Below are 62,170 nucleotides of genomic sequence, written 5' to 3'. Positions count from 1 at the left end.
TCTATGAAGATAAGTGGAAGATGTGAATTTATATCTACTTTTAATTTATAATTTATTTATTAGGTCTCATGGATCCTATGGGTCCCAACCCCATTTTTTATACGCAACATCCTATTTATAGTCCGTTGATCTATTTTATTATCAATCCAACGGCTTGAATCTCTCTTTCTTTGTTTCTTGTATTACTTGCTTTCTTACAACTGGTCTTAGAGTTTGTTCTACGTACGTTTTTTGCGGATTTTAAACCTTATCATAAAAAATGTGCATTTTTTAAAAAGCACGATTTTAAAATATTAAACTACAATTTTATCAAATATTTCATAGCGTTTTTAAAAATTATATTCTCAGATCCTACATTTTAAAATTACAAACTCAAACAGACTCAAGGGGCCCCGAACTTCTCAATTTTCAGTTTTTCTTTAACGATGTATAATATTGATCACTTAATTCTTAATGGAATGAAAACTAGCTAGTATGGATCCTAATGGGGATTAATTATCGAATTTTTGTACTATTTGTAATTTTTTTTTTTTTTTTTTGAAGGGAAGACATTTCATACTCATTCATTGATTAAAAGATCGTGAGCAAAAGCTCTAAGACGAATTATAACCGAAGCTACAAAGTTACAGGCATCAAAGATACCTACATTATAAATCTAACATCAACATCCACTAACCCATGACTAGTTTTCAGTTTTAACAGCGATCTGCTCCAAACAGATTCAATCAAATGCATAGGTAGCTCTTATTCTTCGGTCCTGAGAGCAAAAAACTCTCATGTCGAAACTCATCATCCTCGACCCGATAGCCAGGATACTATCCATATCTACAACCCAAGGGTCTAGACCAAAAGCGAATACCCCACAGATCATCAAGCGGGCATGTCAAGAGAGATGACATAGCCTTATTACAAGCAACAAAAACAAAAAACCACAAGAAAATAGAAAAAACAGGCAGAAAACAAACAGAGAAAAACTGGAAATGAAATACAAGGAAAAATTGGTCAAGCATATATTTTGCTATATATGCTTGACCAATTTTTCTTAGCGATGAAGTTAATTATTTTGCTTGATTATAAAGAAGCTTGAAATTCATGTCTCCCAACTGTTAAAATAGGTCGAACATATTAAGCTCATCTATTTTTATCAACTTAAGCTTTTGGGTCAAACCCTATATCTATAATTTAAATTTTATTTCAATTAGATATTTCATGTATTAAGGCTCACTGATTAAGAAAAGTTTAAACTCACACGTGACAATGAGTATTAAAATATAAATTAGATTATTAAATTCATTCATTCATATCCCTTAAGATTTCCAATAAATGGTAAATTAATTTGCTGAGAAAATACAATGAGACAATATTTACTACCAAATATTTCTAAGATGGCATTTTTCTCTTCTTTGGCGAGTAAAAGGGAAGAAAATTATTTGTTAATGCCAAAAAAAAAAAAAAAAAAGTAGTGCGCGCCAGGTTGATCAATTGGCCAACGTCTTAATTTCAATCAATAATGGTTGGGGGAGTTTGTAATTCACACAATGGTATGCACAACTATTGTTTGACCAGTCAAAAGCTAACTCTCATTTGTCAAAAAAGAAGTAGAATTGACTCAACAAGTCAACTTACTTGTCAATATATGAACTGATATGAAATTACCACAATCTCACCGTTCAGATTAAACCTGTTGCTGCCACACAAAAAGACAAGAAACAAGAGAGAGAGATTTTTATAATTTCTTCTAGAAAAAAAAAAAAAAAAAAAAGAGTTAACCTTATTTTTTCACAAACGTTTTTCACTTTTCTCACAAAATATTCAAAATTCATCTATATTGGGCGGTGTCGGGCCTCTCTCAACCTCAAAAGTTAGCTCAAGAGATGAGGTTTTTCCTCACACTCGTAAACTGACTACTAGCCCATTTACAACCGTTGTGGGATAACCCCAACAATTTATATTTTATATCACATCAACCAATCCCTCATATTTTTCTTGTCTTAAAACTCTTTGACAAAAGATTCAAACCGCATTAAAGCTATTCCTTATTTAAAATTGAGTTGGTAAAGCAGTAGGGGATAAGATTTAATTTTTCCCCTCCTTTCTTCCTAGTGGTCACGGATTCAAAATCGCTTGCGGTAGTAGTCTGCAAACTAGATGCTATTAAGAAGGGGTTTTACCAACTTATATTTTGGTAGGGCTGTGGTGACAGACTCGCCTTCCTAAGCAATAGTTATGGCTCAAATCGAACATTATACAGCAGGTGAGAACCCCGGTAGTCATGCCCAAAGGAAAAAATTATACTGGTTGCCCCTTCTTACCTTTTTCAATTAGAAAAAAAAAAAATGCAATTCTTATAAACATGTCTATGTCCCGGTCAAAGAGCGGGAGATAGATGTGTTTATAAGTTTTACAGATCTTCTTTTAGTCAGCAATATTATTTAAATAGAGTATTTTTATACTCATAAATAAAAAATAAACTGCAATTTCTTTTTTATTTTTTTATTTTTTTATTTTTTTGAGTGCGCTCATAAGAAAATTAAGACCAAACAAGTGGGGAAGTAATTTATCATGAGTAGTTGCACTTCTCATAAAAAGAAAAAAGAAATGATTATGTAAAAGGCATATGATGACTAGACTCTAGAGATATGATTATAAAAGCAATTCTATTATAGTTCTCCATATGACCCAAATTCAACCTTAATTTCAAGGAACATTAAGGATCTATTTGGGAGTGCGTTTTTTAAAAAAATAGTCTGCATTTTTAAATCAAATTACAATTTTGGAGTGTTTGAGATTACGATTTTAAAAACACAAATTTTAAAATCGTGAAAAAATATGCGATTTTTATAAACTGACTAGGGGGTGCTTATTTAAAAAATTACGAATTTAAACCAAAATCACGATTTCGCTTAAAACAATATTTGGCGCAATATTTACCTATTTGGCCATTAAACCACAATTATATGTTAATGTTGTCCAAAGATTTTAAAAAGTAGCGATTTCAAAAACGCAATTTTAAAAAACGCAATTTTTAAAATCACATTTATTGAAATCGCACTCCCAAACAAACACTAATTCTTTCATTCAAATTAATTATGGGATGGTCGTAGAAAAAGTCATTCAAATTAGTGTTCAAATTCCTATTGAAGTAGCGGGAGAGACCCGCCTTTGTAGTCCTTTCCCCCTTCCCCTCTTTGCTTAAAAAAAAAAAAAAAAAAAAAAAATTTCCTATTGAAGTAGGAGTCAAGTCAAAAACTTGGTCTTGGCATGGAAAGCCGTGGTAAAAGTATTTACTATGGTCTATATATATGGCGAAGACTCATAAAATCAAAATAGTAACAGAGACAAGAATAATATACCATATTATTATTTATGTTATGTATTACGAGTCAATGTAATTTAGTGTAAAAGAAAAAAAATCATTAAAATTAGAGAAAATATCTAAGGGAAAAAAAACAAACATACAAGAAATATCCTACTTGATGATGAGGAAGCATCTGTCATCCTTCAAGTTAGTAGGACATCTAGAACACGCTTGATTTCGATTGAAAAAATAAATTATTTGAGTTTGAACAAATTATCTAGTTCGGTGAAAAATTCAAGCTCAATTAGTGTTCGAAACAAAATTAAACAAAATAAGCTTATTATTAAGCATTTAATACTCTGCTCGATTATAGCACCATTTGTCGTCAAAGCAAACTCCCCATATCCTACGAAATAAAAATATTTGCTTTTGAAAATGATATATTATTATCTGGATAAATATTAAATACACAACTATTTATAATTTAAAGGAAAAAAAAAAAAAAAAAAAAAAACTATACATCAAAAGGGAATGCTAGATATTTGAAAACGTGTGAAGAGAAGTGATTGCCAATAGGGAATTTCCAAGACTCAAAGGCCTTTTTTTATTTATTTTTTGAAAAGTTAGATTTTATTGAACTAGAAAAATAATGAGATAGAACAATGGCACAAAGGTAAAATACCTTAGAAAAAGGCTCAAAAAGCCTTGGATTAAGGAGGAGGAAGGCTACTAGAAAGAGAGACAACTGTCTAAACTAGGTTTAGAATGTCTTCAAAGAAGCCCCACCTCCACAGAAGAAAGATGTCTTCTTCATGGAAATCTCAAAAACTATCCAAGAGACTAATTTTCAAATTGACCCCAATTTTTTTTTTTTTTTTTTGATAACGCTATTTATAAAATTCCTATATAAAAAATTAAAAAAAAAAAAATTATGTCGCTCCTTCTAAGTACAATAAATAAAAACGACAAACATGAGTTTGACAACCTTACACAACAAGGAGGTGCTATGAAGAGTCCTACACAACCAATGCCTTGTGCAGGTCATTTCTTGGGTACTAATTAATCCTGTTCTGGATTCTGCCCTTTTGTGCCAGAAGATGCACTGCGGAATATGTAAAGACATAAGAACTTAAAACTTTTCTTTAAATCCTAGAAAACTATAAGAATTGTAGGGAGTAAGGGAAAAAAATCTCTCAAGAGTTTTCTTATTAATGAAAGTGAGAAAATAACATCAACCCGATGGCCAAGTTGATCGTCAGACTTTGTATAATAGGTATATTATGTTTTTTTTTTTTTTTTTTTCAAATAAGGGAAAGCGAGTTATAACTTATATGGGATCGAACAACAACAAAGGGGTGGACACCCCTACAACAAAACCAAACGATAAAATACAGTACATAATCTATAACAGTAACAGTAATAAAGTATAGGTAATAGTTTTATTCATCATCCAGATGAACCATAAACAAGTCGAGCCTTTCCAAAGGCCGCACAAGACGGTTGACAAACGGCAAAATGACTCAATTAAGAGTCACAATCGGTGAATGCAACTACCTCCATTAAGAGGTAGTTGCAAGAACTATACTGTAGAAAACCAGATAGGAGTCATTGAAAGATGAACGCCAACAGCAAAAGTTTCCTCCACAAGATCAAACTACTTTAGATTCGAGTATATTTTGTTTGTTATGCGTACACTTATGAGTATTGTGTCTCATATTGGTAAAGTATAAAGAAAAAAGTAGTTAATATACTTAAATAGAGCCATGTTCATTAGCTTAGTCTTTTAGACTAAAATGTTGTCCAAATATATATATTAATATACACTTTGTTGCTAACCTAATATGAGTGTCTTGGTTTTAGGGTAGTATAGATTGTACAACAATGTAGTGATTGACTAACATGTGAATGAGATTGTTGAACGTATATGTGTGTGTGTTGTTCTGACATGGCTAGAGGTTTCTCTAGCTTTTCGCACCTCTTTTGAGGTTTTATCCGTCGTCTTGTGTGTGTGTGTGTGTGTTGTTCTAGCTTTTCCCACCTCTTTTAAGGTTTTATCCGTCGTCTTGTGCGACTTATCCCGCCCTAAATCTCAACCTCAGCATGTGTGTGTGTGTGTGTGTGTGTGTGTGTGTTGTTCTAGCTTTTCCCACCTCTTTTAAGGTTTTATCCGTCGTCTTGTGCGACTTATCCCGCCCTAAACTCAACCTCAGCATGTTTGTGTGTGTGTGTGTGTGTGTTGTTCTTACATGGCTAGAGGCTTCTCTAGCTTTTCCCACCTCTTTTAAGGTTTTATCCGTCGTCTTGTGCGACTTATCCCGCCCTAAATCTCAACCTCAGCATCAAGGCTTCATATTTGCACCGGTCTTCTTCTCCGCCACGCTCTCCACCTTCTCCTCCGTGTCGTTAGCCGAATTTATCAAGGTTTTGAGATCGGATTTCTTTAAATCTAGATCTAATCTCCTCTAATGGATCTAGCCAGCTTCCTGTAACCACCGACCGATGCACCATCTGCCAGCGTCCACGTGCATCTTTCCTCCGTCTCGCCTACTACAGCTGCTGTTTTTGGGTGTTTTTTGCTATTATTATGTTTATTACTTGGGTTCTTGTACTGAAATCTGGAGTGTTTCTTTAACTTTGGATTTTATTGATCTTACAGTGCTTACTCTTCACCAACCTCCTTCCTCGTTACCTTGCAGGATTTTGGGTGGTGTTAAAGCTACCCATTTTTTTCTATTTTGGTGTTTAAACCGCTTTATGCAGTCCCTTTTGAGAGGCCTGGGACATTTTATGCCCCATTGCCTACTGTTGTTTGCTTGTATATTTTGCATTGTAATTTTCTTTTCAGGTTTGTTGTGGGAGAACCCATCCCTTTTTTAGTGTTTTAATCCTTGTATCATTCCCTTATTTGCTTAGAAAAAAATAAAAAAATAAATAAGTGCAATATAACATAATTAGACTTAAACTCGTCATAAGGTTAAGCTTTTGGGTTTAATTTGATACTCGTAAGATTTTACCTTCTACCTCATTTTACAAGAAAAGATAAATTTTTTATTAAAAGTTATTGGATTGTAACTTTTCAATTACCAACTACGCGAAAATCATACTTTACTGACTTATGAGGACATAAATCTATTATGTTTTTAAGGAGCAGCTCAATCAGTTAGGAATCACGAAAACCCTTATGAAATGTCATTACCCTTAGTCAATAAGCAATATCACTTCTGCCTAAAATCACTTTCAACTCAGAATTCTTCAGCCCATTTGGCCAAATTAAAGGCGGTATTCTTCAACAAATTTTTGTTCAAACAAAGAAAAACTTTAGTTTGGTCAAATATTTTGCTTTATCAAAACAAAACAAATTTCAAACGAAATAAAGTCTTTATTTAATTTTGAAAATTCCCATCAATTAATTCAAATCCACCACGTAATTAAACATGTGCCAGTGATGGAATGAAAAATTAAGCATAAACACTTGGCCTACTAGCAAAAATAATTTTTATTTAATAATCCAATCATTTTGCATTTTGATCATTGACCCAAATGCGACAGGATCACGGATCTAATCCTATATATAAAATAAAAAATAAAAATCTGTCAATGAGTACTTTTGATACTACATACATAATTTGAAGATAAAATAATCAGCATTGTTGATAAGCAACATAAAACATAGTCTATGATATACTTAATTAGAATTCCCTCTTGAAAATTAGCTTTTAAGAGAAGGTGTCTAAAAGCTTATATACACACGGTTAAACTTGTATTTAAACTTTGTAAGGACACTTAAGGTTGTAACATACCATCACGCTTTCGAACTCGATTTTCACAACGGCTCACTCTATTATATATATAGTTTGTTCTCTCTGCGACTCAAACCCGTGACATGAAACTTGGCTCGGATACTAAATAATACAAACATTTGGTAGAACTTGCTCTTAAAAACCGACTTGCAACGAGAGAGTGCTTAAGAACTTATATATACACATGATTAAGCTTATAATTAAACCATGCAGGTGAAACACTTAGGATCGTAATTAACTTTAACCTTTAATGACCCTTTAATTTGCGTCTGGTTCCATATATATATATATATATATATATATATATATATATATATAAAAGAAAATCCACACATATTTGAGAAGCAAACCAGGCAATCAGTCATTAAATGAACAATTGCTCTCTCTAACCGCCAGAGAAAAAAGCAAAACCCTTCAGCCACACAGGGGAGGAGGTTGGCCGTTTGGCTGCCTCCCTCCTTCCCTCGTCCTCCTCACTCTGGTGCTAGTTATTTACCTGATGCTCTAGCCTCGGTGCCTCCTCTCTTCCCCTTCCTTGCCACTCCTTTCCCCCCTTTGTTTTCTCCATTTTTGCCCCTTCCTTGCTGCTTTTCTTCCCCCGCCTTCATTTTCTGCAGCTGGCTCCTTGGCCGTGTTTTAGCTCTTTGTGGGTTCGGCTTGTGGGGGGCTTTCTTTCAACACCCCCCCCCCCCCCCCCTCCCTCCCTCCCGCCCTCCCTCCCTTCCCCCTGGATTTTGTCTATGGTCGCCGCCAACCTGTGTCGCCGCTTTGCTGCCCACTATTAGGGTTTTCTTTCATGCGTCCCCACCGCGTCGAGCTCCCACGCCCCTTACGCAGCTGTTTTCGGCCTGCACGAGTCCGGCTCCCTTCTGGCTACCGTCTTCCCGCTTTGTGCTTATTTTCCCTTTTTTTTTCCCTGTTTTGGTAGTTCCTTGTTTTTTTTTCCCTTTTTTTCTTGTTTGTGGTTGTTTTCAGGTCCTGTTTTGCCAGTCTTCTCCGCGCCTATTCACCGCCCACCGTCCACTGCTAGGCCTTTCAACGCGTCTCCTCCGCGATGAGCTTCCAAAGCCCTTCCGGTTTTCAATTCCTGGCGTGTGCGTGATCGGAGTGTACTGTTTCTTTTCTTGTTTTATTTATCTGTTTTGTTACTGCTTTAAGATGTATTTGTATTTTGACGTGTGTTTTTTCCATGTATTGTTTGATTTCCCTGTTTTGTTCGGCTTGTAATAAGGCTCTTTCCTATCTCACTTGATCTATGTCTCGTTCGGGTTAATTAGTTTTGGTCAAGACCTTTGGGTTGCGGATGTGATCATTATCCTGACCTTCAGGTCGAGGAGGAAGAGTTTCGACATGAGAGTCTTTCTGCTCTCAGAGTCGAGGAAAAATTGCTATCCATGCATTTGGTTGAGTCTATCTGTCACAAATCTAGTATTAAATCTGATTTTAGTCATAGGTTAGCGGATTGGTCTCGAATCTTGTATTAAACCTGGTAATTTTATAGTTTTATGCTATGGTTGTTTCAGAGATTTGCTTTGTGATGTAAGAGCTTTATACTCGTGGTATTATTGAATGAAATATTATATTTTTCTAAAAAAATAAATAAAATCTTAAATGATATTTAAGCAATGAAAAATCAGAAATGGTGTTAAATCATTAATGGTACAGCATTAAACAATGAAATTCCCCTCAAAGCTTTGTCATTGCTTGCAAGCAATAGAACTAAACAAAATTCCAAAGAGTACTGCTAAAGGGGGGAAAAGAATCCCATACTCTAATTAGAAAAAGTCCTAAACACATCTACATCGTCCTAACTCTAAAAAACTTGTCAAATTACAGCTAATGTTGATGGATGCCTATAATCATTTATAAAACTCAATTTTACCAGTAAAGAATCGACTTGTAACTTAGTACTTATAAACACTTTTATAATCTACGATCTCTCACTTGACATCAGTAGACTACCCATCCAATATGAGACAAGTTTTTTTTAAGATTGTTGAACAGATATATCATATATATTTGATACTAATTCACCCATAATGATATTAAATCATTCACCGATCGAACTATATTAGAGTAAAAATCCTGTAAAAGTGTGGCATGTATATACTGAAATCAGGAAAAAAAAAACAAAAAAAAAAAAAAAAAAACAACAACAACAACAAAAAAAGAAATTAGAAATAACCTCAACTATTATTATTAAGGCAAAAAAGAGAAACCCAGTCTCCAATTTTCCTACAAAAGGATCAGAAAAACTCTTTACATGACTTGATCACTAAGATTAAGCAACCCCTCCCCCTAAGCTAAAACCCCATTAAAGTTTCCGTAAGATCTTACCCTCTTCTCGAATCTTCCATTGATGGGTTTCGTTGCCGTGTAAATACTAACAAGAGATCGGTACCTCTGCTTCTTCGGCCGGCACGCCTCTTCTTTCCCGAAAATCTCTTCAATTATCGTGGAAGTAATTTCGCTTCGGCTCTGATCAACCTCTTCGTCGTCATCTGCGTGCACGTCCCTCCTCTTTTTGTTGTCGTTGTAGCTGTCTTCGTCGCTAAGCTGCATGAGCTGCTGGGCGGCGGCCATTTCCGACTCGGTGAGGAGTTTCTGGAGATCACTACTCTTACGTGGGGGAGAAAACGATCCCGCCATTGAAATGCTGAAGGTGATCGAAGAGAAAGAAGAAGCGACTAGATCAACTCTCTCTCCGTTTATGGTTTCTTTTAAAGGGCTTGGCGTAGAGCGCGTTTCGTGGGTAAGTGTTGTTTGAGTTGAAAGAGAGAGAAACTACAACGTTGGTTCTATGAAGGTGGATGGAAGATCAAAGAAGTATTATTTATATGGATCCCATGCTCTCGGTCCCACCTTTATGAATAGCTGACGTGTATTTAGTCAGTTTCATTTATCAATATTAATTAGTAAAAAATAAATGTTATTTAGTAGACTGTGACATACATACGATTAACATACAAATTATAATGACATAGCAGTAAAAATTAACCTTTAGATCAACAAGGAATTTGTAGGGAAAAAAAAAAATTTAATTTTCACTATTACGTCATTAGAGCAGTCATATAGCAGTCTACTAAATAAGATTTAATTACCACATTACGTACAACAATCATATTATTAGGATGACGTGGCAAAGAAAATCTGCCTTCTGAACTACACGGTTTTTTTTTTTTTTAAACAAATGTTGATCTAAGAGCTGATTTTAGTGTCACGTCATTTCAATTATACGACAGAGAAGTCTACTAAATAGCATTTTTCATCTCGAAAAGTGTTGATGTAACAATTGAAATCTAATTTAATAAACTGCCATACGATTGACATATAACTAAAATATTGGTAAATATCAACCAATAATTCTTTTTCTTACAAAGCTTTCGTTAATCTAAAATTAATTTTCCTCTGCCACGTTATCTTAGTTATACAAAATTATAAGAATCTACACAAAAGAGAAATAAAAAGATCTTGATAAGCAATCCAACGGCTTGAGAACGCGTTTTCATTGTTGATTGTGTATCTAAATATATTAATTGTAGATGGTGATGTTGAATACAATAGGTGAGAATATGTGAAAATGTGATCTTTGTGGTCCACAAATCAAATACCGTTAAAATCCGCCGTCCGGAGGGGCCCCACCCTATTGACCGTGGTACCTTCATGTGTTGGGGGGCTCTACCAATTCGTGTGTTGGATTTGAGCCGCTGGATACAACCGTTGTTCATGATTGGATGAGTATGGACGATTTGAACAAATGTTTCACGCTAGGCTGGACTTAGATTATAAATTTGGGCTATGACTTTATCACATTGCCCAAGTTAAGAAGAAGGGTCAACAAAAATCAACGTTGACCCAGCTCACCATAATGTCTTTGTAAATTGTCGTATACATAATAATTCTTCCATTTTTTCTTTTTTTTTTAAAAAAAAAAAAATATTTGTTTTCTTTAATTGCAATTTATTAGCGCTTTGATCCGATTATAGAAGTCAAAGGATCGGGATTCCGAGCAATAGTTGGAGAATTATCCATCATTTTTTTTTTGAAATTCTGACCATTAAATCTCATCCAAAGATCTACAAACTACTACATGTCCCACTAATTAAGAAAATAATATTTTATTATTTAAATTGTAAAAATAAAAATAATAATAAAAAATATGGGATAGTCAGTCACCCTAGCTGAGCCATTAAAGTGGCCTCCAAAAAACCGATTAGAGGTGGTTCAACTACCCCTAGGATCATGAGTGTGGCTTCAAGTACGAGATTTAATGATAGAATTTTTTTTTAAAAAAAATAATAATAATAATAATAATTTAATGGACAATTCACCTGCTATTAATGTTGAGGTTCTAGATCCGTAGTCAAATTATTCATATGCAACAGACTTGTACGTTTGCTTCTTTAGTTTTTTGGTTTTTCGTTTAGCGTGAACGCTTGGAAAATTGATACAGGCGAGGAAGAAAAGAAATTATTATGAGTCTATGACATTGACAAGCAGCTAATAAATAAAGAGGTGTAATGGTGTATGGCATCCACTCAATAGCGGGTCAGCATCTACTTAAATTTTTTAAAAGTTTTAGTTTTTAAAATTTTAAATTTAAGCTGTTTATTTTTAATTTAAGGGTTATTATTCTATTACGTATCTCACTACTAATAAAATAATAAATATAATTACTAATAAAATAATAAATATATTTATTATTTTATTAATAGTGGGACATATGGCAGAACAATGATCATTGGATAAAAAATTGACAGTTAAAATTTGAAATTTTAGAAACTAAAATTCCCCTAAGAATTTCAGTGGATCCAATTTTTTTTTTTTTTTCATTTATGTAGGAAAAAAATTTCCTACTTGAGTCCAATCATTTTATTTGAAATTTTATATACAAGTTTGGTTTACTTTTAGTGAAAAAAAAATAAATAAATAAATTGTATAAAAATAAACGATAATAAAAATTATAAGATTGTAGGAAAACTCTAATTTTCTTTTTTTTTTTAACAGAAAGCAATCAATACCGTTTATTTTTGTACGTGAATGTTAAAAGAAAAAGAGAAGTGTTACACATCCCAATTTTTTTTTTCCAAATGATGTATCATCATCTTATGAGATTTATTATTTTGAGAAATGTGTAATCAATTCATTGAACAGTAACACATCATTTGGGAACCAACTTTTGAAACAAAAAATTAAAATGTTTAGCATTTCTCAAAGAAAAAATACTAAATGTATCGAAAGATTTACAATTTTTTTTTATTTTTTTGGTATTTGTATTTGTATTTGATGTGCCATTTGCATTTGTGCTTTACAGTTAGGCCAATCAAAAATATCCTGCATTTGATTATATCTTTATCTCTCCCTTTTTTGCTGATTTACCAATTTATTTCTAACGAATGGTTTATTAATTAATTAATTAATTTCTCATAATCCTTCAGCAACAATATTATTTATAACACGAAATAATAGCTTGATTTGTTTCTGAAAAATGCGGTGGATTAAAGTATTGTTTGGTTATTGGTGAGTAATAAAAAATTGGTAAACATTGGCCGACATCTCCAGAAAACGGTAAAAAGGGAATTAATTACGTTTTCCAAATTCCAATTAACACGCTAAAAATCACATAGCGTGTAAGCATAACCCAAAAGACCAAAACTAATTATTCTTTGGTCTTCTCTCTTGTCTTTCTTTCTTGTTTTTTGTTACCACGACTATGAGCAGTCAAACAAAAGTGGAATTGACTTAAAAGGGTCAACACGTCAAAATTTGCATCTCTCTCTAATGTTAATCACGTTGGGGATATATCATCGAGTTTTTTTTTTTTTTTTTAAAGCTTTTTGCATTGGCCATTTTTTTTTTTGGTGAGAAATGAATGATAAAAAGACGAGTTGGTTTTGGATTTAGAGAGTGAATTGTGTTGAAAAGAGACAAGTTTAGAGACCTTCGGTCAGAGCTTGGTCGGTACGTGGTTGAACATGGATATAATACACTTTAAATAAAAGATCCATTGAGAAGCTCGGGTGATAAATGTTCAAACGAAGTTGATAGAAGTTGAAAATATCGAGCGGGTGATACATTTTGAACAGGTCACACAATGGATGAAAAGATGAGCCGTAAAGACGTACTAGTGAAAGGCGGGTGATGTCTCCAAGAGGTAGCTCAATCGGCTGGGACCACACTTAATGAAGTGGAGGTCACTAGTTCGAATCCCCCTCCCCCCTTCTTGTGTGGACATGTCAAAAAAAAAAAAAAAAAAAGGCGGGTGATGAATGTACGAACAAAGGAAGGAGCCACAAAGACATCTAGTTGATACATGATTGATACTCGTTCCAACATGCCAATTTTGTAAATAAACTTTAACCTAAACCTCCAAGTTTTCTCAAAACTTATGTAAGGACTTACTTGCACGGTTTTCGAGAGTGGTAGACCATGATTCATTGTGAACGTTGCTTCGCTCCGTTGACTCCGTTCCATCTACTTGGACAATCACTGGTATTCTAATCTAATATTACTCTCTATGCCTAAGAGAATATTAGCTACTAGTTCCAACACATAACTTAAGCATAATCAACCAGCCTTTCAATCTAAAACCAATCATCAAATCAAATATAAAATATTAAAGGCCAAGTCTTAAAGCTTCCAAATTAACACGAGACTAAATTAATTATCCCAATGCGGTGGCTAGTAAATGTCATTAAAAGTCATATCATAAATCTTGAATAACATCAAAGACAAGTTCATAATCAACAAGTGGACACTCCAACATGACAAGGTTGCACTGCAAATTAGGGCTAGCAATTTTTAACACAACCCGCAAATTCGACATGAATACGACACGAAGTTAATTGGTTTTGGGTTTGACCTAAACGGGTTCGAGTCACTCGTTTATAACCCGATTAATTTTCGTGTCTAGCGAGTTAAGCAGGCGACCCGCCAGACCCGTTAAGAAAAAAAAAAAAAACTAAAAACTAACCTAACCTAGTAAGCACGTGCTTTCTCTCTTCACTATCTTTGTCTCTCTGCCTCTCAAGCCTCAACCAAAAGAAGGGCAAGCCCCTCATTCATGCCTCTCTCTTTCTCTCTCTCTCTCTCACGCCGTTCTCTCACATTGCCTCTCAAAAGAAAGGGTTTTGGTCTCAACCCAAACCCTAGTGGTTCTCATGGCTGCAGATCAAGGAATTTGGAAGAAATGCAAATGGAGAAATGGGTTTTCGGAGTATTCAACATTTCTAGAGAGGGACCAACCATTGGAACATGAAGAAGATGAAGAAGAAGCCATTGCAGCAATGTGATATCTTCTAGGTTTTGAGAGAGAGAGAGAGAGAGAGAGAGAGAGACACTCAGAGTGTAGGTGAAGCCTCAAGCTGACACTGAACTGACTGAAGGGTGAGGGTGAGATTTGGGTTTTTTTTTCTTCTTATTTTTCATTCAAATGTGTCGGGTTGTGTCAACCTGATATGACCCGATTATTTTTCGTATTATAATCGTGTCAGAGCCGCCAACCCGTTCAGCTAGACGGGTCATGTTTGTGAATAGGTTAATTGTGTCACGAGTCATAACAAGTCGTAATCGTGTCAACCCGCCAACTCGTTTTGCTAGCCCTACTGCAAATGATACACCAACAACACGAATTCTATGAAATAACCCGCTTTTCCCATCCTTCCAAACATCAGGAAATTAAAATAGGATAGGGTGTAACTCTTCAAATATCTATCTCGCCAAATCCTCCAGATCCTTCAGGAATAAAGGCTCCCTCCTCCTTATACCTGACATTAAGAAATAGGGGAAACTTCACTAAGCCCCCTTGAACTTCCGGCCGATTTTGCAGACCCTCCCTGAACTTTCAAATATCTCATTTTAAACCCTTGAACTTCCATTTGCTCTCACTTTGAACCCCTCCGTCAGTTTTCAACATTAAATTAAACGGTTTGACTTTTTTATACCCATAATACCCCCACGTTAAAATTACACCGTTTTGGGCTTCAAAACTACAACACTCACCCAGCCCAAAACGACGTCGTTTTGGGCATTAAATTTTTCTTTTTTTCTTTTTTTCTTTTTTTTAAGAAAAAAAAGAGAGAAAGATCGGGGTGGCTCCAACCACCCCCATGGCCGGTCTGGGGTTGGTCGAACCACCCCCATAGCCAAGGGGGTGGCCCGACCACCCCCAAAAGGCCAAAAAAAAAAAAAAAAAAAGAAAAAAAAAAAAAAAGAAAAAAGGGGGATGGGTTTGGGGCTTTCGGGGGTGGCCGGACCACCCCCAAGGGCCTAGGGTGGTTTCGGCCACCCCCATACCGACCGTAGGGGGTGGCCGAAACCACGCCCAGGCCCTTGGGGGTGGTCCGACCACCCCCAAAAGCCCCAAACCCATCCCTTTTTTTTTTTTTTTTTTGGCCTTTTGGGAGTGGCCGGACCACCCCCTTGGCCAAAATGGGGTGGTCGGACCACCCCATTTTTGGCCAAGGGGTGGCTGGATCCACCCCGATCTTTCTCTTCTTTTTTTTTTTTTAAGAAAAAAAAACAATTTTAATGCCTAAAACGACACCGTTTTGGGCTGGGTTTTTTTTTAAAAAAAAAAAAAATTAGTTTTTTAATATTTTTAATATTTTTCTTTTTCTTTTTTTCTTAAAAAAAAGAAAAAAGAAAAATATATATAATTTTAATGCCCAAAACGGTGTCGTTTTGGGCTGGGGTGGCTGCTGTAGTTTTGGGCATTTTCGGAATTTCAAGTGGGTTGGGTAGGGGTATAATGGGCATTTAATGTTGAAAACTAACAGAGGGGTCAAAAGTGAGAGAAAATGGAAGTTTAGGGGTCCAAAATGAGAGATATGGAAGTTCAGGGAGACTCTGCAAAATCGGTCGGAAGTTCAGGGGGGCTTAGTGAAATTTCCCCTAAGAAATAAGATAACTATAAATAATACAGGTGAAAAAGAAACAAGTGTAAGTCCACAACTTAATGAATAAGGTACACATGGAGAACATCTTATTACATGGTAAACTTAGCTATTTCATAAAAGATTGATAAATCACAGGCAATAATATGCAATAGAGTTATTCTTAAATGACAAGTCAAAAAATCATGTTGACACATTAGATATAATATATGATATCTCATGTGAATATGTCGTAATTAAACTCCATATGGTCTGCCCGAGTTCTTAACACTTTCTCTCAGTAAGGTTCACGCTGTCTCGTGAGACTTGTAATACAACAATGATGCCCCATTGAAGCATGCATAATCTATCTGATTCTGACCCCAAGTGGCCCACATTACTAGTCATTACGTCATTGTGAGTACCACCTATACATGGTTGTGCAGGTCTCCTATAAAACTATTCGATTCAAGGCTAAATCACATAACTATAAACTATGAACCAAAGGGTCTTCCTCATCTAATAGTAAGCCCATGACTATTATTCATACATAACACAACATGTCCTACGATGAAATTATTATTGTCTTTTGCATACATACATTTTATAAAACTTACACAAGACAATATTCATTTATTCATCTCCTGTTTTACACAAAAATGTTCACATTATGATAAAATATATTTCATGTGAGTAGTAAACACAGATGCTTGATACATAAAATAGTCATGCAATAAATAAATATGATAACAAGTATTCGTGTGACTTTTACTCACCTTGGTCGTATGGGTGCTCTCGATACACGTTTTTAAGTTCTCCAACTCCCAAATATGCGTAAAGTTTTATCATTAGTCTCTTGCCTAAGCTAAAACACTATTAAACCTAATACGAGACAAAATGGAATTTTTGCCTAAGCATTGATCGTTTGACATTGATTGATCGATAATCGGTTGAACATTCAATGGTTTGGCAGAAACTCCATTTTGTGAAAAGGTTCAACTCTATTCATTCTAAACGATCCATGGTCCTAATAACTCTTGTTTAAACATAAGCTAGTCCTTAATACATGGTTTATACATCATCGCTCCAACATTTCTCAATTCTCATCAAACATTAAATCAACAACAAATTTACCATTAAACATCTTCAGATGAGTCTACACTTAATCCACTATGAGAGTAGAATTCTACAACAGAGAGACTACTTGCAAGCATGAATCTTATAAAGCTCTTAAAGTATTTGAAGTTATCATGTAATTATCTTATCTTAAAGTAGAGTAGTTTAATAAATATCTTAGAGTAATAGTAGTTTAATTACTTAAGGAGACTTAGCCAGGTTCAATTGTTATCTATTAGTTATCAGTTTCGTTTATATCTTTATTTTTCCAATGTATCATTATTTAAGGACGTTCAATCAATAAAGAAGGGCTCAGAAAATTAATCAAAAACCTTGTGTTTGAAAAGGGTTTTTAGGTTCCTCAAAATCTAAAAAGTATAGGTTTCCTTAGAATTTAAGATCTAGGTTCACGTAACATTTGGTATCAGAGTCTACTTGAGCAGAAGCTTGATAACCTCATAACTATGTCTGAAGGCCTCATAGTTATGTCTGCATGCTTGATGAAACAGATGGAAGAGATGAAGTAGCAGATAAACATCGACAACCTTCTTTCAAAGAAAGTGTTTGATGTACAAAAAAATGACGTCATTGTTGAGCCATCCCCAACCGTTGTCTCCAAAAGGTACCACCACATCGAAGCCCCGCTATCCCATGAAGAAGTAAATGGCTTGGAATTGTCGTGCTTGGAAAAAAAAAAACAAGTGCACGTCGTGAATTTTTTTAGAACAGTTCATGACATGCGTGAATGGAGTAACAACGACGATGGAGTTCCAGCCAAAATGGAAATTAAAGTTCGTTGCGGAAGAGGAAAAGAAACCACCTCCAAGAAGGCCACCTAGGAAGCAATTGAAAGGCCAAGACGAAAGGGCCTACAAATTTGGTCATTCACGGTTCTCCTCAAAACAAGAGAAGAGTCTTGAAATTTACTTATTTTTTATTTGCATTCCACTTATTCATGTGATGATTATTGGTTACTTTATTTTTGTTTTTTTGGACATCTATTGTGACGTCCCACATCGCCTGGGTATGGAGATGAGGATGTTCTTAAATGTATACTACACCCTTAATGACGACAACGCGTTTTAAAGCCATGATGGTCATGATCCCATCAGAACTCCACAATTAAGCGTGCTTCTGCTGAAGTAGTACCAGGATGGGTGACCTCTTAGGAAGTCTGGTTTGGGGGAGCCAAAAGCGGAAAATATTGTGTGTCATTGAGGTGGGGTGTTACATCTATTGGTTCCTTTCAAAGTTCCAAGTGCCTTGCTGCCAAGTCTCTCATATTTCATGGCCACATCTAACATCATCAACTACATCTCAACATTGGAAGAAAAGAATTTATGGCCCTTGGGATCAAGGTGAAGAAATTTGTGGGCCTAACTTATCTCACAAAACTGGTTCAATAAGATAGGGTTGCCCATCCCTTATAAATATGCCTAAGATTTTGTCCACAAGCAATGTGGGATTATTTCTCAATACCCTCCTTCACGTGCAGGCCAATATTTTTCTGATCATTGTCACGGGGTAAGTAGTGTGGGACTCATTCGTCTTGTGGTAGGCTCTGATACCATGAAGAAATTTGAGAGCCTAATTCATCTCACAAAACCGATTCAATAAGAGATGGTTGCTCATTCTTTATAAGTATGCCTAAGATATTGTCCACAAGCAATGTGAGATTATTCCTCAACACAAGTAAGGCTGACAATTTTGACACGATCCGCGAACCGGACATGAATACGACACAAAAAAACAGGTATTGGGTTTGGCCTTATCAGGTTCGGGTCTTAATCGGGTCTACTCGATTAAAACCCGATTGTTTCGTGTCTGGCGGGTCACGGTTACTATTCGGGTCTGATGGGTCGACCTGGTTTTTTTTTTTTTTTTTTAAAGGAAAAAAACCCTAAACTCTCGGTTGCCCTATTGCCCAACCTAGTTGCCCCGCACCTCCACTCTCGGTCTTTCTCCCTCTCAAGTCTCGGTTCTCTCTATCTCCCTCCTCGTTGTCGTCGTCAGCCTCAGCCACGCTCAGTCTCTCTCCCTCTCAAGTCTCGGCTCTCTCTCTCTCCCTCCTTGCCGTCGCCGTCAGCCACGCCTCCTCGCCATCACCGTCAGCCACGCCTCCTTGCCATCGCCGTCAGCCATGTCTCCTCGCCATCGCCGTCAGCCACACCTCCTCGCCATCAGCCGCACCTCTGTCTCTGGTATGGTAGTATGTCTCTTACTCTCTCTATCTCTGATTTTGATTTTTCGGTATCATATGACATATATTCATATCATTATTCTGTATGTGTATATTCATATTCTGTTTGGGTATCATAATTCATATATTCGTGTCGGGTCGTGTCGTGTCTACCCGATATGACCCTGTTTTGCTAGCCCTTACACAAGGTCCTTTTCAAGGGGAAAGGAATGTTATGAGAGTAGAATTCTACAACAGAGGGACTACTTGCAAGCATGAATCTTATGAAGCTCTTGAATTATTTGAAGTTATTATGTGTTTATCTTATCTTAGAGTAATAGTAGTTTAATAAATATCTTAGAGTAATAGTAGTTTAATTATTTAAGGGGAATTAGCTAGTTTCAATTGTTATCTATTAGTTACCACTTTCGTTTATATCTTTATCTTTCTAATGTATCCTTATTTAAGGACGTTTAATCAATAAAGATGGAAACAGAAAATTAATCTCAAACCTTGTGTTTGAAAATGATTTAGGTTCCTTCAAAATTGAAAAGGTCTAGGTTCCATCAGAATCCAAGGTCTAGGTTCCCTTAGAACCTAAATTCTATCCCTGTTACGTATTCACGTAACATAATCTCTTTAAACAGTAGGTTTACCATAATGAAATAACAAAATATCACATTCTTATTATAAGCTATGACCTACTTACTCAATAATCAACATTAAATCTCTAAGATTTAACCATAAGCTTAAACAGTAAAACCCACACTTACAACTATGAGAATAAATTTAAAACAACAGCTAAACAACATGTAAACATGCTTATAACAGTATAAGAATCGAGATTAGAGCAAAGGACCTCTCATGAATGTAAGCTTTAAGCTTTCGTCAAAAATAAAATAAAATAAAATAAAATTGCAGAGACACCCAAATGTGTAATGTGTTTACTTGCGCCAAACGCGCAAAGCCTCAAAAGAACAAAAACCCCATTTTCCTCTACGAAGTTCTCTCTTATTTAGCTGAACACAACCTAGTTTGCAGAATGATTTTGCCAAAGTTGTTTTAGATGGGTTTATAGCTAGGCTTTTGGGTGTCTTGAATTGTGACATATCGTGGGTGGTAGATACCTTTAAAATTTGAAGGCAAAAATACATTTTATCTCTGAAGTTGAACCATTTTTTAAATTTTTTTTTTTTGCAAAGTTGGCAATTTAGGTTCTAAAATTTTCAATGTACCCATTCCGTTAATAATTTCCTTATTCTCTGGCAAAAGAATGACCATATGTGCTGCACGTGGGTTTTTAGGGATTGAAAAGTCCTAAATGTGCTCCCATTTTTCCTAAAAGAAATAAGAAAAAAAAAAAAGTGACTATGTCCACCTCATCAGGGCAAAGCGGTGGTCGAACCACCTCATCTAGCCAAAATGGGGTGCCCCAAGGGGCCAAATAGGATAGCTAAAACCACCTTAAACGAGCTGCGTTTATTTGGCTAGAAGGGTGGCCAATCCCCCCATCTAGTCGGAATGGAGGTAGCTGACCACCCTAAAATGGCCCATGAAGGTGGCCATAGCATTAGCGGCCCCCAATTTTCTTCTTCTTCTTCTTCATATTTTTAAATATGGGCATTTTGAAAATTTAATGTGTGTACCTAAGGTAATTTTGAAAAGTTTGCACAAAAAAATGCACGTGAAATGCATGTGCAGCGAACTTGAGCTATTTTTCGTCAAAGAAAAGAGAAATGACTAATGAATGGGTTACATTAAAAATTTAGAAAACTTTGTTAAAGTATATTATCAATTTTTAAATATGTGAGACAAAAGTGAGAGAACGCTATGAATTAATATTTTTCTCATATTTAGTTCATCTCATCTTACAAATCGATCATATTTGGTTAATCAATTAATTTGTAAGATGAGATGGACAAAAAAATAAAATAAAATAAAAATTTAATATTGACCTTTAGCATTTATCATAAACTTTCTAGGTAAAATGTATTTTTCTAAAATTTGAAATTTAAATTTTGAATATATGGCATGTTCGAGGCCGTTGGATGCAATTCTATAATTTATCTGGAATTTCATAAAAATTCTATGGGATCCTGATCAGGCTCCGTAAGCCTTTCACTCCCCCTATTCTCTGCAACGAGAAGCTCGATCTCTTTCACTCTTTCAAGTCAATCCCAGTAATTTTCCCCGAGAAAATTAAGGGAAAGCCCAGGAAAACTTTTCCCAGAAACTTTTTTTTTCTTTTTGTCTTACCACGCCATACTTTGTGTATGGTAAAATATAAGTTTGCATCGTTGTGATTGGTTTTAGATAGAAGGTACAACAATGGCGGGAATAGCCATAGTTTTGGATGTATTACGGAAAAATCCAAGTTTATATACAGGCCAAAGCCTCCACTCTTATGGGTTCTTCTCAGCCACCGCTGCCGCCTCTGCCGCCGCCGCTGCCATCTCCGCCGGAACCCCTTTTGCCTCGAGGGCGTTGTTTGGGTATTCTCTCTCTCGCTCTCTCTATAACGGTTTGAATTGCTTATATATGGATTGGGTATTGGGTATGGACGGATTTGAGTTCAATGGGCATGGCCAATTGGTCAGTTGGTTATTGTTTTTCGAATATGGAAGTGATCGGATTGGCCTTTTGTTTTACTTGATTTCAGAGGCATGGTTTAAAGTTGTTTCTGTAAAATGGGTATGGTGAATGGGTCACTAGGCTATTTTTTATTGCCGATTTCGTTATGCGGTAAAATTTGATTAAGGCTATAAGCTTGATCTAGGTTTAGATTTTAGAGATTTCTGTTAATTTGGGTTGGATGTGCCTTATAATTTATTATTAAACTGGTCACATTGTTTTAGGAATCAGAAATATATTTGTATTGATAGTCTCTAAATGGGGTAAGCTTAAAATTCTCTAATTATGTGTATTGGAAAGCCTTGCAATTTAAGTGCAGTAGTTGTTTAATCTTACATTCCGTTTGGTTGCTCCAGGCAAAAAGAAATGAAAAGAATATAAAAATGAGCTTTGTATTGAGCTTTTCATGTTTTAGTACCTGAGTAAAAGCTTAAATGAACTAAGCTTGGTACACTATTTTGGCCTGGTCTGCTGTTGTTATTCACTTTTTAGGGGTAAAAAACATTACTTGCTTGGATGATTATCAGTTGGAGAAAATAGGGGAGCAGTCTGCTGTTGTCTTTTGCAGATTTTGATAATTTACTAACCGAGAAGTGCAATTTAAACTTTCATGAATTCTATCTGACACCATTCTTTTTATTGCTTTCATTTGAAACAAGCTACTTGGTTCTATTACTGAATGTTTAGGACCACTTTCAAAAGATGTAGCCAAGATTTGAATGTATACCGACTTATAGTAGTTACACTCTTATTTTAGGATACCGGTCGCGCATTGTGATGCTGGTGCATCATTGGATGAGGATTACATTTCCCGCATGCGAAGTGCAACTGCAAATATCTTTCAGCATGATTCTTTGAAATACAGAACAAAAGAGTACTATATTGAGTTAAAGCCTTTATTCTCTGCTTTTGAATTGAGGGCATTTGCTATGACTTCCTTGAGATCATTTTTGATGAACTATTTGCCTCTTTTGGAGCCTCGTTCAAACGTTGAAGAGGATGATGATGAGTTCCTTCAGGACACTCAAGAAGAGCGCCATGTAGATTTAGTTGTTCCTCTCAAAAAATCAGTGATGCAAATCATCCGTGAGGTGAGTAATATAGATATTCCCCACAATCAATATCATGAAGAATTATGGTTCAGATCTTTGGCATTGAAGGATTCTCATTTGTAATTTTCCCATGGCCAGTTATTATAATCTTATGTGGCAGAGATCTCCTTGTCTAGAATCTAACATTTGTTGAAACAGTTGTATTGCCTTCTCAAGGAGAAACTAATGCCAGATTTTCAATTTTTTTTATATAATTAAAATTAATGCAAGGTTAATAATTAATTTATCAAATGTCCTGTTTCTTCTCTGCCCACTCACCATGTCCTTGGATCCATCTCTTTTGGCACTGTTTCTCTCTTTTATCTCTGAGTAAATGCATTTGTTTATCTGTGTTTCACATCTTGTCCTCGTGCTCTTTTATTTAAGAAATATCTGTGTGGATAATTGGTTTCAACTAGATAATTCGAAGTTCATATGTTGATGCTCACTGTAATCCTTTGAAAAGCTACTATTTTTGACTTTGTGCTCCTTCATCTGAGTGACTCCATCATGAAAGGTGGGGATTTCTGTTAACCACAACAAGAATGGCTTAAACTCATGAATGAATTTTGTGAATTTGTGCCCATTTCCACTCTTCTGCTTTCCCTTGTATCATTGACCATCAGTTTCCTCAGATTTTATTTAAAGTCCAGTTTGGCTAGACTTGCATCTTTGCTTGATCTTTTTTAACTTGGTTATGGGAAAGAATTAATCTCAATCTAACCATTCTTTCTTGATATTCAAAAGGTCACTGCATTGCATTTTGTATGATAATTGACTCCCGGCGCCTGGCAACATTCTTATTCCAAAATATTTGTTTCAGTTATATCCAAAATTTCCTTTTCTCAATCTAGGAACTCATTTTTTTTATGCTTCAAATCTTTGCATCTTTTTCCTCTGTTGTGCACTATATGTTTCTAGAAAGCTAGGAACCTCAGCTTGTATCCTTTTGAAACTAACTTAACTTAGTGATCTTTTGCATACCATTACAGATTACAGTTGTAACTACTAGACGAGTGCTGGAACGAATGGCTGTCCATTATGTTTCACAAAGGATGGCATGGAAACTTTTGAAAGGTACTTAAAAGTAGAACAAAAAAAAAAAAAAAAATGTTTCCAATGCCCATTTGTTGTAATTCATCAGATATCAAAGAAGAATCTGTGGACATTTTACATGGAATAGAAGATATTGACTTAGTTGTGACTGCAAGAGATATCTATTTTTACATAAAAATCAAATCAGCTTCTGATTAGATCTTCTAGACAATTGATGCTTATGATCAATATGTACAGATGTTCCCAAATCTGCTGTGCGCAAAGCTGTAAGAGGGATGCCTACATCGGTGTACTTCTTCAGCGTTTGCAGGACAACTTTCAGGGGTAAGTGAAGCCTTTTATATTTGTTTTCTTCCCATTTATTGTAATTTAGTGCTTGAGCTTGCATTGTGTTGTGCCGCATTTTGATATGCAGGACACTTTCTTGGGGTTGCAGCAACATGGCTCGTCCAAGTTGGCATCAAAATCTACAGATACTTTTCTTCTATAATTAAAGAAGACCGTGATGATGTTGATAAAGCAGAAAGAGTAAAACTTCTCGCGAAAAAGGTCTCCTGTGCTACTGTGAGGTGTGGTTCATCACTAGTTTTTGCTTCCATTGGAGCAGGGCTTGGCGCCACCTTTTTTCGTCCTTCAGCCGGCCAGTGGATTGGTAAGTTCATTCCTTGAAAGCTTTCTAGGATTATGGTAAACAAATTGAATTGTGTAGTTGGCATTGGATATGGTCTATTCTATGTATTATATTTTCCATCATTCAACTCTGCTTTTTTGCAGGCTGTGCTGTTGGGGATTTCGCTGGGCCTATTATTATATCAGTTTTCGTGGAGAAAGTTCTGCGCTTGGACCTTTAAACACTGGGTTCAATTGTCTGACATACTCTTTGCAGCTGCTTAAATTTGACTGGTTTACTTATAAAACTGTTGAGGTATTTGATGATATATCTCTGAAAGCAGGTGTTGAAGTAGAAGCCATTATGGCATTTATCAAAATTTTCCCTCCGTGGGCCATTGTTGTTCCTTTTGTGTGTGTTCTTAAAATAATACCCATCTGCATTTGAGTTATGATTGTTTTACTTGAAAAAAAATGTCAGCTCTCTGTGTGGTTTGGATGATGCATGTAGGTGTGTTTGGTGTTCAATTAAGGTTTTGTGATTTATTCTATAGAAGAGACGATATGCAGTAGACTCATACAACTATACAACTATAACCTAATGCCTCATTTTCACTGCCATGGCGAGTTATAATGGAACCTTATTAAAATTCAGCATAAAAAATAGAAATGAGAAAAACATAAAATGAAGAATTTAGGATTGAAAGAACAGTTAATGTTGGATTTTTATTGTACTATATTTAAATCTAGTAGCACAGAATTGTTAATATTAGTGTAATCTGATAAGATATTATTAAAAAATAAAAAATAAAAAAAGCTAATTGAAAATATTAATTAAATAATTTAATATATGGTGTTGATAATTGCATTTTTATTATAATAACATGACTTGGCACAATAAACAAAAGAATTATAACATTACTTTGTATTTCAATAAGAGTAATTCTATATATACTATCTTTTTATCCTCTAAAGTTGATGTAGAATGATCTCCATGTATTTGATGAATAGAGATTTTCGGCTGCCATGAGGCAACCAAGCGTCAGACATCTGACTTCTTTTCTTTTTTTCTTTTTTTTAAAAAAATTTGTTTTTTAAATTGAAGAAGAGAGATATTAAAGAGAAATTCAAATTTGAGGTATTAGCACTAAATTTAGGATGATCGAATCCTTTTTAGGTAATACCATCACTAAAGAGTTAACTTTCCACCCTTAAGTTTTAGTTTTAAATTCAAAAATAAGTTTTGAGGCATTAAAAACTAAATATTTAAATCCAAAAAAAAATAACGAAGTTTTTTATTATAATTATTATTTTAATATTTGTCCTTCGTTAGTTTGCCAGCCGCATAGCAGGACTCGTATTTGATGCATGAGGACTGGTTTTTTTGTTAGAGAACTACTTCACTTCAGTTTTGGGGGTGATGAGTGGGTGATGAGGAATAATGGGGCAATGTATAGCATTACTTTTAAAGCACCACATGCTATGGGAGACTACATTACATTAGTTTTAAAGAGAAAAGAATGAGGTATAGTATTACTCTTTCAATAAACAAATAATTAATTATGTATGGCAATCAAGGGGAGCTCAGAAAAATAAAATAAATAAAAAATAGTGAGAGAGAAGATTTAGGGTACCTTGGTAATTTCCAAAGTCTCATACCCTTTAGAAGGCTAAACCCTAGAGTTCTCTCTTAACCCACCACATCTTACAGCCATCAACTCACGCTTTACATATCATATTTATTTTTGTTGCATCATCAAACAAGTCTCTAAAAGATTATTAAAAAAAAAAACTAAGAAGATTAAGATAAACTGTTCATCTTATGCATAGTATTTTTGTTATTTTGGGCCGCAGAAAGAAAACATTTTAACTTCAATAATAGATTAGTAGGCTATATTAACCAAATTGAAAGATTAAGGCTCCGTTTGATAACAGGTTTTGCCTTCAATACTATTCATCTTACGTTTTAACTTTTTTTACATTCTCTTACTTTTTACATTACATCAATCACTTTTTATTACTATTCAAATAAAAAAAATCAAAACCAAACAAATTTTTCTTTTTTTTCTTCATTTTTGCATACCATACATTATTGTTTTTTCACTTTTTTTTTTTTTTTAAAAAAAAAAAAAAACATTTTTAATTTGTTTTTACATCAATCAATTTTTGCTACAGTATCAAACCAAAACTTACCAAAACCTTTTATCAAACACACCCTAAGAGAACGTTGCAAATGTAATTTTCCCTAGAGTATTTCAGAGAATTAAGTCTGTATTTTCACTCATTTGGAAAATAAAATGATAGTAAATTCCATTTCCTTTAGTGAAATACAGAAGAAACAAGAGTTCAAATCTAAATCCAAAACTCACCACAGCCTTGGTTAGGCTTCTTGAATCTTTGATAATTTAAATCTAAATATTCTTCACAGTTTTAGTTGTATGATGATATTGGTTGGGATTCTCAAGAGTTTTCAGGAAATCTTATCTTGTGAAGTATTTTAAATCCTACTTATCAGCTTCAGATTAAATGATTTAGATTTTGTCGGGTCTTAGAACTTATTATGTGTGATATGTTAAGGTTTAGAATTTAATTTAAAATGTCCTTAATTTCTTTTTAATTTATATATGCCTATATGGCATGTAATAATTGTTGAGATTATATATAAATGAAATGAAGGAAAGAAATTGAATAAAATCCAATATGCTTAGAACTCCAAATTAATAGCATTCATGACAAAGTCCATAGTGTACAAGAAAACCAATACAGACAATTGAAGTAATAATCTTGGACACTTATAAGACACCCCCACCACTTGGGGGAATAAATTATAATTCAGTACCTTCTTGTAATACAGGTACTGAAAAAATTTACCCAAAACCCCCCACAGGAATGCAATAAAAGAATTGATGCAACCCTATAAAACAAATAATAATGTCAGCCCCAAGCCCTTTCCCTATCTACATACCCCAAGACTAACTCTTTCTCCCAACAAATTCCTGCAGTTGGATGAAATGATTCAATCCAAAGAACAATTCAATCTCTCTTCTGCAACACCACCATACCTATCCCTGAAAATTGTAGTAGCTCAGAAGCAACTAAATCTTAATATATGTTTATTTATTTCTGTATCCTAGTCACAATTCAACCCACAAACTTCTAATACAGGACCATCTCTTGACACAAATGGGTTGATTCTAACCCACATAAGAGTTAAGATTGAGGCCAGCAAAATAGACCACACCAAAATAATGGTTGGCATCCGATCTTGTTTCCCCAGTAATCCCTTGAGGAAGGGGTAGAGATGCATGATGACCCAGAAGGCAAAAAATAGCCTACCAAAAAGTGGCCCCCATGAATCATACCCGTTATTGATCGCGTCTGAGACCCCAACCACCACCCCAACTATATTTATGATCAACAAAGTTGTGGGAGGGATCAACAATGATGTCCACTTGAAGAGGTAAAGCTCTGAAAATTCTCCATCATCTGCACCTTTAGAGGTAACTGTGAAGTTTGTGCTGACACCACCCAACACCTTGAGTAGACCCTGGATGAGTGCAAAAAGATGAGAAGAAACACCTCCAATTACCCAGAACTGCTCATTTCTCCACCAGTCGTCTATCCCGACACCACCCCACTGCATCTCAAGTATACCAGTTGCAGCTATAGATATGAAAAGAGCCATGAATACTAGACTGGCATAATTGCTTATCTGTACAAATTGAGTCAAGAACCCTGAGTTAGTACAAAGATGAGAAGAAAAGTAGTAATTAAATCAGCCATGTCAAGGGCCCAATGTTTAATTAAAGTAAAAGCTTAAGGGCCTCGACTGATGTGAGAAGAAAATCTACTCAGCCTTACTCAAAACTACACAGACTACACCTTCCAATCATTAAAATGTGAAACTGCAAGGAAATGAACTAAACCTAACAATCAACACCATGCATCAAGCTCACAAGCAATCGTAATGACACACAGATACAATGTACAACATTCGTGCAAGCATGTAGATCTTCCAAAGCCAGTTGCATAATGTGCTTATGCCTGATAGGAAAAATTGGGATGCAAAAAATAAAGTTAATAACATGATGTTGAGGGATGTTACCTCAGGAACAATGAATTGTCCAGTAAGAAGACAGATGGCTGGCAGAGTACAGTAAACAAGCAAGGGAATGGATGTCCAAGGATACACAACAGAGTTTATGTAGGAAAATCGCTCCAACCAATTCAACCCACCGCCATAGCCATACCAGATTGGACAATGCCTGCTCAAGAAAATTTCAACAGATCCAAGGGCCCACCGAAGAACCTGATGTAGACGATCTGAGAGGTTTATAGGAGCTGACCCCTTGAATGCTGGCCTCTTGGGTATGCAGTACACAGACCGCCAGCCATGGCAGTGCATCTTAAATCCAGTCAGGATATCCTCAGTTACAGAGCCATATATCCATCCAACCTGGTTTCATGTTCAAATATTTAGAATGCAATATGGTTACAAAGATAAGACTCTGGAGAAGAGAAGATAAGTTTGAAAAAAGTTTTGGACTTCTTTGTTTTTGCTTACCTCCTTTCCCCATTCTGTTTTATCCTCATAACCACAGCTGATGACTTGGATTGCTTCTTTCAAAAGTGATGCAGGACTGACATTCTTAGGAACTCCACCATTTTCCTGAAGTGCGGAGGCTATAAACACTGGAGACTGCCCAAACTTCTTCTCCAATTTCATTTGCGGCATACTTAATGATTTCTCAGCATTTGATTCTGCAATTGCAACAGTGATAAGTCTTACTGTCCAGGGATTTCTTTTATTACATAGAAAATGTGGCACTCAAGATGGCAACTAACTCTGTTAATGAATCCTCACCATTTATTCCCTCTTCAATATTTTCAAGTGCATGTATCTGCTTTGATGCTTCCCTGTGCTTGGATTTCTTCTTTTTCTCCTTCTTTGTCTTTGCATTCTTATCCTTTCTAGAGCCGCAACATAGGCAGCACCATTTTGGCCAACAGTTGCAGGTTTTGCTAGGGGACTTCTTCTTGGCAGGTGCATCAAATCCATAAAGTGCTTGCTTTCTGAAAACACATCCAGTTCCAACGTATATGGGTCCTTGTAAACCATCTAAGCCTTTCATGTTGATCTGTTTTCAATTGGAAAATTAGGCATCACAATAATAAAAGAAATGCTATAAGCCTATAAACATGTAATTACACAAATTGAAGATAGATATAATAAATGAACCAAGAAGAATATACATACATCAAAGAATACAACATTCCGATTTGAGTATCTATCATGACGATCAATCCCATCAAATCTTTGAGGAAATTGCACATAGCAAACCTTCTTCCCTGATGTGGGGTCCATCATGAAACACATGGCTTCTCTAAGTGCCTTGCTATTGTTAATATAATGATCACAATCAACGTTCAGTAGATAAGGAGCATTTGAAATAACTGCCGAGACGCGCACCTTCAGAAGTCATAATGAATGAACAAACATCAAAACCATGGGCCAAGCATTTATTGATTAAAAAGAGCATCAAGGAAAAACCAGAAGAGTAATCTAGAGGCCTTCTCATAGAGTTGAAGACTTCAGTCTTACCAGAGCATTCATGGCCCCAGCCTTCTTATGGTGTTCAAACCCTGGTCTCTTTTCACGAGAAACATATATAAGACGAGGTAACTCGTTTCCTTCAACATCACAAACATCACTATGACCAAGGAAGACCTGTAAAAGCAAGATTCTGTTTTTAATTGGCATCTAAAAACATCAGGACACTATCACATCTAATCCCACCCCTTTACCAAGGTAACTTGGGATTGCTCCCAACCGCTTATGGCATAAGGACGATCTAGCTTGTAAAGGTATGAGGATTATGCACAAACGTAGCACCAAATGGGATCTCAGTCATTTTTAACATGAATACTTTACAATAACATAATATAAAATAAATAAATAAATAATCCATCAATATTTGTAAAAGAAATACCGCCTCACCTGAATCATGCCAGGATGGTCCCGTACATTGTTTCCAGGCCATGGAGTCCCATCCTGCATCGTCCAGCCATCCTCAGGAACCTTTTGTGCTGTGGCTACTAACGCATTTATTTTAACTTTAAATTCTTCATATTCTCTCTGTACCAATAAAAAAGAGAAATCAGAAAACATCATTCACGAGAGGTTCTCATATATTATTTTTTTAACCACCAATGAGCTTTTAGCTCAAATGGTACTTCCTCCCTTCGTAGCAAGGGGGAAGGGTGAGGTTGTGGACTCAAATCCCACCAGGTGCATATAACTTAAGAATCAAAAAAAATATATTTAACCAGAAAATCAAGACAAGCTATCAAAGATATATATATATCTTAAGATGATTTGGTATTCTAGATATTATAAGAGTGGGGGGGTTCTCCTGTGTTTGGAGAAGTCAATACCTTCATTGCACGCCTTTCTCTGACAAATGCTGGATGAACTTTGTTCTTCAGATAGTCCATCTTCTGCGAAAAATACCATTCTGGGGCCCTTGGCTCAATATTAAATTTTTTACAGAATGGAACCCATTTCCTCGCAAATTCTGACGTCTCAGAAAGTGCTTCAAAAGTAAGCATGGCAGCACCATCATCCGAAACATAGCAAGCAACCTTATCTACTGGATAATCAACCGCAAGGATGGAAAGAACAGTGTTGGCAGTAATTAAAGGAGGCTCTTTCAAAGGATCAACTGTACTCACGAAGACATCTACACTGGCCAACTCAGATGGCTTCCCTTCTTTTTCATACCTGAGAGTATAAGAAGCAAACATTCAATATCAAAAGTTGAAACCTTTAGACTGATGGCAATGAAGGAACATGAAACAAGGCACTAGATAAAATATACCAGTCCCATTTACCTCAATGATAGCCTTTCAAGGTATGTTTCTCGTTCTATTGGGTACCATTTTGGGAACTGATCCAGAATCCATGATGCAGCAAACCATATTTCGCATATAACTGATGTCAACCACAAGCCATACGCATCTTTGACTGGATGGAGAAGTCTATAATGGAAAAAGAGGCCAAGGATCACAAGGCGAAGTATTATAATCATTCTGTATGGATTTATCTTGCTTGAAGGGATGGGTAACTTCCTCGAAAGTGGCTGCCTGCCTTCATCCATCCTGATAGACACATATATGAAGAAAGCTCATAAATAGTCCAGAAGTAAATCAACAAATGAAGAAAGGCACAGGAACAGAAGTTAGGATACCAAAAAAAAAAGACTTATTTTCTACTTCAATTTCATACATATCATAATGTTGCATATTAACAATTTCAAGTTTGATGTGTCTGGACTGAGAACTACATATCAAATATAAAAGTTCATGCATATAATACTGATTACAAAATACACAGAATAACACCCCAACACATAGTCAAACATGGGAAAGAGAGTAGAAGGCTGGTGGGGTGTACATCATCCTATAACGGTCAAAAGTGGGGTAAAAGGGGAGAAGAAAAATGTGGGTCATAGATCTAATCCATCACAAATCACACAATTATATAGGAATTTATAATAAATGTCATAGATCCAAGTCTCAATACCAACCTGAGGTCCAGCCCCTAAAGCTATGGAATACAGAGAACCAAAGTGTAAGGATCAGAAGCAAACAGATATAAGCACCCAAGTAGTCTACAAACACAAACATGGGCATCTAGGTAAATATATCAGGGTTCAATGGGAAGAATTTTTGTAAAGACAATGGAAAAGGCATGCACCTAGTCAACAGAAAACTTTTTGCAGCTCCCCCTTTTCCATTATCTCTTTGGCAAGGGGCGGACAAATTCAAGAAGTTATAGGGGCATCAAAACATTTTAAAAATCAGGATCTGTGGTAAATTTTGCAGAATGCATTCTGTGGAATTTCTAGGAAGACCCTTTCTGTCTTACCAAAGTAACATGATATAGGTATTTCAGATAAGATGATGCTTCTTTTCAATAATGCTTATAAAATTTCTCCTAGAGAAAAAATGCTCATAATTTAACAGAACAATCTTGGTTTTTGGCAAAGGACAGAAGCACCACAACATAAGGGGGGGGGGGGGGACTGAGAAGAGTCACTTACATGGGCAAATCAGGATCATCATCTATCTCATTTCCACCAAAGTTTCCCCCATCATTATCTCCTTGGTGCTTTACCACCTGAAGTTTATCATTCTGCCTTTTCTTCCAGTCCTCCATTCGATCCTTCCAAGCCACACTCCCATACCCATATACCGCAATGTCTTTCTTAGGAACCATTGGTCTGGGTTGCACTGCAACACAGACATTGAAAGCTCTAAACTCTGTCTATGCAAAAATTAATTCTAAACAGCAAGTAACAAACAATATGCAACTACTAGAGGAAAAATGGCTTACATGGTATAGATGGATCAGGAAAAGGTGCTGAGTGGCTTCCATTTCCATGAGCCATAAATGGGGGTACTATAAGAGCATGTCGATCAGAAGAAATCTCAGAATCCTAAAACAACAAAAAGCAGCATTAGCATTCATCACATTATACATATGCACATGTACATAAATAAGTACGGACACAAAGGCATGTGTACAAGAGAGAGTAATAAGATCAGGACTTCAAACTGATTTACCTCCTCGCCATAGGTCAATAGAGGAATCTCAGAACTAAGGGGAGATGCCTCATGTGCTGAGAGCACAGGGATTCCAGATGCATTAGAGTGGTAACCACGGCCAGAGTTAAGGTGTGAAGAGAGCATTGCCTCTGCACCTTCTTGTGGGCCAAGACCATTAAGGTTTCCATAATCAAATTCATTGTCCAAATCATCAATGTCATCTTCTTCTTCGTCACCTTCAACCCTAGGACTACCTGCAGTTCACGTCACTAGTCAGAGAAATTTGAAAAACTACATGTTCAATAGATAAGCAAATAAAGGAATGCAGAAAAAATCTCTCACCTTTGAGACGCTTATATCTGGTTTTACACTGAGGGCAAGCCTGATTGCCCTCTCTTCTCTCATATTCATAGCAAGGCCTGCACACAGGGAAAGCACATTCATTGCAGGCAACAAAGAGCTCTCCATCCACTGTAATCTCCACCTCATCCTCACAAATCTGACACATTTGTCCACTCAATTCCTTCACAGACTTAATCTGCAAAGACAAACAAACCATAAATTTAATGCTACAAGCATCTGTTTACAAGAAGTTACAACTTCAGCAAGATGAAGTAGCTGATTAATCAATGTACCGAATGTTCAACTTGCTGCTTACCAAATCAAACAATAAAATAAAGACTAAGAAAGTTCACTTCACCGAATTTTATTAAATTAATGTGATCCTGAATAAGATTAGAAATTTCCCAAAAAGATTCAACATTAAACTAATAATACCAACGTCCTTTCCAAATTTTCAAAAGCTTATCAATTTTTCTATTCGACTTAGACTACAGTAATATATGTAGATCCTGAAATACAATTGACTGAAAGTCTCCCCCATATGCAAATTGATGATATACGACAATCGGTATTCCGACATATGCAGAATCCCAACGGTATATCCAGTTTTTTTTTTCTGAGCTCACGGCATTTCCAGCCATTTCACAATCCACAGCACACAATTTTCTAACAGCCTCCAAAAAATTTGGAGATACCTAGAAAACTTGACAGTTTGAGGGTGAAACAGTCATCATAATGGAAATCCAAAGCTTTTTCCTAAATCCTACCAAATTGAAATAATTCGATCAAAAGGCAGAAACCTTTAATTGCACAGCTTTATTCTAGCCCAGGTACAGAAAAATAACCAATTTAACAACAGAAAGCTGTTAAAACTTCAAATTTCGCCCGCTCGTTTGGATGCAACTGTAAATCAACATCATAGCCCAAGAAAGTCCGTCTAACTAAAAATTTTCTTAGGAATTGAGTCACTATTAGGCAGAAACATACACTGAAATAAGTATAACTAACCCGGATCAAATTGTGAGCAAGAAAACCAAAACCCACAAAAGCAATCATCAATTTCCAAGCACATCACGCAAATCAGAAGCAAAGGCACCCAAACTGCATGAAAATACTAAAGAAAGCCCCAATCTTGTTTACATTTCTAATAATCCCCACAATGAAAAATAACAAAATGTGCAAACGGGTATTCCTCAAATCATAAAATGAATGAAAACAGGGGGTATGCTTAGGCTCTTACCCTTCCATTCTCATCTGCATTGATCAGAATGAACTCATTCCTGTTGTGAGACCCAGCAACGAGTCGACCCCTCGTGTCCATCACACTCACCACAAAGCTCAGCAAATCTGAAACACTTGAAACCCACAAAGCCTACGTTACCGAATCGAAAATCCCAACTGGGAAACACGCCCCCTGCTCACCCAAAAGATCCAACTTTACGCTCCTCAACGCTCGGCTCGGCACCCATCACAAGAAACCCAAACTCCGCATATAGCGAAAGCACCACAGAGAGAGAGAGAGAGAAGGAAAAGTCTTTGATTTTGATTCCTCAGCAAGCCAAGTGTGCTCTGTAACCTGGCTGGTCTGAATCTTAGAACTCAATGAAAGTCTTTTGGAGAGAGAGAGAGAGAGAGAGAGTAGAGAGCGTCTTTGTGGAAATGTGGACGCGTAAGAGAGAAGGAGAGGGGAGAGAGAGAGAGAGACACACACACACACACAAAGACAGAGAGGGATCGAGAAAATGCAAAGTAAAGGATATAGAGAAAAGGATGTGAGGGGAAAAGAAAGAGAGTAAGGTGAGGTGGGCGGGGCCCAGCTTTGCGGTGGTGGCTCTGGGCTGTGCCCCACCGGAGGAGTTGGTAAAAAGAAAAATGGCAAAAAAAAAAAAAAAGTGGGATTTATTTCTGCTGACAGTGGGACTTGTTTGGTTTTGTTTTGTTTATGATTCTTGTAGATTCGATGGTGTTTCTTGTTCTTTAACCTCACGGTTTTGGTGTGTAAGCAAAAAGTGGAAGAGAAAGAGAGAGAAAGAGAAAGAGAGCTGCGAAGTAGGATCTGCTCACGCGGCGTAGATCGTGTCTTTACTTTACACCTCTTTCCTTCTGTCTACCCACACACTCATCCTCCATCCCTTCACTCCCTTGTCTTGTGTTGTGTTGTCATAACAACGCGTTTCTCTTTCTTCTCTGCTTGCCAGTTGCCTCTCTCTCTCTCTCTCTCTCTCTCTCTTTTTCTTTCTTTTTGGTTTATATGTACGGACTCTGTTGACTATGGAAAGAATTGACTACTATTTTGTGTAATGACTCATCAGCCCTTTCTTTTTCTTTTTTTCTTTTTTGCACTTGACAAGTACTATATTTTGTGTAATGACTACTATTAGTGATTAATTTATGAATATGATCCATCCTTTGGTTGTTTTTATAACTTTTTAAAAAAAAATTATCAAGTCATTTTCCAATTTATATTATTTTTCAATTAGTATTTATGTTATATTTTCCATTGACTTTTTAATAAAATATTTATTCAAAATTTCAAAAAATAAGAAAAGAGTTGAGGGGTGTCTCATTGTATGGTGAGTTTATCCTCAATTTTTTATCCCAAAAAAAAAAAAATTTATCCTCAATTTTTAAATCACTCTTTTTCAGTTTTCAATTTTTGCAATCAAGTCTACAATTTTTTGTTTTTTGTTTTTTCAATCAATATCTTGGTTAAGTTTATTATTAATTTCTTACTCGAATGTAGACAAAATATGAATTTATTATACCCCTAGAAGATTAATTACAAAAAATAAAAATAATTGAAATGTTGGTTAGACCACCGCCAAAAGCCACCTTTCACCTTGTTGGCGGAGGGGGTGGCAATCATCCCCACACTTGTCTTTTGGAGATGGTTCTGCAAACCTTTCACTTTTGGCCGTTTAACAAAGATTTACACAAAGGTTGATTATGATTATTACGTCAACATTATTAAAAAAATTGTGAGATAAAAATATAATTTCTGACCTTACTCATCTTTCCACAAGTCAAATCTTGGACAAATCACTTTTCTTTGCTAAACTTAAGACAACAATCTCAAATTATCATTCTACCCCATCAAATTTGTAGTATCCTTGAAAAATATTAAGGTTCTTTTATTGTAAAAAGGCTTTCGGGGTGCCTTCAAGGTGAAAAAGTGGATGGTTTTTAAGACCAACTCAAAAGGGAGGAAATTGATGTTCCTTTACTGCCTTTTATTTTTATTTCGTTTAGGTATTATAATTAAGATTTCACGTGGTTTGTATTAAATTTTTGATAGAATTATTTAATTGCAAAAGGCAGAAACCAAATGAATGAATTAATTGTAGAAATTGGAAATCGAAATAGTTTATTTGAAAATAGAGATGAACTCAAGGTAATGACTTGACAATTTCCTTTCATAAAAAAAAAATAATAATAATATAGGAGAGTAATATTAGGGGAAACTTGACTTTATTCGTTGAACTTTCATCACTTTTGCAATGTATTTCAAAGGTTCAAAAACTATCAATTTTTTGAACTTCTAATTTTTTACAATGTCACCCATTATTAGGTTTTTCCGTTAAATTTTGTCAAAATTTTCAAAATACCATTTTTTTATATATAAAAAAAAAGAATTGCAAAGATTTAGGCATATGTATTTTTGTAAATTCCTTTAAATCCTTACCAACACTTGAATCTTTGCAATAAAAAATAAAAAATAAAAATAAAAAAAATGGGGGTGTTTTGATAATTTTTGACACTCATCGGTAAGAATTTAACGGAAAATTCTAATGGAGACGTGACATTGCAAAAAATTAAAAGTTCGATATACTAAATTAAGAGTTTTTAAACTTTAGAGATATAATTGTAAAAATGATGGAAGTTCATTGGAATTGAAATTTTCGCAAGAATTTACATTGATATTGGATCCACCCCTTAAATTTCGATAAGATGTCCTTAATTAATACAAAATTGAAGTTATTTTATACATTTAAATTCCAATAATATGTCCTGAATTATGTATTTTGAAATTTTTAATACATATGTACATAGGTGTAGGTATCTATTAGATAGATATGAAAAATACTTAGCTATCATCTTTATTTTTTCAATAAAATTATGGTCCTTAAAAAATATTAAGGGAAATGAAAAGAAGAGATTATTATTGTTAGAGAAAAGAGAAATGTTACTCATAAAAGTCATACTTTTTAAAATGTTCATCTCTTAGCATTCTTGTATATGTGGCACATTCATATTCACTAATTTAAAAATAAAAAATAAAAAATAGTTCCAAAAAAAATAAAAAATAAAAACTCTTTCATTAATAAAAAAAAGTTTTTTTAAAAAAATTCTACATCTACGTGTGTTTTAGGTGTGGGTACTTCTGCATTGAGATGGGGCAGTGCCACATCGCACTACAACGTTAGTAAAAAAAATTAATGATTTTGTTGAGGGAGTGACTCGGCTACTCTATTAATGATTGGTCAATGACTCTCTTAGGAGTAAGGGATTGGTCGGTCACTCCAACCAAACCTTTGGGGGTGGTCAAAATGGAAAATGTTAAGGTCACAACATAAATTCAACTTATGGCCAACTTCTCTCTTATGTGTCATTTAAAAAAAAAAAATTGATAGAGAGGATTTTGGGATTCTGAAAATTTGAGAAAAAAGACGATATGGACACAACACAAACCCAACTCATGGCCAATTTCTCTCCTACTTGTAAAAAAAATTTGAATTTTAAACCAAACAAATTGTCTTTTTTTTTCAAATTTTTAGAATCCCAAAATCTTCTCTATCAAATTTTTTTTTTATTTTTAAATGACACGTATGAGAGAAGTTGGCCATAAGTTGAATTTATGTTGTGACCTTAACATTTTCCATTTGGTAGTCATATGATTCCTTACATGCCGTTAGCGGTAATGCCAACCACCAAATTTAATGATTTAGTAGAAAAACATTTTTATTGGTTGATTAATTAATGTAGCTCTGCCACGTCAGTACGTTAATTTGGTGGAATGATAACATTACTCTAATAAAAATAATATGTCGTATTTGTTCTCTTCGTTATTTGTAAAAAAAGAAGCAAAAAATTGAATTTTATGGAAATGATCAACAAACATATCAACTAGTGCGGACTTTAACTTCGAGAGAGGAATTTTCGATAAAAAAGTATTTACTGCCTTGTAAAAGAAAGAAGCATGCAATGTAAAGGGGGAAGCTCAAAAGATTGTGGAAGAGGATTTGGAAGATTAATGTCTCGGGGGCAGTAAAAATGTTTTTGTGGAAGGCCTATAATGACATGTTGCCAACAAAAGAAATACTATTTACAAAATGAGAAATATTATGGGTCAATAAATTCATTATATTTGGTTCATATTCTTATACAAATTCAATAAATCAACCATTAAATTTGTGGGGTCCACCATTGACTTAAGTAAGGTTCACGTAAGTTTACAAATATAATGATTGATTTGTAATATTGGATTGATCAAATATGAAAAAAAATATTTAACACTAACATTTCACTTAAAAAACAGTTAGTGCCCGATCTACTTTAGTCATATTTGTGGTTTGGAGGAGAAAATTATTAGTCATATTTTGTGGAGGCGCCCGTCCTCAAAGATGTGAAGACGAGTGTAGGCATGATTGCCAGAAACCATGAGGGGAATGTATTGGGGTCTTTGTGTTTCACAAATCCCTATATCCCATATCATATAAGGTTGTGGAATTAAGTAAAGACTTGGGATTTCAACATATCATAGTGAGATGCACTAAAAATAGTGCATGCTTTGCGAAAAGAATGACCTTGTTAAAGTCAATTTGGGTAGCTAATTGAGAATAAAAAACGGTGCTAAATAGCTTACAATCATGTTATGTGAAGCATATTAAAAGGGAAGCAAATGAGACAGCTCACTGTTTAGCAAAGCTTCAATTCATTAATCTTTGAAACAATATCCTTTATCTATCCATGATATTGTACTTCAAAAAAAAGAAAAGAAAAAAATAATCAAGAAATTCGATGAGATGAGGTAGTTATTTAAAATATTTAAAGTTCTATCAACCATACGCTTAAATAATGTTATATACCGTCTTTTTATATTCTTAAAATTGATACATCTTTTAAAATTACTATTCATTATTATTTTGCAAATGGAAGACAAATAGTCCTTAACTAGAGATACAATTCAATATGAGTTATGAAGCATTACTACTATAGGATGTATATAGGTCCACCATGTCTAGTTATGCGGCATATGCAACTTTAAGTATCCTTTCATATATTTCAAAACATCCTTATCACCCATTTATTAACAAAATTATATATATGGTTCCATCAAACAGTCAGCCAAAGTGACCCATCCAATTATTTAGCGTTCCTTTGAGTTTGTGAGTTCAAAAGTGTGATTAAAAATAGCAATTTTAAAATGTAACTAAAATATTTGGCAAAATTGTATTTTTGCCTTTAAAATTGCAATATAGCTTTTAAAATTATGCGTTTTCAAAAAAACACCTTATTACTTGTGATTTAAAAACGCAAATTTTTTTACTTTTTCAAATCACAATTTTTTAAAAGATGCTGTACCAAATAATTTATTTTCTACAATTTATTTTAAAATTATAATACCAAACGGACTCTTGAACCGACAATATGACATTTATGTTTGTGTTGGGTTTGGGCGTGTATTGTCGGTGGGTCAAATGAGTGAATAAATATATAAAATAGAAATTTCTTTTTTCCTTTTGGGGTGATTAAAAGTTCATTCTCCTAGTCCTACCAAAAGAACTTTGCTTTCTTTTTCCATCTGGGGTTGATAACTTGCATGATTACAATTTACACCATGACTAATCATTGCCAAATCGGGTTTATTAAAATTAATTTAACTTTTTGGGTAATTACTTTTTAGCTCAAGAACTACAGTGTCTTGACACTTTTTTCTCATAAACTATCAACTATGACACATGACCCATCAAACTACCATCTTATAACAAAAAGTCCACTTCCGTCAGTTAAATGGGTTAAAATTGACTGTCAACAGTCATGTGCAAGTCATGTGCAATTTTAAATTTCTTTCTTCCACTTTTGCCCTCACTTCAGACCGAGAAAATGATGCTTATGCTCTCCTAAACCCTAATCCAACACATGAAAACAATTTAGAATAATAAGGGCAAAAGTGGAAGAAAAAAAAATTAAAATGGCACATGACTTGCACATGATCGTTAATGGTCAATTTTAATCCTTTTGACTAACGAAATTGAGCTTTTTGTCATAAGATGGTAGTTTAATAGGGTCAGGTGTCATAATTGATAGTTCATAAAAAAAAAAAAAAAAAAAAAAAAATGCCAAAGCGCTGTTGTTTATAGGAGTAAAAGGTAATTGCCCTAACTTTTTAGTTTACGCTTGGCAATCAAAAATTGATATTTATTACAATTTAATAATCCTTTAAATGATTATAATAAAATTACGTACGTGTTAAAATGTCATAGGAATTCAACCTCGTTTCTTTAATGAATCATGTTACTTTGCCTTTCCACAACGTGAATTCTAAGGAAGGCGGCTACATTGCATGTGAAATGCATTCTAGAACCTACCTTCTATCATATTCAATCCAGCTTTAAAGTTGCTTAGAAAAAAAAAAAAAAATCCACTTTTTTAAAGTTTTTAAAAAATAAAAAGCTCAATAAAGGTCATCAATATCAGTCAAAAAAAATATGGGTATATGAGTTTAAAGGCATTGATATTGATTGAGGCCGGATGACAAATATTTTAATTTAAGCTTCGGTTTATTTCTTTGTAAAACATTTTTTTGACATTTGGCTCGTACAAATATTTCTTATATTTTTATTCAATTATATTATCCTATGAATATCAACTTTTATTCATAACATACAACTATTAATAACCTTTTTTTTTTTTAAAAAAAAAAATTAACCTAAAAATTATGTTTAATTAAAATATAAAAATATTGACTAATAATGATAATATATTTTTATATAATTTTGAGTAGCGAGGAAGAGATCGAGACGATGAAGATGAACGGCAAAGGAAAAAAGTATTGTAGAATATAAGACATTCGAGAGCGGGATTGAGATTCAATACAATTGTCTGTCCATATTGTTTGTAATTTGGATAGGCAATTGTGAGAGGACCCTTGACATGCAAGTTGCTAAGCAAATAAATCATTTTGATTAATGAGGATTTGATTTGTGATTATTGTTGATTTGATTTGTTATTACTTACTCTTAATTCAATGGATTTGTTTTGTATTTGAAATTATGTTAAAACTTTATAAATAGAGCTATGTATTTGAAATTATGTTAAAGGAACTATGTAGCCTATACGGCTTTAGTGTGTAGATGTAAGCTATATGTCAAACCACCTTAATTTTTGTGTCTTTCTCTATTTTCTTCATTTCATATTACTCCGCATTCTATATGCCAAACCACCTTTATTGCATTTTTTTTTTTTCCGTATTGTTTTCATAATTTCGAAATTTCGACAAGACGTAACCATATCCTCCTCCTCCTCCAGAATCTTGGCCTGCAGTCCACGGCCTAGCTCCTCCCTCCCAAGACTCCGGTCCTCTCTCTCACGCCCAAGCCGCTTATGCTTTAGTTTCTCATCACATACATGTAAGCTTCTCCTAGCCAGAATCATAACTCTATCATATGTTCAACCATATTGGTACGAGGAAGTCCTTTTTATCTTTGGTTTTAGAATTCAAGCATCTTGTTTATGGGAGTTTCTTAGTACATGTGCCCAAAAAAAAAAAAAAACGCCAAGAGGCAAATGTTTTGGCCCTTGTGGCCCATTTCAAGCCCATAATTGGCTCATTCCGGCCACAGTAGTTGATGTCGAAATTCCGGCAACTTTTCTGCCAAAAGTTTCTGATGTCAAAGTTTTGGTCAAAATAACGAATGCCGGCCAAAAAGTTGCCAATGTTCAAACCGGTGCAAAATTCCGGTCAAAATAACCGATGTTGGCTAAAAAGTTGTCGTTGTTCAAGTCCCAGCCACAGCTACTGAAGTTAAAGTACAAGAGCACCCGATGTTTTAAATCAGGCACCATCAACTCCAACCGCTTGATATGTTCAAGATCAACGATCGCTAACAAACCGTTCATTTTGTAAGGGCATGTTGAGAAAATAAATCATTTTGATTAATAATGATTTGATTTGTGATTATTGTTGATTTGATTGGTTATTAATTACCCTTAATTCAATGGATTTGTTTTGTATTTGAAATTATGTTAAAGCTCTATAAGAGTAATACTATAAGTCTTCCTAGAGTCTTTCTTGAGTCATTCAAAATGTGATGTGGCTTTTAAAATCACAAATAGATCAAAAGTCAATAAATCACATCTCAAATTTAACCGTGATTTTAAAAGCCACATCACATTTACGATGACTCTAGGAAAACTTATAGTATTACTTAAATCATACATCAAGAAAATATGTAGTCTATTCGGCTATAATGTATGGATGTAAGCTATATGTCGAATCACCTTAATTTTTATATCTTTCTCTATTTCTTCCATTTCATATTACTCCGCATTCTATACAAGTAAGCCCATAATTAAAAAGCCTTTTTACAGTCGTCTGTTCAAAGATGTGGGAGAGCAGCAAACAATAGTTTATGCAAATAAAAAACATAAACCATCTTTTTTTTTTTCTTTTTTTTTTTGAAGTATGTAAACTATTTCAATTTCTTATACAAAAGCTTCCAAAAAATGAAAATCATGTCTTACCTATATATTGACAATCGATTCTTTAAATGGTTAAATAAATAAAAGAAGAAGAAAAATCTGACTTGTGTGTTTGGACACATGAAATTTACGTAGAAAAAATGAGCAGTGTTTGTGAAAACTGAAAAAGCTAGCCGTAGTTAGTATTAGTCGTAATCTAAAAATGATGATTATCAATTTATCACCAAACAAACGACCTAATTATTGCTTTAGAAAGCCTCTCAGTAGTAATTCATTACATGCCACGTGGTCGACCATGTGACGTGGGGTCCAGAGACAATTAAGCAAAGTTCCGATCCGTATGGGTGAAGTGGGACCCACCCATTTAAGTACTCCTACTCCCCCACAGTTTACATCTTCTTTTCCTTTAGTTGGGAGCAAAGCCCATGAACTCATGAACTCATGACGAAGACGTGTGTGAAACGGAGGACTCCGGTACAGCTGGCGCCTCTGTTTGCTTGGATGGAAAGTGAACTGGAAACCACAAAAGAAAAGGAAAAAATCTACAGAGAGACCAACTTCGGGTAGGGTTGTCGGGCAGACAGTTGAGTTGCCCGAGAAATCCGAGATGTTAGATAGGTGGGACAGATTGCACGCTTTTACAGCCTAGCGCCAGTTCACCGCCTAAATTTACTGTTACTGTACCAGCATTGTACGGACGTCTTTTCACGTTCAGAGGTTTTGGCTTCGGAAGTCGAAAAAGGTCTTTTGGCCGCGTCCCAAAAGCTAATGACAGGAGTTTTGCTAAATAAGTTTAGATTATTTTGATTTAATACGTTTGATTATATTTAAAAATGATGATTATACTAATAACAATAACAATAATAACAACAACAACAACAATAATAATAATAATAAGAAGGATTAATTACTTTTTTAGTACTTAAATTTTTATATATATATATTTTTTCACCTAAGTTTTAATTCGTATTATAGATGGTATTTGATTTATGCGTAAATACCAATTTAATACTTATATCATCATTCCACCATCCAAACTAACGGACTGCCATGGGTTGATTTCGATCACCCCTAAACTTGTCTAGGGGTGGCTAAACTAGGGCTGGCAATTTTGACACGACCCGCGAACCCGACACGAACACGACACGAAGTTAACAGGTATTGGGTTTGGACTTATCGGGTTCGGGTCTTAATCGGGTCTACCCGATTAAGACACGATTAAATTCGTGTCTGGCGGGTCGACCCGTCGGGTCCGCGGGTCGACCCGCCAGACACGTTTAATAAATGGGTCTGGCGGGTCAGTCGGGTCAACCGGGTCTGCCGGTCAACCGGGTCTAACGGGTCAATCGGGTCTGGCGGGTCTCGGGTGACCCGCCAGACCCATTTAATTTTTTATATATATTTATTATTATTATTATTATATTTTTTTTATAAAAAAACCTATGTCTAAGTTCTAACTAAATTAACCCTAACACTTACTAACTCACTCACGGCTTCATTTCACTCTTCACTTCACGACTTCATATTTTTCACTTCACTGGCCTATTCCTTGTTTTTCCGTTACTTTTTATATGTGGGTCTATATATTAAAACATTATCTTTTAAATCATTATTTATATATTAAAACATTCTCTTTTAAAATTTTTTATTCTTCTTGGATGGTTAGGATAAATTTGACTAGTTCTTTGGCTTAAGAGATCCCTTTATTAAATTATTTTTTCCAATTTTGATTAAGGTTTTTTTTTTTAACGGGTCGGGTCGTGTCGGGTCGTGTCGTGTCTACCCGGTATGACCCGGTTATGCTAAACGGGTTAAGCGGGTCGTGTCGGGTTATCCGGATATTTTTCGTGTTATAATCGTGTCAGACCCGCTAACCCGTTTAGCTAAACGGGTCGTATTCGTGTTTCGGATAATCGGGTCGCGGGTCTTAACGGGTCCTAATCGGGTCTACCCGATTACCCGTTTTGCCAGCCCTAGGCTAAACCACCTCCAAGGCCCTTGGGGGTGTTTGGTTCAACCACCCCCAATGACCTAAAAGGGGGTGACCGAAACCACCTTCAGTGCAGTCTGTTAGTTTGGTTAACAAAATGGTGATGAATGTGCTAAACTAATATTTTCCTATAAGTTAGGTCCAACCTGTGACAGAAATTGAAACCTAAGTGAAAAAAAAAAAAAAAACCTTAGATACTAAAAAGGTAATTAACCATAATAATAATAATAATAATAATAACAAATACTTCACTTAATTTTTCAGAAGTTTTATTATTTATCCAATTACTCTTACTTAAATTTAAGGAAAAAAATGCAAAATTGGTCCATGTGATTTACGGAATTTGCAATTAATTCTATGTGATATTAAAATGAACTCAAAGGTCCTTAAAATATGCCCAAAAAATAATTTAGTCCTTACAACCAAATTCTGTTCATTGACTTAATATATTATGATAACGTGAAACGTTAGAGCAAATAAAATTGTAATATTTGTCATATTTAAGTCAGTGTCAACATAATCTGTTCAATTAGTAAATGAAATTTGACTGTAGGGATTAAATTGTTTTTTTGGCATACCTCAAGGAACTTTGAGTTCATTTTGATACCGTAGAGAGCTAAATGTAAATTAGGTAAACCATAAGGACTAATTTTACATTAATTATAAAAACTCTCATTTTACTAAGGGTGTGTTTGAGATTGCGATTTAGTAAAAATAATCTCCATTTTTTTAAATTATCACAAAATTTAAAACGTTTGACATTACGATTTAAAAAACATTTAATCCAAAATAAGAAAAAAATCTGGATATCTAACACATCCTAAATATGTTTCATGTTGAGGTGAGCAGCATGTTCTAGAGTAATGGTTTTACACGTTGTTTGTTTTTGCCTTTTATTTATGGGAAACATCGGTTGCACTTGCACGCACATTGTTTTGGTTGATTGAGTAGCCGAAGAACAACACGTCCAAACAGGGCCTTGTTTCGAAAAAAGGCAAATAAAAAGAAAAAAGAAAAAAGAAAAAAATCCGACCTGCCGGATTCGAACCAGCGACCTAAGGATGGCTAAGGGAAACACCCACTACAGTCCTCCGCTCTACCAACTGAGCTAAGGTCGGATACAAAGTGTGGCTGCTGGGATTCGAGCCCAGGTCTCCACGGCCACAACGTGGAATTCTTACCACTAAACTACAGCCACTTCTTGTGCTATGTACTTGATTATCTCACTATTTAAAGGACAAGTTAAACCCACAACCGAAACGCAGAAGCTCCTATATTGACTTGCTGGACCAAAAACTTTCTTCGTTTGGGGCCGTTATTAACCTTAAATATATGAATATACACTCATTATGTATAATAAATCGTATAGTTTTTAACCCAATTTTACTAAATATACATATGAAGGCCTATTATAATAATGAAATATGTACATCTTTTTCACAACTTCAAAATGCCGGATCAAATAAATAATAAGCAAATGTTTCACTTATTTTAATAACTCTTTAATTAACTAGTAAAAAAAAAGAAGTTATTTTTTTTTATTATTATTTTATTTTTTACATGTCCACACAATAAGGGAAGAGAGATTCAAACTTATGACCTTTGCTTTATAAGACGTGGTCTTTAACCGACTGAGCTACCCATTAAGAATAAGTTAATATTCATTATAATGAGATAGTTAGAAGTGGATTAGAATCCCTGCAACTCATTTTAAATTGCAGGGCCGTTATTAAACAATTTAGGCTTTCTCGTTACATTTTATAGACCGGAACTTGCCACTTTTCTAAATTTCAAAATTTAAATAAGACATTTCATTATATTATTGAATGTTGTAAAATAGGGATTTACACCACATCCCCATAGAAATGGCTCTCTTTTCTTTTTACCCAAAACCCAGCGACCACTAGCTCATTTTCACATTCCTTTCCAATAACGCAAGCAAAATAGAGGGCATGTTTGGTAAAATATTTACAAAGCTCTTTTCATTTCTCAAACGTTGAAAACTCTTTTCAAATATTATTTAATGAAATTGTTTTTTTGATGTGGCCCCACCACTAATACACTTTTCAAAACAAAAAATTATTTCAAAGACCCAAAATACTTCTCAAAAAATAAAAGGCAATTTTTCAAAAAAAATGTTAAAATTAAAAATTAAAATAATTTCTTTTATTTTATAAAAATATTTCTTAATTCTTAATTTTTACATAACGGTCTTCAAGACTTTACCAAAAGAATTTTCAACTTTTCTCAAACAAATATGGCCCCCACTAATTTAATTTTAACTTTTACCTTTTTCAAAATTCAAAATTCAAAACACTTGGTAAAAATTTTACCAATCAAGCCCTTTTGTGTCAATCTGCCATGGAAACCCATTTCAGAGAAACACAAGAACCTGGCTATGATGAAGTCATTGAAGTACATAGTATCGGACAACTTTCACATGATATATGAAGGTTGTGTCTCTATCAGAAGAGTTCAAAACCGTGGGCTTTTCAGTAATTTATGTTACAGCTGCTAAAGACAATAAAGACAACTCGGCAAACCAAGTTGGCCAGCCCTCTCTCTTGCTTTCTACCACCACACAAAAGACAAGGGTAAATAACATTTTTAATACTTAGGTTTTTATTTTTTTATTTTTTCATATAGGTTTCAAATCATATTACAGATGGTACTTGATTTATGGGTAAAAACCAATTTAATATCTTCGTCATATCCCATCAACTGAACTAATTTCAGCCACCCCATTTCGGCCCTCAATGACCAAAATGGGGTGGCCCGGCCACGTCATATTTGTCTTTTTCTTTGTGTAAGTTTTGATTTTTTTAATTATTTTAATTAGTTTTATGATTTTTTTTTTTTGTTAGGACATGTGATATGTCCGTTAGTTTAATTGACGAAATGGTGACGGAGATACTAAACCAGTATTTACCCTTAAGTCAGGTATCATCTGTAATACAAATTAAAACTTAGGTGAGGAAAAAAAAAAAAAGTGCAAACATAAGTACTAAAAAAATTATTAACCCTAAAGACAATACGCTTATTCTAAAAGTTCAAGTTGATAAAAAAAAAACGAATTTAATCATTTAATTCATATTTTAATACTCCCTTACGTATAGACTCAAACTCTCTCATAAATAAAAAGTAAATGAGAGAGACATGGTTCGAACTGAGGATCTCTATTTTAATATCACATTGAATCATCACTTATTTCAAAAACTTAATCTGATGGGAAGATATAAATTTAATTATTTAATTTATATTCTAACTCACAGACAAATATATATAATGCTTCATTTCGTATTAAAATTCTCTTTCTTTAGTCAAATGTCATATTTCTACTTACATAAATCCAAAAAAGAAAGTAAAACTATTACTTGACAAAATTCATTTCTTATATCCAATACCAGAAGCTTTTTTCCAAGCGAATGTTGCCCACATACAGAAATGCATGTACTTGAATTTAATACAGTCCATGATGTGTGAAGTGTACTAGCAGATTACAGAAATGCATGTACTTGAATTTAATACAGTCCATGATGTGTGAAGTGTACTAGCAGATTTGAAGTCCCAAACAGTGTTCTTAACAATTAAGGCAGAGGATTACAGCATGTTGGGAGCTTGGAATGGAATTTCAACAGGTCTCTCTAGCAAGGAAAAAGTTTCTGGAAAACTATCTGCAGGAGGAAGTTGTCAAAATCTGAATTGCTGGCACAAGCTGAGGAAGGTCCATTGCTTTTGTTCTCATGTTTTCCATAAACGAACGGTGCCATCGACGGAGGCGGTTACCATGCAGCTGTCCTTTGGGTGGTAACTCACACTTGTCACCTGCAAAATGAAAGCAGATGGATTACCTCATCAGTATATGATCCAGAAAAAGGATCTTCTTCTTCAAGGAAAATGATAGATATGAATAATATTTCTTTATCAGTCCACAATTCAACATATGTACTATTGTCCTTCTGCAAAGGTAATAAAACATAGCTGCAATATGCAGCATTTCACCCAAGGAGGTTGAGCATAAACAAATCATAAACCACAATATATACACTTTATAAGGTATGGTCCAGCTAAAACCCAGTTTATCAACAGTAACAAAATCAAAATGTAATGAAATCAATACTATTGCACAAGAAAAAACACAAGATGCAGCATTAAGAAACTAAAAATCATGAGTTACTCAAACAGATCCCCTTAAGTTCATGAGATATTTTTTGAAAAAGTGTCTTCCTCAACAACATTAGTGAATTCTCAGTTCCAGTAAAAGGATGCACCTAAGAAGGAAACCAGAGGAAATGTACTAAGACAAAGTGGTAGTGGTAGATAGAGTTAACGCATAATATGTGATTGACGTACAACACTAATTTATACTGGTCCAGGAGTTCCAGGAGAAGACAAAAAACTATATTTGATTTCTCAATATCTAAACAAGCAAATAATAGACAAACCACCCTAGGAGTTAAGTACTCCTTTTGGGGTGGCTTAGAGCTTAAGCTTATGAGTTTCATCCACTTATTTCTTAATTGCTTAGCAGATGAATAAAAAATGTAGTTGATATTAATGAATTTAGAGTTTCAGTGAAAGTTAACTCAACTGCTAACATGACTAAAAGACGAGACAACAGCTATACCATACAAAATTTCAATCTTTGAATATAAAATTGGGTTATTAACACAGCTTAGATTGATATGTTTTCTCTAGGATCTCCAAGGGATTGACAATCTACTCCAAAACATTAAGAATCACAGAAATAATGACATCCATGAAGAACACATTTTGGGCTCTAGAACATTTCAATAAGCTTATCCATAGAGGAGTTGAGTATCTAAGGAAGCTGAAACCTTTTAAAAAATGTTAGCAGTATAAGTACAGGACGCATCATGACCATTCAGCACTGCCATATTAAGCAATGGCATTTCTTGGGAATAGGGGGAGGAAGAAATGGAGGAGGAGGGGAGAGAGTAAAGAGGACTTTACCACTGAGGAATGAGCTCGGAAACTTGAAACCACAGACGCATCTACCAAATCCCAGAAGTAAATGAAACCATCCTCAGATCCACCAGCTACATGGGCATCAGTGTTGGTAAGGCAGCAATCCAGTTTGTATGACTGATAGAAGAACACCCAATAGGAATGACAAGAGCTCATCAGCAATGGAAAATCCAAACTTAGACATCTCATTACAGATTTAATTTAGGTAGCTCAAAAGTTCATTACAGATTTAACATAGGTTAAAAGCATAGGCAAGAGATGCTTCAACAATGAAAAAGTGTGGGAACAAACGGGCCATAGCTTATCCGCACGCATAAAAAGCAAAGCAATAAATATTTAAAACTTGTACCTAATCATTTTTGTTAAATAACTATCATATTGAAAGAAGACTGCATTTCTTGATTGCATATATTTACAAAAGGCCTGTGATCAATTGTAAGAAACAAGAACTAAGCATCTGCAGACTAACCTTAGAAGTATGACCTCTATATTCTTGCAATAGTTCACCAGAAGATCTGCCATAAAAAAAGAACCATTAAAAGGGCAGGCAAAGCAGATAATATACATACAGAAAATAACAACAAAAGTAGAAGAATTAACCTGTCCAGAAGACGTAAAGTAGAATCCAAGCAACTGGCTAATATGCAGTTACCATCATTTGACAATGTGATACAGTTGACTGGTTGCCCCAAGTTATCGGATATTTCTCTAGAAAATATCAAATCCAAATTTTTTTTTTTTAAAAAAATACAACTTGCTTACCAAAAAATAGTAAGAAAGACAAACAAACAATGTCTTCAATATCTGAAAACAATTCTACAACACAAACGCTAAAGTGCTACATACCTACCAATACGCATATCAAATGTCCGAACAGTTCCATCAACACTTCCACCAATAATTTCTGTTTTTGTTAAACAAACAGACATTACGCTGTCTGAAAATGTGTTGATGATCTGCAAACCCACCAACGCTCTTGAAAGATAAGCCATTTCTAACTAATAAAGGGCACCCATGAAGAAATTCTTGATAGGAACAGAAAAAAAGAACCTGAATTGGCTCAGTGCTGTGAGATCTGCAGTCCCAAGCGCGCAATGATTGATCATAGCCTGCTGAGACTACGACAGATGAATACTCATTGAACTTTACAGCATTCACCTGCCCCAAAACCAAAAAAGGAAAACAAAATTAAAAAAAAAAACTCAACAAATTGGGAAAGCATTATAAGAGAAACAAAATCAATTTATAAAGTGAAAAAACAAACCTCGCTATCATGGCCACGAAATTTTCGAATTACACGACCTGTCGATACATCCCAGTAAAAGATTTGTCGGTCGCCACCACAAGAACATAACTTGGAGTTGTCCCTAAACACAATTAACCCATTATTAGCCTTAAAAGCTGAAATTATTTGAGGTAGAGAGAGAGAAGAAGAAGAAGAAGTGGTACAGGGTGACGTGGACGTCGCGGACTTCACGGCCGTGGGATTTGTAGGTCTTGATGTGGACCCCACGGTGGGGGTTCCAGAGGCGGATGGTGCGGTCTTTGCCGCAGCTCAGGCAGTAGTTCCCGTCGGCGTTGAACCTCGCCGCTAAAACTGCGCCTTCGTGCCCCCTGAGCACGTTGGCCTCCTTCCGTGGCAGATCCGAGACGCTCATCTTTTCTTCTCGCTTCCCCTTCTGCTTCGCTGTCGTGCGACGCGGTGGGAATCTTATGGCGAAGCAAACGACGCTGTCGTTTATGTTTTCATCAAGCCCATAGATCCAACGGCTCTTTTAGGTTCTAAACCCTAACATTCCCATTAGGGTCGGCTCCATATCTTATCAGGCCTAAGGCAATTTATTTATTTAATATTCAAATAATAAATAAATATTGAATTATTTATTATTTATTTTTATCTCATCTATTCAATGCATTGTTATCGGTCGCATTCCCTCCATTCACTATTGTTACATGTTAATAAGAATTCAAACGTACACTTAAGTGAAGATAATGATAACATTAGTTGTGATAAAGATAATATAAGCTAACTTATCTTATCTGTAAGAGAATAACTTCTATAGGGTCGTGGCACAAACCAAGGCCTTTGTGCCCTCCAATAAGAAGGCGACACATCAGCGTGAAACACTGTAACAAAAATATGGTGTTCCACCTAATCTTTTTTCTAGAATACTTAAAACAAAACACCTTCTAGAATAATCTTTTCATATTTTTCTCCAAAATCGCTCCAGCCACCAACCTGCCACCGGAGACGTCGCCGGAGACACCGCTGGAGACGACGCCGGCTGGTACAAAAAAAGCCGGAGATGACGGATATAACCCCTACAGAAAACGCAGGGTAAGAACCAAGCTCCTCCTCTCTCTCTCCGGTGCTCCTCTCTCTCACCGGCGGTAGTAGAGAATTTTTTTTTTCTTTGCTGCCTCTGGGCAGCAGAGAACAGAGAAAAAAATTTTTCTCTGTTGCCCAGCAACAGAGAAAAAATTTGTTCTCTGCCGTCGGGCAACAGAGAACATATTTTTTCTCTGCTGCCGGGCAACAGAGAACAGAGAAAAATATTTTTCTCTGTTGCCCGGCAACAAAGAAAAAAATATTTTCTCTGTAAATATAACCTTCTTCAACCAAAACTAGTGCCTTTACGACGTTAAAAAAAAAAAAAAAAACCCAAACCAAACCAACCGTACATTAGTCATAGATCCTACCCTACCAATACAACTCAAATTCTCTGTTGCTGCCGGTAAGATGATCATTACAAGAAAGAAATAGTTCTATTTTTTTTTACACAGGGCTCAAAATATTCATAAAACAAAAGCAAAGATCATAGAAAATTTTGTTGCTTAAAAAATTTTGCTGCCTGTTGCCCGGCAGCAAAGAAAAATATTTTTCTCTGTTCTCTGTTGCCCAGCAGCAGAGAAAATTTTTTTTCTCTACTGCCGCCGGTGAGAGAGAGGGGCACCGGAGAGAGGGAGGAGGAGCTTGGTTCTTACCCAGCGTTTTCTGTAGGGGTTAAATCCGTCATCTCCGGCTTTTTTTGTACCGGCCGGCGTCGTCTCCGGCGACGTCTCCGGTGGCAGGTTGGTGACTGGAGCGGTTTTGGAGAAAAATATGAAAATGTTATTCTAGAAGGTGTTTTGTTTTAAGTATTCTAAAAAAAAGATTAGGTGAAACACCATATTTTTGTTACAGTGTTCCACGCTGATGTGTCGCCTTCTTATTGGAGGGCACAAAGGCCTTGGTTTGTGCCACGACCCTATAGAAGTTATTCTCTATCTGTAAACCATTTGTAATTTGAATTTATATTTGTAATCTCTATGTCATCTCGTGTAATAGTTCTATCTATATATATAAAGCCTTAACCACAATTGAAGGTAAGCCAATATAACCCAAATACTAAAGTTATATTTCTCTCACATGGTATCAAAGCATTCCTAGACTAACATCATTTTTGTTCTCTCTCTATTTTTATGGCTACTTCATCCTCTTCCGCCAACCAGTGACTTATCTCACTGTTCCCTCTTCCTTCCCTCACAAATTCATGTAGACCAATTATCTAGTTTGAAAGATTTTTAAATGAGATGGTCAAAGGCTCGATCTAACACATATAATGTAAAAGATCTTGATAATAACATAGTGTTAATAATAAAGCCAACTTGAGTTTGAAAATAAGATCACGAAGACACCCGACGAATGTGATTTGGTGAACACATCGGCAAGTTGATCATAGGAAGCAATGAAATATAGATGTAGGCTACCCTGCTGAAGGTGATTTTAAATAAAGTGACAATCTTTCTAAATATGTTTGGTGCATTCAATAAAACATTATTGTGAGCAATTTGTATAGCATTATAATTGTTGTAGTAATGTGGAGAACTAGTAGTCTGAGGAGCATATGTTTCATATAATAACTATTGCAACCAAAGAAGGTTAGAAGTAAGGTTGGCAACAACATATTATTTGTTATTGCGCCAAGAGTTGAGCAAGGTACCGAGTAAGAAACAATAACCAGTGGTAGAGCGGCGACCTGTGGGATCACTAGTACAATCTGCATTTGAATATGCTCGCAACCCCAAAGAGAATTGTGATGAAAAATGAAGTCCATGAAATAGTGTTCTCTTGACATAGTGCAAGATAAGAAGAACTGCTGCGAAAGGAATAGAACATTGGGGGCCATCATGGACTGATTAACTAGATGAACAATATAAGAAATTTCAGATACATCGGAGCCATGGGTGACCTCGGGACCAAGAAAAAAAAGAGAGAGAGATCCTAATTCCTTAATCTCAAAATACTAATTGAGAAAGTTTTGAAGTGTGTGAATACTAATAATAGCATTATTAGTAATGATCATCTCATCAACATAAAATAAGATAAGGATGGTATCGTCATCAATTTTGTCTAGAAAAATAGCAAAATCATAGGAGTTGGAAACAAATCATTGCGAGGCAATAACATAGTTGAATTTGGTGAACCAAGCTCGTATTGCCTATTTAAGACCACAAACAGCACACTGAAGGCAATAGTGTAATACCCCAAATATTAGTTAGGGTTAAGTTTACCCTAATTATAACATGAGAATGCTATAATTGGTTCTCAGTTAGTAAAGAGGTGAGATCTTGGACTTTTTAAGAATTTTATGTATGACCGAACGTTCAAAGCTGGATTCGAATGATTAGTGGAGAATGTTTGAAGTTGGATTCAAATGTTCAATTTTTGTTTGAGATCTTTTTATAATTGAACACCTCAACCTTATGGGCAACCTTGGGAGCCTATAAGTAGGACTCCTACGCCTCTTGAACCCTATTTTCGTCCCTTTAGTCCTGAGAGAACCCTAGAGAGAGATGAGAGAGAGAGAGAGAGAGAAAATGTGTGATGTCCCAAATATTTATAATAAACATAAATGTATTTACCCACCTTATTCAATTTTCATTAAACACCTGCTATTTACAAATGGCTTAAATCAATTTCTGTGAAATCCACATATCAATTTTGATTTTTATCTTCTAATCGAATGTTCGACTTTGGACCACTGAACATTCAATGAAACCCTGGACTTGAACATTCTTCTAAGAACCACCGAACATTTGATGTAAATTCTAGAACCGTTAGTACAATAGTACACCGAATGTTTGGGCATAGTACATCGAACATTCGATCATGTATGAAAAGAAAATTTAACCTATTAGCCACCTCTTCCAGTCTTATCCACCCACCCACTCCTATATAAAGCCACCCCTATGACCCTTCAAACACAACCCCTTCCCCATGCTGCACTACCATCAAATTCTTGAGAGACAAAAAGATTATAGAAAGAGAAAAGATTGATTTTGGTTGAAAACCATCATCTCCAAGGTATGCCTTGAACCTCAACTCATTTTTATATTGTTTATATTTTGCCCACATGAATTGACATGTGTTATAGAATTTTTAAACATGCTTTGATAGTTCAATAGAATTTTCCCTTTTAAAAGTAAATAGTTTTCAAAGGAATCATGAACACGCCATTGTTTTCTAAGGTTTGACATGTTGATATAATTTAATATGTTTCTATTGATCTATTAGGAGATTTGGTTTAAGTATGATACGTGTTAGGTATAGTTTTTGTGATTCCCCGGAGTTCCAAAACCCTAAAAAGAGTTTACTAATTAAAAACAACAGTTTTATTCAACATTTTCATAGCGTTCCATTAATTGCAAGTGTACTTTTACCTTTTTAAAGGAAACCTTTTTATTCGAAATCCCAGAGACCCAATTCTAGCCTTTGACCAAACGTTTGATGGGGGACCACTGAACGTTTGACCTCAACCTTTAATGCGAACATTTGACTAGGGACCACCTCAAACCTTCGAGCATAGTACTGAACGTTTGATGCCAGTCTGGAAAGCAATTTTAACCCAATATTCACTTTTTTCAGACCATGGCACGCCCCTCCCCCTATAAACACCACCTATTCCTCGTTTCAAACTTCACCCCTGCATCAGAAACCCTAATCCTAGAGTAAGGAGAGATTTTAGAGAGACAAAGGGGATATTTTGAAGTGGGTTGCCATCTTCAAAGTAACCCCATCTATACTTAGTTGGTTTTCATATTATTCTTGTGATTTTCATGCTCTTTACAAAGTCTTAAGATACCATGATGAGTTTGTATTATGGGAAAATTACAGTTTACCCCCTCAAAGTTGACAGTGTTTTTCAATTCGAACACCAAAGTTTCAATTTTTGCAATTCACTCCCCCAAAGTTCCAATTTTTTGAAATTTGACCAATTTTATCCAAAACTTCCCATATTGCCCATATTTTTTATTTTTAAAAATCCGGGGTGGCCGTAGCCACCCCTTTGGTCATCTGGTTATTTTTTCACCCCTAAATTTGTTTTCATTTTCATAAAAAATAAAAATAAAAATCAGGGGCAATATAGAAATTTTGGGATGATATTGGTCGAATTGAAAAAAATTGGGACTTTGTGGGTGTGGATTGCAAAAATTAAAACTTTGATGTTCGAATTGAAAAACGCCGTCAACTTTGGGAGGGTAAACTGTAATTTTCCCTTGTATTATTAACCTCTTTAAAAGCAAAACGGGTTTTCAAACGTTTTTTAAAACACCTCTTGTCTTCTTAGGTTTGCATGATATTATGGTGTATTATGATTTCATGCACTCATTAATAGCCTAGGATGAGATTTGTTACATAGTGATTTGATGATAGAAGCCTTGCATGCATTTTGACATCTAACCGAACGTTACCTGCAACCTGATCGAACGTTCGACCATAAGCCAGGACGTTTAAACAGTGTCCATAATCGGTGAAATTAAGGTTTTGTGACATTTTAGCTATTTTTTTCTCGATTAGGACCTTACGTGTTAATAATAGGTTTTCTAGTACTGTTTTGTTATAGCAGTAACTCAAAATATCTAAGGATTTGTGCGAGCGTACAAGGTAAGTAAATGCTTATGACCGCTTCCCATAAAAACATGCGATATATGAGTTGACTGAGCACATGTATGTTATGAGCATAATTAATTTTCATGCAATTGGGTAAATACCTTAACAATTGATTAATAAAGATGCATCGTATGATATTGTACACCGGTATGTGCGGTATAATGGCCATGAACTTACTATACAAATTTGATTATATGGTTAAATGTGTATGTTATATGGGTCATGGATCCAATGGTTGTTCATGACTGACGTAACCATGTTTGATTGGCGGGTTACTACAAGACATATATTATTAGTAGCGTAGGCCACCCGAGGTCTGACCCGGTCGGGCTACTAGTGTTATAGATGGGTACAATAGCAGGGGCATCGATATTTTATAGATCCTTTGGGACAGTGCCAACCCTACTGAGAATGGGTAATAGCTCGGGTAATTGACTCCATAGTTTGCCTCCCAGCCTTATTCCTGTTGAAACAAGACTCATGGATCTTATTCTCTCCGAAGAAAGACTGTGGTGGAAGACTTTGACTAAGGAATAAAGATAACAATAATTTAAAACCACAACAATAATAACCAGAGTGAAAACTGAAAGCATCATAACTTAGATAGATCTCCAAATGTATTAGTCATAGATCGATCATCAAAATATAATACATGTCACTAACAACTGTTCCTAATAAACTAAGGCCAATGTTTAACTATATAAAGCATAAAGATGATAGCTACTCCAGACGAATAGATTTATTAGCGTCCCACATCAACTTGAACCATACATGGTCCAAGTCCTCAAAAATGATCACGAGCAAATCCTTCATAATGACCAAGTGTTTTCCTGGATCCATCCTCAACTAAAGTAGTTAAACATCACAATTATACATAATGGAGGAGAAAAAATACAAGAGTAAGTCCAACGATTTAGTGAGTAAACCCAACAATCTATGAGAGAATCTGTACTTGAGGAAATTGAAAGAATATTTGAGCTAACCTCACTGTTAGATATTTGTTTGGCCTAATTCAATGCACAATTTCTTGTAAGTTTTTTTATGTTTGTATTCCCGTGAGTGTCTTAGTGTTGGATTGCAAGTGCTAAGTGAAAAAAGAAGTTTCGTTGGATGTTTCGTTAAGACGAGCAAGTGACGGGAATGTTTTAAGTGCTCTTTGGAAGTCTCGTTATGTCTCGTTAAGACGAGCAAGTGACGGGAATGTTTTTAGTGCTCTTTGGAAGTCTCGTTAGATGTCTCGTTAAGATGGATAAGTAACAATGGTGTTTCTTATGCTCTCTATGGGTCCCATTGGATGATACGTCAAGACAAGAATGTGAGGGGAAGTTACTGCCTTCCCCGTTGGATGGCAGTGAAGACGGGAACATGACATGAAGTTACTACCTTCCTCATTGGATGACACGTCAAGATGGGAATGTGATGTGAAGTTGCCTTCTCCATTAGATGGCACATTAAGACAAGGATGTAACAAAAAGTTTTTGCCTGCTCCGTTTGATGTCCCGTTGGATGACCGCCATTCTTGTTAAGATGCAAAGTTTACGAAATATCAGATCTGGGATATTTTGTTCTTCTCGTTTTAGCAAAAATTGGTTCCTGTTAAGATGCAATGACTAATATTGCTTCAGTATTTATATCCGCCTTTATTACTATTCATTGGACACTTTTAGGCAAAATTCTCTCTTAAAAAAAAAAAAAAAAAATCACATATAGTGACTCTTAGAAGATGACGTTTTAAGCCCAAAAATCATCACTATTGATGTAGTGACATTTGCATAGTGACTCTTGGCAAAAGACTATAAACATAGTGACTGAATTCAATAATGGTGACATTTGTACAGTAAAAACGTCATTAGAAGGTGACTCTTAGGGCCAAACTTCACTTTTTAGAAGGTGACGCACTATTCAAGTGTCACTACTATTTTATAAAACTAAAAATAAAAAAATAAAAAATTTACCCAAAAAAATTTATAATACAGAAAAAATATAAATAAAACAAAAAAATCAAATTAATTTTTTTTTTAAAATAAAACAAATTCAAATTATTATTATTTAAAAAAAAAAACAAATTAGCCACCCCTTGTGTGGGGAGGGGGGGGGGGTGGCCAGATGACTCACCGTCTATAAAACTAGTAGCCCCATCGAGTCCGACCTCGGGTGGCCCACGCTACTAATGATGTACGTCCTGTAGTGATCGCCCATTAAGGCTGCGCCGGTCATGAACAACAATTAGATCCAAGGCCTATATAACACACACATTTGACCATAAAATTAACATGCATATTAAGCCCATAACCGTTATCCCGCATGTACTGGTGTACTATGTCATACAATATAATTAGTCTTGTTTGTATTGTACATGCATACTTTTACAAGTCTCATAGTCATTATCTTGTTAAGTAGCACATTTTCATAAATGATGGAGTTCATGATGTAGCAAAATATATTTCATGAGAGTTGTAAATATGCATGTTTGGTACACAAAATAGTCATGCAATGCGGGAAAAGAAATGACGAGCATTATGTGAGTTAAAACTTACCCGGGTCATATAGATCCTTCGAAAAGTCCTACAAGGGGTCCGGGTTCTCCAAATATGTAGAAAACCTAACATTAGTCCTAAGTCCAAACTAGAATTAACCTAAGACATGAAAACTGGAGCTATTGAATAACTGGCCAATGTGGCGTTCCCCTGAAGTGCTTCTGGGCGAGTGTTCGGGCTTTTAGCCAAACGTTTGACCAGAAGGTTCAGGTAGAACCTCATTTGGTCCAAAGGTCCTCCTAAACCTCCCAAACTAGTCCTAAGGCTATTAGAAGGATTCCTAACACCTTCTATCCCAAAACAACCTCTCAATGCATAAGAAAATACATTCAACAATAATGAAATGCTAGACCAAGCTTAGGTCGAGATTAAAGACACAACCTAGCTAGAAGTTCAAACCACAACTAAGCTAACTAGAAAAGCAGTATAACTACTATGGAAAAATAAAGCTTAAGCGTAGAAGGTTACCTTCTTGAAGCAAGGCCTCCAAGAAATCACTTCTCCTCCTCCAAGAACTCGCACAACTCACAAAGACACTCACACAAGGGTTCCAGAGGGCACAAGGGCGAAAATGGGGCTTATGGGTCGAGAAGGGGAGTGTATTTATATGTGAAAAAAGCTGTGAGCTCTGCAAGGACAGTTCTGAAAAGTATAGAACATTCAGTACTATAGGGGCGAACGTTCACGTTGTAACGCCCCAAGTATTAGAGGTAGAGCGATTGGGAGCAATTGTAATGTATTCTTACTAAAAAAAATAAAAATAATTCTCCTAGTATAAGATAACCACAAAAACATAACATCACCAGAGTACTATAATTTCTCATTTATAAAATCACAAACACATAATGTGCTAGTATTCAATAATCTTATAAGCAATAAAGTTACACCGCCTATACTTAACCAAAGCCGTCTTGTCTATAGAATGGAGTCCTATACACTTCTACTGCTACTGTTACTGCTCCTGCTAGTCCATAAAGCAGTGATAGGATCTTTAACAACTACGAGGCCCACCGGTACCCATGTCTTTAGTACTACGATATATAGAGCAATCTGAAAATAATTTATAGGGAGAAGGGGTGAATTCGACAACTCAGTAAGTAGCCACAACACCAAGATGCTATTAAACATGCTATGCAGATTTTTATGTCAAAATCTCTGTCATGCACAATAACAATTTATGCAGAATAACATAATTAACAAAATAAGCATGATAGTTGCAAAATGAGTAAGCACTTCCCTTTACTTTCCTTTTCAAATAATTGTTTTACCCTTTGACCCGACACCACAAATTTACCGTGAGCAGCGCACGTTGGCTTGTCCCGAAGGACCTATATGCTCATCCTGTCGTCACAGGGGAGAGCTACTAGGTTGGGAACTTCCCTAGGTGAAGGCCACCTGGTCGGTAGCACACACCTTCTCATAATCATCCTTCGGTGTGCTTGCCATGCTACCCTATGTGGTACCGATCGTCATTATAATCGTGTCTTGGGTTAAACATTTATAGGCATAAATGCACATGTAACATTTCATATAATCTGTAAGCTCATCTGTAACTATATGCTATGCCATGAACTTTGAGAGCTATTTTCATTCATAATCGTTGTCATGCATAACTCATAAAAATGAGATAATTGTAATACGTAAAATTCTTAAACCATGGCATATGACTGAATAAAACTTTGCATTAAAAATATTAAAGGAAGTGCAATTGAAAATCATGTAAGTGGATTCCTTATAAAATCCCCAACATTTTTCCAAAAGATTTATAATAAAATCTGTTGGGTTTTTCGTGTTGTGTCCCTATACCTGGCATTGCATGCCCTTATTTTGAATCCGCATCCAACTCAAAATTCCTACAATAGAGGTAAAAAATACCTTAATCATCAATTCATTTTCAAGTCTTAATCATGCATAACTTTAGTTGCTAAGGATCTTAACTCTAATCTCTATCCCACCATCGTATATCCTTGGCCAAAAACATTATAGTGACATCAACCCTACCATGCTTGATTTATATGCCTCACATAGAATTCTAATAATCAACTCCACTAAGGCCTTAATCTAACCAATTGCTTTACACTAAAACACCAAGGTTATAATATTCTTATTACTTTAAAATCATCTGACTACAATTAACAGCTTAAGAAGTCTATCTAGCCATAATATCTCTCTCTTCTTGAGCCATTTAAGTTAGCAACTTACTCCCAAATATCAAAAGCTTAGAAACATTTACAACAATTATTGTAATTATATGACATATTAGCACCTAAACCCAATAAGCACCAGCTTCTATGGATCCCATAATAATTTATGGTCAATTAACACTCTAAAAAATAGTTAACCTCTCCAAATAGCAATTCAAGTGTTCATACACTAAAAGCCCTAATTAAATTCTAGGAATTTAATTTCATACTAA

General features: G+C 35.2%; 4 protein-coding genes and 2 non-coding genes across 6 annotated transcripts; 1 reads left to right on the top strand and 5 right to left on the bottom strand.

The window, feature by feature from the left end:
* Positions 1–9,289: 9,289 nt before the first annotated feature.
* LOC132166681 (uncharacterized) lies at positions 9,290–9,856 on the bottom strand. Its single transcript, XM_059577542.2, has one exon. The coding sequence runs from the start codon at positions 9,745–9,747 to the stop codon at positions 9,397–9,399; it is 351 nt and encodes a 116-aa protein (XP_059433525.2). The 5' UTR covers positions 9,748–9,856; the 3' UTR covers positions 9,290–9,396.
* Positions 9,857–21,339: 11,483 nt separating this feature from the next.
* LOC132165747 (uncharacterized) lies at positions 21,340–25,060 on the top strand. The gene is made up of 6 exons (XM_059576424.2): positions 21,340–21,758; positions 22,655–22,988; positions 23,981–24,065; positions 24,282–24,368; positions 24,460–24,696; positions 24,819–25,060. Exons 1-6 carry the CDS (start codon positions 21,595–21,597, stop codon positions 24,893–24,895), a joined length of 984 nt encoding a protein of 327 aa, XP_059432407.1. The 5' UTR covers positions 21,340–21,594; the 3' UTR covers positions 24,896–25,060.
* Positions 25,061–27,329: 2,269 nt separating this feature from the next.
* LOC132164913 (cellulose synthase A catalytic subunit 6 [UDP-forming]) lies at positions 27,330–35,402 on the bottom strand. The gene is made up of 14 exons (XM_059575430.2): positions 34,843–35,402; positions 33,603–33,798; positions 33,279–33,514; positions 33,049–33,151; positions 32,756–32,945; positions 31,545–31,811; positions 31,089–31,434; positions 30,652–30,789; positions 30,256–30,381; positions 29,911–30,123; positions 29,518–29,791; positions 29,218–29,414; positions 28,759–29,109; positions 27,330–28,365 (listed from the first exon to the last, which is right to left on the bottom strand). The coding sequence occupies exons 1-14, from the start codon at positions 34,921–34,923 to the stop codon at positions 27,784–27,786; spliced, it is 3,300 nt and encodes a 1,099-aa protein (XP_059431413.2). The 5' UTR covers positions 34,924–35,402; the 3' UTR covers positions 27,330–27,783.
* Positions 35,403–46,321: 10,919 nt separating this feature from the next.
* Positions 46,322–46,412, bottom strand: TRNAY-GUA (transfer RNA tyrosine (anticodon GUA)). The gene is given in 2 exon segments: positions 46,322–46,357; positions 46,376–46,412. It is a non-coding gene; the product is annotated as a tRNA-Tyr (tRNA).
* An 8-nt stretch (positions 46,413–46,420) lies between these two features.
* On the bottom strand, positions 46,421–46,492 carry TRNAH-GUG (transfer RNA histidin (anticodon GUG)). Its single transcript has one exon. It is a non-coding gene; the product is annotated as a tRNA-His (tRNA).
* Positions 46,493–48,668: 2,176 nt separating this feature from the next.
* On the bottom strand, positions 48,669–51,980 carry LOC132166005 (Transducin/WD40 repeat-like superfamily protein). The gene is made up of 8 exons (XM_059576742.2): positions 51,733–51,980; positions 51,548–51,650; positions 51,334–51,441; positions 51,130–51,239; positions 50,884–50,991; positions 50,753–50,798; positions 50,269–50,400; positions 48,669–49,119 (listed from the first exon to the last, which is right to left on the bottom strand). Exons 1-8 carry the CDS (start codon positions 51,939–51,941, stop codon positions 49,036–49,038), a joined length of 900 nt encoding a protein of 299 aa, XP_059432725.2. The 5' UTR covers positions 51,942–51,980; the 3' UTR covers positions 48,669–49,035.
* Between the last annotated feature and the right edge of the window lie 10,190 nt (positions 51,981–62,170).

Source organism: Corylus avellana, chromosome 11, assembly GCF_965113065.1.
Source record: "Corylus avellana chromosome 11, dhCorAvel1.hap1.2, whole genome shotgun sequence".
Lineage (NCBI taxonomy): Eukaryota > Viridiplantae > Streptophyta > Magnoliopsida > Fagales > Betulaceae > Corylus > Corylus avellana.
Note: the sequence above shows the minus strand (reverse complement) of the source record. Positions and strands in the feature narration are given on the sequence as shown.

What these genes read in the sequence shown, in the direction of transcription:
- LOC132164913 (XM_059575430.2), bottom strand. Translation starts at nt 34,923, where the DNA reads ATGGACACGAGGGGTCGACTCGTTGCTGGGTCTCACAACAGGAATGAG. An exon ending in GAGAAAGGCGTGCAATGAAG is followed by an intron (nt 30,790 to 31,088) that starts GTATTGACTTCT and finishes TTATTGGTACAG; the next exon opens with AGAGAATATGAAGAATTTAA. An exon ending in GACAATTCATTGTTCCTGAG is followed by an intron (nt 28,366 to 28,758) that starts GTAACATCCCTC and finishes CAATTTGTACAG; the next exon opens with ATAAGCAATTATGCCAGTCT.
- LOC132166005 (XM_059576742.2), bottom strand. Translation starts at nt 51,941, where the DNA reads ATGAGCGTCTCGGATCTGCCACGGAAGGAGGCCAACGTGCTCAGGGGG. An exon ending in CGCGACGTCCACGTCACCCT is followed by an intron (nt 51,651 to 51,732) that starts GTACCACTTCTT and finishes AATTGTGTTTAG; the next exon opens with GGACAACTCCAAGTTATGTT. An exon ending in ATAGAGGTCATACTTCTAAG is followed by an intron (nt 50,401 to 50,752) that starts GTTAGTCTGCAG and finishes TTCTTCTATCAG; the next exon opens with TCATACAAACTGGATTGCTG.
- LOC132166681 (XM_059577542.2), bottom strand. Translation starts at nt 9,747, where the DNA reads ATGGCGGGATCGTTTTCTCCCCCACGTAAGAGTAGTGATCTCCAGAAA.
- LOC132165747 (XM_059576424.2), top strand. Translation starts at nt 21,595, where the DNA reads ATGGCGGGAATAGCCATAGTTTTGGATGTATTACGGAAAAATCCAAGT. An exon ending in TGATGCAAATCATCCGTGAG is followed by an intron (nt 22,989 to 23,980) that starts GTGAGTAATATA and finishes ATACCATTACAG; the next exon opens with ATTACAGTTGTAACTACTAG. An exon ending in TTGCAGGACAACTTTCAGGG is followed by an intron (nt 24,369 to 24,459) that starts GTAAGTGAAGCC and finishes TTTGATATGCAG; the next exon opens with GACACTTTCTTGGGGTTGCA.